At 38.0% G+C, this 72,089-nt stretch overlaps 3 protein-coding genes and 1 pseudogene across 3 annotated transcripts; 2 read left to right on the plus strand and 2 right to left on the minus strand.

The window, feature by feature from the left end:
* Positions 1-25,057: 25,057 nt before the first annotated feature.
* On the plus strand, positions 25,058-27,224 carry LOC145113655 (uncharacterized). The gene is made up of 4 exons (XM_079049719.1): positions 25,058-25,189; positions 25,972-26,079; positions 26,164-26,556; positions 26,856-27,224. The coding sequence occupies exons 1-4, from the start codon at positions 25,058-25,060 to the stop codon at positions 27,222-27,224; spliced, it is 1,002 nt and encodes a 333-aa protein (XP_078905845.1).
* A 75-nt stretch (positions 27,225-27,299) lies between these two features.
* Positions 27,300-27,698, plus strand: LOC145113656 (uncharacterized). Its single transcript, XM_079049720.1, has one exon. It carries the CDS (start codon positions 27,300-27,302, stop codon positions 27,696-27,698), a length of 399 nt encoding a protein of 132 aa, XP_078905846.1.
* Positions 27,699-44,851: 17,153 nt separating this feature from the next.
* Positions 44,852-45,814, minus strand: LOC145117506 (stress-response A/B barrel domain-containing protein UP3 pseudogene; annotated as a pseudogene).
* Positions 45,815-48,873: 3,059 nt separating this feature from the next.
* Positions 48,874-49,884, minus strand: LOC145117444 (stress-response A/B barrel domain-containing protein UP3-like). Its single transcript, XM_079053732.1, has one exon. It carries the CDS (start codon positions 49,687-49,689, stop codon positions 49,030-49,032), a length of 660 nt encoding a protein of 219 aa, XP_078909858.1. The 5' UTR covers positions 49,690-49,884; the 3' UTR covers positions 48,874-49,029.
* Positions 49,885-72,089: the final 22,205 nt, after the last annotated feature.

Below are 72,089 nucleotides of genomic sequence, written 5' to 3' on the forward strand. Positions count from 1 at the left end.
GGAGTGATTGAGAATCTTTTGTTGAGAAAAGAACGGTTCTGAGTGTAGCACGCGGCTGCAACTGCATCAGCCCAAAAGTATAGTGGAAGAGAGGCGAAGCTGAGCATAGTTCTGGCTGCTTCACACAAAGAACGGTTTCGTCTTTCAACAATCCCATTCTGTTGAGGAGTATAAGGGGCTAAAAAGTTGTGAGATATTCCCTTGTCTGCCAGAAAATCCTCAAAATCTTTATTCTTGAATTCCAGCCCATTGTCGCTTCTGATATTCCTCACTGTCTTTCGCAACTGTACTTCCACTTGCTTTATGAACGTCTTCAGCTTGGGAGTTGCATCTGATTTCTGTTTAAGAAAGAAAACCCAGGTGAAGCGAGAAAAATCATCTACAATGACAAGAATGAACTTACTACCACCAAAGCTTTCGATAGCCGAAGGTCCACATAAGTCAATATGCAGAAGTTCAAGAGCTTCAACAATCTTTGTATTGATTCGTGTAGGATGGCTCTTTCTGCTTTGTTTGCCCATCTCACACGCTGCACACAGATGTTCCTTGTCAAACTTGAGAAGAGGAAGGCCTCGAACGTGATCACCAAGCACCAACTTATTAATGTCTTTGAAGTTCAGGTGCGATAGCCGTCGATGCCACAACCAGCTTTCATCAGTGTTCGCCTTTGATAGCAGACATATAGCTGGTTTTCCTCGAATTGGGTTGAGATTTAAAGGATACATCTCTCCCTTGCGTTCAGACTTCAACAGAACCTTTTTGGATTGTTTCTCAATTATTTCTGAACCCTCATCATAACCTTTTTGGATTGTTTCTCAATTATTTCTGAGCCATCATCATCAAATGAAACTTTCAAGCCTGTTCCCACAACTAATTGTGATACACTGATGAGGTTATGCTGCAATCCTTCCACATACGCTACTTTTCGAATCAAGAAATCTCCGTTGGTTATCATACCATATCCTTTGATTGTTCCATACGAGTTATTGCCATACTTCACACATCCACCATCCTTTAGGGACCGAAACTCCCTCAGCTCTTCCTTCCTTCCTGTCATGTGACGCGAGCAGCCACTATCTATATACCATTCGTCATCGAACTGCTCGTCACGTATCACCTGTAAATTCAAGCAGATTTAGGAACCCAAAGTTTCTTGGGTCCTGGTGAGTTTTTCATAGAAAAAGGAATTGCAGTAGAAACATCAACCAAATATGTTCGTTTTACTAGAGTGGTTTGATCTTTTCTTTTGATGGTATACACCTTGATTTTAGTTTTATCTGGTTTAAACTTCGGTGTATTAGATGGTTTTGGTGTTTTCTTTTGAATCCTAGGGTTAGCTGACTTTTTCATATTATTAAACTCAGAATCAAGCTTTCCCTTGCCTTTGATATCCTTTATTGAAGTTAATTTGCTTTGTGAGTTGGAAGGACCGAAACTAGACTTAGGACCGAAACTTGTCTTAGGACCGAAACTTGACTTAGGACCGAAACTTGACTTTCGGTTCTGAGTGCCGTTGTTGGGACCGAAAGTAGGCGTTTGGTTGTTAGCCTTGACATTTGGACCGAGACTTGACTTTCGGTTCTGAGTCCCTTTGTTGGGACCGAAAGTTGATGTTCGGTTCTGAGATTTGGAATAGTAGGAATTTGGACTGAAATTTTCTTTTCCTTTCAGTTTTTCCTTTCCTTTATCAATTGATTCTTTCTTTGGAGGAACGTAGTTGGGATTTTGAGATTGCCAATGATGTTTTCGCTCATTCAGATTCTTCATGTATCTTTGATTTCTTAAGCGTTTCTGTTCAGCTAACTCCTTCTGCGATTTGTGGATATTGAAGCTAGCCTTTGGCTTCTCCTTTTGAGTTTCGGTTGTCCTAGTTGGAACTATCGGTTCTTTCTTTGGTTCTTCAGGGATTTCTTTAGTTCCACTTGTGCTTGGTTTGTCGAAACTCGAGGGTTTGTTGATGGGTTCAGCAACATATCTTCCTTTAACCCTCCATGAAGTTTGCTCAGATAAGCCTATGGTTTCATCTGCATTGTCAATAGGGGTTGACCAGAAGTAATCGTCACACCCTTCAGCATTGTCTTTGTCGACCAAGATTTTCAACTCTGCTGTTTGTTTTGTAGTGACACCGGTAACTGCATAGACCTGATTCGGCACAGTTTGAACTTTTTGATAAACCATGGCTTTCTCTTTGAGTTTCTGTGGCTTGTCCCTTGACAGGCGAGCGAATTCAACTGAATTTTTAGATATGAGGGGTTTCTCATTCTCGGTTTCGCTTTTCATAAACTCAGAGCAATCAACTACATCTTCCACTGAGATTTCGTTCATCTCACTTTCCTCATCAAATTCAGACGTATTTTCTAAGTTCATTTTATTTTCTGAAATTAATTTGGCGTTAGACGAGTCAAATGATTGAATAGTTTCGGACTTTATTTTTAACCTATCATTTTCATCTAAAAGATCTTTGAGCATACATTTATGTTCCTTAGAGTCAATGAAGGTCTCTATCTTGTCCAATCCGATTTTTTAATGGATGGATGTCTCTTCTGAGGACACAATTGATTCACACTCAGCGATGACCTCATCCTCCTTAAATTCAAGGAAGGGCAAGATCATCTTGTGGATCTTCTTTCCTATCTCACAACTTAAATGCAATTGAGCAATATTAGTATATAAGCGCTTAACAATCAAACAAAAAACATTCCTTTGTTTTAAAAACTTTAAATTGTCTCTTTGCAAATAAATACTTTCATCCCTAGCTCTATTTAATTCCGCCTCCTTCAGCTCAATCCACATCCTTCTCTCCTCACTTTTTGAAGACACCCTGCTGAGTTGGTCAGTTAGGTTAGAATTCGCTAAGCGAGTTTGCATGAGACTACCACTTAAGTTAGAAAATTTAAATTTTAATTCTTTTAATTCTTCTTCATATTCTATTACTGGAACTTTAAGTGATTCAAGGATGGATTGTACCTTTTTGATCAGCCGATCGCAGTCGTTGATCTTCTCACTTACGGGCTTGACTGCAAAACATTTGTCCTCAATCAGGTTCGGTTCCTCACTTGCACTTTCGGTTGATGCACCAGCTGTGACCATCAAACATCTTCCAGCCGAACCTACATCCTTTTCCACATAAGCTCTTCCACGAGTGGGCTTTCTCACCTCTTCATCTTCAGAATCGGTTGACCAAACTTCAACGCCACCGAACTCATCTTCATCTGCATTCTCCTGCACAATCAAGGCATTCATAGAACTGTTAGTCGCCTTCTTTTCTTGATCTCTTCCAACTTGCGCATGTAGTACGCCTCATCATCTTCACCATCTCTTTTCTCAGCCATTTTCCTGAGCATGCAATCTTTGGCAAAGTGGTTCTTGCCATGACAGTAATTGCAGTCGAACCCAGAGTCTCCTGCAAGCTTGCTCTCCTTCTTGTCTTCATCCTTTTGAGAAGAATTTTTCGCTTCATCCTTCACCTTCTCAGATCTGTAACTTCCTTGCTAGTTTCGGTTCTTGTTGACAGGAAATTTTCTTCGTGCAAACTTCTTTGGATTGGTGACCATCATAGCATACTCCTCGCTTGTAAGGTCACACTCAGACATATCAGACTCTTCTTCTTCTTCTGCAATGCTTTTTCCTTTTGAGACAAGGGTCAGCGATCCCACACCAGAAACTACCTTCGCTTCTTTGGTTACTACACTCTCATGGGACTTAAGTATTCCCACAAGTTTCGCTAGTGAATAAGATTTAAACTGTTCATGTGCTTTCACGGTTGAAACCACAGCCATCCATTCTGGTCTCAGACCGTTCATGAAGGTCACCTTCTGCTCGATCAACTTTCTTTCTATTCCATGCTTGATCATCTTACTTAGGAGATGATTGAACCGATCGAAAGTTTGTATGAGTTTTTCTTCTGGTTTCTGTTCGAAAACTCCAAATTCTGACATCAGCAAGGTTTGAATGGAGTGTTCTAGATCTTCATCGGTTGAATAAAGTTCTTTCAACCTATCCCAGATATCTTTGGCCGTCGTGCATGAACCAACCAACCGAAAAGTGTCAGATTGCAATGCGAATCTGATCATTCTCATGGCCTTCACATTACACAGCAACTTGTCTTTCTCATCCTGTGGCATCTTCTCTACATCCGCCACCAGCTTGTTATATTCCTTTTGGGACTTAACTGTTGTGTTCGTTCCTGAGTGAACAAACGGCCCAAGCGTGATAGCCTCCCAGATGAGATGTCCATTGTCTTCAGATCCAACCACGTAATCTTCAAAGTGATGCGCCCATACTTCATAGTCTTGAGTGTAAAGAATGGGAATCCTGGTAGTGGATCCAATGCTGTTTGAGATGTTGATGGGATTTGTTTGTGAATCTTCATGAGACATGGTGAGCTGCTAGAATCAGACCTGTAAACTTGAGATTAGGGTTTTATCAGAAACAGATTTGCCGTCGATATAAAGAAGACGACTTCTATTTATATGATAAAAGCGGAAACCCTAAAGAATTCTGAATACAGAAGGAATGTGTATTGATCACACAGTCTCCTGCTCTGATACCAATTGTTGAAACAATGTTCAATTAGGATCGATAGATTCTATGCAGACAAACAATCAAGAACGTAATTATGAACACAAGAATGGCTTTGAATATGTCGTATGATTAATGCTTTAACACCTCAGAAGAGCTCGATTAAGAACTTCGACTGTAGAGGTGTTTAGGGTTACAAAAACAATAATCGATAATCAAGAACGTTAACCTTTTAATGCATACATGCATACATTATTTATAGTCTAACCCTAGTAGCTAATCACGGATGGACAGGCCCAATCCGGATACAAACATAAGCCCATGACGCAACACAATTAGACCCAACACAATTAACCATTGGATTCCAAACCTAATACAATAATACCTATATGGGGTAAAAATACCATCTTACCCTTCACCCAGTTTGGTCCAAGACTAAGGCCCAAACTCTCAATCATAAAGGCCACAACCAATGATCATCCAAAGTCCACTTATGGCCCAATTTTCCAAATTGGGCCCAAACCCTTACATGGACCTTACACTAAACTCCACTAACTTTTCCTTAATCCAAAACACTTGTTCTCAGATGGCCCAACAATGCTCCAAGTAGCCAAACCCAAAAGATAGCCTAAACCCAAAATGACACCACAAGGCCCAACAAGGCCCGAATATCCAAATTGGGCCCAAAACCATCATGAACCTAACCTGAGAAGGCCCAATATCCTAAAAGGCCCAAATTATCGAATGGTCAACCCTAATCAACTCCTGGTCAATGGTCAAATGTCCAAAAAGGTCAACAATTCAAGAGGTCTCAACCTGGCCGAGTACGCCTCGCGTACTCAGTTGGTACACCCAACGTACACCCTTTGGGGCTAGTACGCGCAACGTACCACATGGGTACGCCCATCGTACTCCTTTGACTCCCCAACCACTCTAAAAAGCACTTAATCACTTATGTCCTTGCTCCAAACTCTCAGATCTGATTCCCACAGATGACTTATCACGTAAAGTTGACAACTTTACTTGCATGTATGGCTTAATGGGACTCTAGAGCTCAAAAGTGCTTAATGAAGGGTCTTAACACATGCATGAGTCCAAATAAACCATAAATATCATATTTTTATGCCTTTAGGACACCTAAAACGTCCAGATCCACAAGACCAAACCTCTGAAACAACCTTAGCTCATAAGGACCACCAAAAGAGGCTAAAAATGACCATAAACAACCCCAAGAGAAGATATATGAAATGAGTAGACAAGATCAAAGCTTTTTCCTTCAATGGATTGCAAAATATGATAAACTTCTGGATCTACAAGTTCCCCTCCACATGATGATTCTCCAACAAGCTTAAACTCTTCAAAGTGCACAAAAATACTCCAAGATTCTTCACAATGGCTTAAAAGCTCTAAGCTAAAGGCTAGAGGTCGACTATTAGGGTTTAGGAGGCTTAGAGGCTGATAAAAGACGAGGCTCATGAAGGAAATCAGGTGTAAATAGGGTCAAGGACCAAAATTAGGGTTTTATGCCTGAAGGGAGTACGCCCAGCGTACACGTTAGTACACCCGGCTTACTTAAAGACCACTCGCGACCACTTTACTCGCTACCCCCGTGTACACATCTAGTACGCCCCGCGTACTAGATGGCCTTCCAACACTTAGAAACTTCACTCGACCCTAACTCCTTCATCCTAAGTCCGTTTCCAACGAACTTTATACCCACACAAAGTTGACGAGAAGCCCTATGATTCTATCAACTCATCCTCGCCTTAAACTTCCTGAACAAGAACCCAAAATTCCTAAAGGACCGAGTTAACAAATTACGATTATACCCTTGGCTCCAAAACACAAACCGAAAACCCTGATCATCCAAATTACATCACTTGCATTCAAATGGGCCTAGATCTCACCTTCTCAAAGGCCCTAAGCCTTATGATAACCGATCTTCGGGCCACAACCTCGAACTAGGAATCGATTCGGAACAGGGAGTTACACCCACGTGCCCCTCACATGAGGGGAAAATTCATCATTTCACCTTCTCCTCGCCATCTCAGCGCATTTTATGAGATTTGTCCTTCCATCTTCTTTACACATCCCAATACTATGTATTCTTCAAACGTTCTCACAATTAAGCAAAAGAAAGAGTTTTTCGAAAATAATTATCAATAAACAAGGTTTACAGGCAGAATTCACAACAATGGTGTTGACTGTTTGGACAATTCGTGCAAGGAATGTGAAGGATGACTTGAATCATTTGTACAGTATGGAAATTTTTTCAGAAATACAAACATATTAAACAATTTTGGTTAACAATTATGGGTTTTTTGAAGAAAAAAACTATGTTTTTTATTATAGAAATGGAATGCCTTACATGAAAGTGCATCATGTAGGGTTGTTTACAAGATATCATGGACGAATTTACTTGGTTGATAAGGTTGATTATATTACTCATGTGGACTTAGATGTATTCCCATACCATGAACTTGATGCAATGGTCTAAGAATTAGGGTATGTGAATGGTGAAACCATTTACTACTGTGACATCCTTATTTTTACGGCCAGAAAAGACCGATTTCGTTTATTATTTTTAATAAAAATCAGAGTAACTTCTTAAGAAAAGTGTTGCGGAATTTGTTCACAAAACAAAATATGATAAAAATTTATCAAAACATTTCTTAAAGAAATGTATTTTCATTACATTACAAAAACTCGGGATGTCAATCATCGATATAGATCATAAGCATAAACCAAAAACATCATAGACCACAAACACAATTTGGCCTCAAAACAACATAGGCCTTACAACATTCCATTTATTTTCTACTGGCCTAAAATCCATAATCTCTCGTCAAGTCATCCAACTATGCTTTTGCCACTACCTGTAATACAAGCAACTGAGTGGGTCAGGCTGGGGAGCCTGGTGAGCATATAGGGTTTTCAACCCACAATAAATAAGTTTATTATTTTCAACAATCATTAAACTTGATTACCCGTTCACGTTATCCTCACCTTACGTCCCTAAAGCATCTATCATAAGGGACCTATCCTAAGGAATTTCATCGGGATGGAGATTACTGCTAAGGGGATTCCTCAGCCATATGCGTCCGTAAGGCAACCATGGGGGGATGGAGTACACCGGTGAACACATCGTTCACAAACACCTATAGGTTGCGAGCCTGCTAGCGTTCCACTGGACTCCTAGAAAAGTTTGTGGTCGTCATCCATACTCCGCTAGATGACTGGAGCAACGTCAACATCGAGGCCTCTCATCATTTTATTTCATTACACACCAACTATTTCATCTACCCATGTTTTACCCAACATATTTGTAGATATAAAATGCATATACAGTTCAGATTTGGAAAACAAAGTTTAAATCTTTCATACAGCATAGATCTCAAAGTATAAAACATACATATACAGTTTAGAACTGAAAAAGTTTAGATTTGAAGTGAGAAAGTCCAGATCTAAAGTGTGAAAGTCTAGATCTTAAGGAAAAAGGTTCAGATCTGGAAGAAAAGTTTAGATTTGAAAGATAAAGTCTAGATCCGAAGGAAAAAGTTCAGATCTGAAAAGGAAGAGGTTCAGATCTGTCATCCAGCATAGATCCCAAGTAAGCAAATAATATATACATACACATAACACATAATTTATATAAAATACTTCATATCTATGTGTAAGATGAAAGTGACTACACACTCACCTGATAAGGAGTGATTCGGACAACACTTCGCTTCTTAGAATAATCTCCTTTGACGAAACCGGAAAGTTTGCTTGAAAACCGGGCTCTGCACACGCAGAGTTTTGAATCGAAAAACTCTTTTTCTCGGAGACTCCGGGCTCTCCGGGGCTTTCTTCTAATGCTAGGGAGGGTTCCTAGGCTTCGGGGGTGTTTTGGAAGACTAGAGAGAGAGTAGAGAGTGAAAGATAGTTGAAAAAGTGTGAAAAATGCGGGCTGGCTCGCACCCTATTTATAGCCGAGACGCTGCTGGCTACGCGGGGCGTTCCTGCGAGGGTACGTTGAGCGTACCTCGGACTCAGGGTGCTCCGGCCTACGCTGCGCGTTCGTACAAGACAGGTGTCCGAAGTCTGCTGGGTCATCGTGGTCGATCCGAGACCAAGTGCTGCGAGAACGTGGGGTGTTCCCTCTCCTTGCGCGGGGCGTTCCCCTTCGGACCAAACTTGCAAATTTCCTTCCCAACTTCTAAAAATCATAACTCTCGTATACGAGTTCTGTTTTCGACGTTCTTTATGTCCACGCGTAGGTGGGACCGTACTCTACAACTTTCGGTTAGACTTTGTTGGCTAATTCTCGACCGATTTTAAATTTTATACTCTTTAACAGACCGGGACAATAAAGCCTGTTAAAATTTCATAACTTCTTCATCCGATGTCCGTTTTTGTCTGTCTTTTTACCGTTGCGCTACTATTAATGAGATCTTCGATTCTCGTTTAGGTTGTGTCGGCTAAAAATCGACCGATCTAATATTCGAACTTCGGGCTGTGCACTGCCGATCCGAAACTTAGAAAAATCATAACTTCCTCATACGAAGTCAGATTTGGGCGTTCTTTTTATGCACACTCTCGGTTTAATGAACACTACGACTTTCGTTCAGATTGTTAGGGCTCAAAAGTCCTCTATCGTAAATTCACTATTTACGTCACGCAGTGTTGTGCCGGTTCTGTCGCGAAACTTCGACAGACCATAACTTCTTCGTTAAAACTCGGATTTCGGCGTTCTTTATATCTCCGAAATCCTTGTCACGACCACTACAACTTCCTTCATAGATATCAAGTTTATCTAACATTTTATTTTTGACACTTATTTTATCATTTATTTATTATATTATTATAAACAAGTAACAAGCACACAAAAGCACATAATTCACATAATATTCAAGTAATTCATCTTTATTACTTTAAAATGGGTTACAATGGTTGACCTAGACTATTACATCGTCATTAATGCTTAGTACAGAAACATGAGCGTTACAATTCTCTCCCCCTTAGGATGATTCCGTCCCGGAATCATGCATCAGCAACAAATGCGGATAGCGTCTCATCATGTCACTCTCCGTTTCCCAGGTGAGATTTGGCCCATTCGAATGTTTCCATCGCACAAGCACTAAGTCGACCATCTTGCGTCGCAACTTCTTCGTCTTACGGTCAACAATCGCCTCGGGCTCTTCGATTAGCCTCTTATTCTCATCCATCCTTAACTCTGAAATTGGAATTATGTCGGGAACTTCTCCCGTGAACTTCCTCAAATAACACACATGAAATGTGTTATGAATACCCTCTAGTTCTTCTGGTAGTTCTAGCTTGTAAGTTTGGTTCCCAATCCTCTAAAGAACTTTGAACGGTACAATAAACATTGGACTCAACTTTCCTCGTTTCCCAAATCTTATAAGTCCCTTCCACGGTGAGACTTTGAGCAAAACTGAATCCCCAACTTCGAATGTCATCGGTCGTCTCTTCTTATCAGCATAGCTCTTCTAACGATCCTGAGCTGCTAACATCCTTTCCCTAATTACTTTCAGCTTTTCAGCAGTCTTATGGACTATGTCGGGGCCCATAAATTGTTTTTCTCCGGCTTCAAGCCAACAAGATGGCGTACGACACTTTTGTCCATATAAGGCTTGATAAGGTGCCATCTTGATGCTCGAATGGTAACTATTGTTGTAGGAAAATTCTACTAGAGGTAAATGCTCATCCCAGTTACCTTGAAATTCCAAGGTACATGCTCTTAGCATATCCTCCAACATTTGGATCGTTCTTTCGTTCTGACCATCGGTCTGCGGATGGTAAGCTGTACTTAAACACAATTTTGTACCCAATTCCTCTTGTAGACTTCTTCAGAACCTTGACGTGAAACGACTATCACGATCTGATACAATCGTTAAAGGAACACCATGAAGTCTTACTACCTCCTTCACGAAAGCATTGGCAAGCTTATCCATAGACCATATTTCATTAGCTGCTATGAAGTGTGCACTCTTAGTGAACCGATCAACAACCACCCAAATCATGTCGTGACCATCCTTCATTCTGGGCAGTTTAGTGACAAAATCCATGGTAATGTCTTCCCATTTACCCATGGGAGCAGGTAAAGGTTCTAAACTCCCATACAGTTTCTGATGTTGTGCCTTTACTCTCACACATGTCACACACTCCGCCACATACTTTGGAACATCGAGCTTCATCTTCGGCCACCGGTAGTAGGGTTTCAGATCCCTATACATTTTTGTGCTGCCATGATGAATCGAGTACATGGTCTTGTGAGCTTCTTCCATCAAAAGATCTCTTATTCCTCCCGTTTTAGGTACCCAAATCCTATCTTGGAATATCTTCAATCCTTGATTGTTTGTACCGAACACTAGCGTTTTGCCTAAACGCTCTTCCTTTCGGTAATTTTTCTCTGAAGCTTCTTCCTGAGCTTTCTTGATGCTTTCCACAATTGTTGAGACAACTTTAATTCTTAATGTACTTGGCCTTTTCCTTTCAAGGCTCACTTTTTGGCTCAAAGCATCAGCTACGACATTTGCTTTACCGGGGTGGTAAAGTATCTCGCAATCGTAATCTTTAAGCAACCCTAGCCAGCGTCATTGTCTCATATTCAACTCTTTTTGATCAAAGAGATACTGAAGACTCTTATGATCAGTGAAAAGCTTGCACTTCGTGCCGTAAAGATAATGTCTCCATATCTTTAGTGCAAATACTACCGCTGCCAACTCCAGATCATGAGTGGGGTAGTTCTTTTTATGTTCTTTCAATTGTCTCGATGCATATGCTATCACCTTATCCCTTTGGGTCAGAACACAACCTAACCCAACTCTAGATGCATCGCTATAAACTGCGAAGTCTTCAACTCCCCAGAACAAGATATGGACACTATGAGTTCTTGTTATGTTGTTTGGACTAACCAATGCTCCTGCAGCATTCATGGATTTGATGAACAGGGTTTGTAAACCATTTCTCGATAAATCCATAATAGTGTTCATAGATGACATTCTGGTTTACTAAAAAAGCCAGCAGGAGCATGGCAAGCACCTGCGATAAGTGTTAGAAGTTCTGAAGAAGGAGAAGTTGTACGCTAAGTTCTTCAAATGCGATTTTTGGATTTGAGAAGTCCAATTCTTGGGTCATGTGGTTAACCAAGAAGGGATCATGGTTGACCCAGCAAAGATTAAAGCTGTAATGAAGTGGGAACGACCGAAAAGTCCCACGGAGATCCAAAGCTTTCTGGGATTAGCTGGATATTACCGAAGATTTATCCAAGGTTTTTCTTCGATAGCTGCTCCATTGACAGCTTTGACCCATAAATGAGCCACTTATACTTGGAGTGAGAAACACGAGGAAGCGTTCGCCTCGGGCTCTTCGATTAGCCTCTTATTCTCATCCATCCTTAACTCTGAAATTGGAATTATGTCGGGAACTTCTCCCGTGAACTTCCTCAAATAACACACATGAAATGTGTTATGAATACCCTCTAGTTCTTCTGGTAGTTCTAGCTTGTAAGTTTGGTTCCCAATCCTCTAAAGAACTTTGAACGGTACAATAAACATTGGACTCAACTTTCCTCGTTTCCCAAATCTTATAAGTCCCTTCCACGGTGAGACTTTGAGCAAAACTGAATCCCCAACTTCGAATGTCATCGGTCGTCTCTTCTTATCAGCATAGCTCTTCTAACGATCCTGAGCTGCTAACATCCTTTCCCTAATTACTTTCAGCTTTTCAGCAGTCTTATGGACTATGTCGGGGCCCATAAATTGTTTTTCTCCGGCTTCAAGCCAACAAGATGGCGTACGACACTTTTGTCCATATAAGGCTTGATAAGGTGCCATCTTGATGCTCGAATGGTAACTATTGTTGTAGGAAAATTCTACTAGAGGTAAATGCTCATCCCAGTTACCTTGAAATTCCAGGGTACATGCTCTTAGCATATCCTCCAACATTTGGATCGTTCTTTCGTTCTGACCATCGGTCTGCGGATGGTAAGCTGTACTTAAACACAATTTTGTACCCAATTCCTCTTGTAGACTTCTTCAGAACCTTGACGTGAAACGACTATCACGATCTGATACAATCGTTAAAGGAACACCATGAAGTCTTACTACCTCCTTCACGAAAGCATTGGCAAGCTTATCCATAGACCATATTTCATTAGCTGCTATGAAGTGTGCACTCTTAGTGAACCGATCAACAACCACCCAAATCATGTCGTGACCATCCTTCATTCTGGGCAGTTTAGTGACAAAATCCATGGTAATGTCTTCCCATTTACCCATGGGAGCAGGTAAAGGTTCTAAACTCCCATACAGTTTCTGATGTTGTGCCTTTACTCTCACACATGTCACACACTCCGCCACATACTTTGGAACATCGAGCTTCATCTTCGGCCACCGGTAGTAGGGTTTCAGATCCCTATACATTTTTGTGCTGCCATGATGAATCGAGTACATGGTCTTGTGAGCTTCTTCCATCAAAAGATCTCTTATTCCTCCCGTTTTAGGTACCCAAATCCTATCTTGGAATATCTTCAATCCTTGATTGTTTGTACCGAACACTAGCGTTTTGCCTAAACGCTCTTCCTTTCGGTAATTTTTCTCTGAAGCTTCTTCCTGAGCTTTCTTGATGCTTTCCACAATTGTTGAGACAACTTTAATTCTTAATGTACTTGGCCTTTTCCTTTCAAGGCTCACTTTTTGGCTCAAAGCATCAGCTACGACATTTGCTTTACCGGGGTGGTAAAGTATCTCGCAATCGTAATCTTTAAGCAACCCTAGCCAGCGTCATTGTCTCATATTCAACTCTTTTTGATCAAAGAGATACTGAAGACTCTTATGATCAGTGAAAAGCTTGCACTTCGTGCCGTAAAGATAATGTCTCCATATCTTTAGTGCAAATACTACCGCTGCCAACTCCAGATCATGAGTGGGGTAGTTCTTTTTATGTTCTTTCAATTGTCTCGATGCATATGCTATCACCTTATCCCTTTGGGTCAGAACACAACCTAACCCAACTCCAGATGCATCGCTATAAACTGCGAAGTCTTCAACTCCCTTGGGCAGAGAAAGAATCGGTGCTTCACACAACTTCTTCTTTAGCTTCTCGAATGCTTCCTCGTGTTTCTCACTCCAAGTATAAGTGGCTCATTTATGGGTCAAAGCTGTCAATGGAGCAGCTATCGAAGAAAAACCTTGGATAAATCTTCGGTAATATCCAGCTAATCCCAGAAAGCTTTGGATCTCCGTGGGACTTTTCGGTCGTTCCCACTTCATTACAGCTTTAATCTTTGCTGGGTCAACCATGATCCCTTCTTGGTTAACCACATGACCCAAGAATTGGACTTCTCGAATCCAAAAATCGCATTTGAAGAACTTAGCGTACAACTTCTCCTTCTTCAGAACTTCTAACACTTCTCGCAGGTGCTTGCCATGCTCCTGCTGGCTTTTTTAGTAAACCAGAATGTCATCTATGAACACTATTATGGATTTATCGAGAAATGGTTTACAAACCCTGTTCATCAAATCCATGAATGCTGCAGGAGCATTGGTTAGTCCAAACAATATAACAAGAACTCATAGTGTCCATATCTTGTTCTAAAGGCGGTTTTCTCAATATATTGTTCTCGCACCTTCAGCTGATGATATCCTGACCTAAGATCGATCTTCGAGAAATAGTTCGAACCTTGCAGCTGATCGAACATGTCATCAATCCTTGGCAATGGGTACTTGTTCTTCACCGTTGCCTTGTTCAGCTCTCTGTAATCTATGCACATCCTCATGCTTCCATCTTTTTTCTTCACGAATAACACCGGAGCTCCCCAGGGTGATGAACTTGGTCTAATGAAACCATTGTCCAACAACTCCTGAAGTTGCGTCATAAGCTCCTTCATCTCCGTCGGTGCTAAACGGTATGGTGCTTTTGCTATTGGTGTCGTTCCTGGTAACAAGTCTTTTCGAAACTCTACTTGTCTATCACGGGGCAATCCAGGAAGATCTTCGGGAAAGACTTCTGAATAATCACACACCACTGGTTTATTTTGCATTTCCTTTTTCTCCTTCTTAGCATCGATCACAAAGGCCAAGTATGATGTGCATCCCTTAGACAAACATTTTATGGCTTTCATCAGGGAGATGATTCCAGAATTTACTCTGCGTTTGTCCTCATACACCACAACTGACTCTTTTCCAGGCGGGTTTACTCTTACTATCTTCTTCTTGCACAGTATCTTGGCATCATTGGCGCTAAGTCAATCCATTCCCAGTACGATATCGAAACCATTCAGCTCAATAGGTAACAGCTCCTCGTGGAATTCGTTTCCGTTTAAGTCGATGGCGATATTCCTAATGCAATCGCTAACAGGTATGAATTTTCCACTGACAACTTCTACAACTATGGCATCATCAAGTTTTTCTATAGGCAATGCTAGTCTTCCACCAAATTTATGTGATATAAAGGAGTAATTTGCTCCAGAATCAAACAATATATTGGCAGGCAATCCATTTACAAGAAAGGTACCTGAAGCGACATCCGTTGTATCCTTCGCGGCTTCGAGTGTCATCTGGAAAGCTCTGGCTTTTGGCTTCAGTGGGACATTATGTTGGATTAGTGTCTAAGCCCATAACTATTTTGGTATGTACTTGACCCGATTGCGAGCATGGTCCTTTTGGGTTGCCTTCACCAAAGCAACTTGATAGGATGATTTATGGAGAAAGAGATTAATTATGATTTATTAATATATTATATGAATAATATATTAAGAGAGAAATCATATTATTTAATTAATAATAGTCAAGAATTAATCAGAATTAATTTTGTGGCTAAAAGACATTAATTAAATAAAGGGGACTAGAATTGTCAATTGTGTGATAGTTGGATATTGGGCTAATGGACTCCATAGAGGATGGAGTGGACGAAATCTATGGGGAAACCCATTAGAATTCGTCCAATGCCTCTAAAGGAGGAGTCCATGGGCTGCTTAGGGCCTAAGCAGTCAGATTAGGGTTTACTAGTTCAAAACCCTAATAGCCTCACATATTTAAGGACCCATAGGGCACCAAAAACGTGGCAAACTGATTCCTTAGGGTTTCTAGACGTTTTTGGTGTCCTCTCTCTCTTCCTTCTTCATCCTTATTGCTTAGGGTGTTTGTGACTCCATTAGAGGTGTGACATTTGTGACACTAAGCTTTCAGAATCCAATTACAAGAAGGAATTGAGATTGTTATTGCTACATAACAATCAAGGTAATATCTAAACCCTAATTCATATGTTATTTGATTATCACATGCTAGATCTAGGGCTTATGGCTTTGGATGATTATTGCATGTTCATTAGACAAACTAGATCCAAAGCTTTAGGGTTTGCATGTACACCATAGGAATGTTGTAGTTCTTATAACCCATCACATTAGGCCTTGCTGTCTCCTTCTTCTTCGGGCAGTCCCTCAAAAGGTGCCATTCCTCATTACAACCATAGCAAACTTTCTTGTTGAACGTGCACTCGTTGGCATAGTGCCCAGGCTTCCCACATTTAAAACAAGTGACCTCCCCGTCACACTTCCCATGATGTTTCTTTTTGCACTTTTCGCACCATTTCGCTCCGCCTCCTCCTCCTCTCGAACCAGACTTCGAGGATTTACTTTTCTTGTTGAATCTCGAAGATCCCTCGAACTTCCTCTTCTCACCCACCTCAGTTTTATCCAGACCCCTTTTCTTTTAGCTGGGTCTCAACATTCTTGGCTGCTCTAACGGCTGCCTTTAACGTGCTTGCCATTTTGACTGTTGGGCCAAAGTCTGATGGCAATCCGTTAGCAAATTTCTCTATCTTGGCGAGTTCATTCGGCACCAAGTAAAGAAATAGCTTCATCTTCTCAGTGAACGCAGTAGCATAGTCATCAATGCTCATTTTCCCCTTCTTCAAGTTCTGGAACTCGTTGTTTAGATCTATCAGATCTATCTCGGAGCAGTACTGCATCTTCAACTGTTCCATGAATGCTTCCCAAGACATCTTCAAAGCTTCTCCTTGTGGCATCGTATCCGCCAACAATTTCCACCAGCTCAAGACTCCGGTCTTTAGTTGTCGAACCGCAAAGACGGTTTTCTGCTTATCGCTACAGTTGCAGCTTTCAAATACCATCTCCATTTCGGAGATCTAGTCCATAATCTCCACAGGCTTTGGGTTTCCGGAAAGACTTGGTGGTTTGGCACCCAAGAAGTTCTTATACATACGTCCATCTCGGTCGATTTCCCTCTCCGGGTCATTCCTTCTCACCACTGGGGGTTCCACTTGACTGACAGTGCGGCTATTATTCCCTTCTTCAGACTCTCCATCATTCGGTTCTGGTTGTTCAACAGGCATTGAAGGTTCATTTCTGTTATTCAGCAACAGTTGTCTAATTTCTTCCCTCTGTTCAGCCATCATAGCCCGAATCATGGCTTGAACTCCAGCCATTGTGACTGGCTCAGGTGCAGCTTCTACTATCAGAACCTGTTCAATCACTTGGGGTTGAGGTCGTTGATTCCTGTTTCCATTTGCGTCTCCAGCTCCACTTCGGGTTCTTGCCATTTCGATATATTCACCAAATTAGGTGAATTTAGATCTTTATTCACGATAGACGTTTAAATTCCCCTTATCACTCTGAAACGTTGCATGCTAGTTCTAATATCGTATTCGAACGCTGAGAATCCTAAACACATAAGGTTTCCAGATCCGGTCGGCAACAAACCATAGATCCGAACAAATAATAGCATACAAGGCAAACATAAAGCATTTAGCACATAAAAGCATTTTAGGCATCTTTCCTAAAATAAACTAGTGCTCGTGTCTAAAATATGGAAGACACTCTTCTCACGATCACCGCTTAGCATTCTAAGTTTAAGTCTGGAAATCCTACAAATTCCTAGTTCGCTTAAACTAATGCTCTGATATCAACTGTGATCCCCATTTTTACGGTCATAAAAGACCGATTTCGTTTATGCTTTTTAATAAAAATCAGAGTAACTTCTTAAGAAAAGTGTTGCGGAATTTGTTCCCAAAACAAAATATGATAAAAATTTATCAAAGCATTTCTTAAAGAAATGTATTTTCATTAAATTATAAAAACTCGGGATGTCAATCATCGATACAAATCATAAGCATAAACCAAAAACAACATAGACCACAAACACAATCTGGCCTCAAAACAACATAGTGGGTCAGGCTGGGAAGTCTGGTGAGCATATAAGGTTTTCAACCCATAATAAATAAGTTTATTATTTTCAACAATCATTAAACCCGATTACCCGTTCTCGTTATCCTCACCTTACGTCCCTAAAGCATCTATCATAAGGGCCCTTTCCTAAGGAATTTCATCGGGATGAACATTACTGCTAAGGGGATTCCTCAGCCATATGCGTCTGTAATGCAACCATGGAGGGATGGAATACACCAGTAAACATATCGTTCACAAACACCTACAGGTTGTGAGCCTGCTAGCGTTCCACTGGACTTCCTAGAAAAGTCTGTGGTCGTCATCCATACTCCGCTAGATGACTGGATCAACGTCAACATCGATGCCTCTCATCATTTTATTGCATTACACACCAACTATTTCATCTACCCATGTTTTACCCAACATATTTGAAGATATAAAATGCATATACAGTTCAGATCTGGAAAACAAAGTTTAAATCTTTCATACAGCATAGATCTCAAAGCATAAAACATACATATACAGTTTAGATCTGAAAAAGTTTAAATTTGAAGTGAGAAAGTCCAGATCTAAAGTGTGAAAGTCTAGATCTTAAGGAAAAAGTTCAGATTTGGAAGAAAAGTTTAGATTTGAAAGATAAAGTCTAGATCTGAAGGAAAAAGTTCAGATCTGAAAAGGAAGAGGTTCATATCTGTCATCCATCATAGATCCCAAGTAAACAGATAATATATACATAGACATAGCACGTAATTTATATAAAATACTTCATATCTATGTGTAAGATGAAAGTGACTACACACTCACCTGATAAGAAGTGATTCGGACAGCACTTCGCTTCTTAGAATAATCTCCTTTGACGAAACCGGAAAGTTTTCTTGAAAACCGGGCTCTGCACGGGCAGAGTTTCGAACCGAAAAACTCTTTTTCTCGGAGACTCCGGGCTCTCCGGGGCTTTCTTCTAATGCTAGGGAGGTTTCCTAGGCTTCAGGGTTGTTTTGGAAGACTAGAGAGAGAGTAGAGAGTGAAAGATAGTTGAAAAAGTTTGAAAAATGCGGGCTGGCTCGCACCCTATTTATAGCCGAGAGGCTGCTGGCTACGCGGGGTGTTCCTGCGAGGGTACTCTGGGCGTACCTCGGACGCAGGGCGCTCCGGCCTAGGCTGCGCGTTCGTACAAGACAGGTGTCCGAAGTCTGCTGGGTCATCACGGCCGATCCGAGACCAGGTGCTGCGAGAACGCGGGGCGTTCCCTCTCCTTGCGCGGGGCGTTCCCCTTCGGACCAGGCTCGCAAATTTCCTTCCCAACTTCTAAAAATCATAACTCTCGCATACGAGTTCCGTTTTCGATGCTCTTTATATTCACGCGTAACTGGGACCGTACTCTACAACTTTCGTTTAGACTTTGTTGGCTAATTCTCGACCGATTTTAAATTTTATATTCTTTAACAGACCGGGACAATAAAGCCTGTTAAAATTTCAGAACTTCTTCATCCGATGTCCGTTTTCGTCTGTCTTTTTACCGTCGCGCTACTATTAATGAGATTTTCAATTCTCGTTTAGGTTGTGCAGGCTAAAAATCAACCGATCTAATATTCGAACTTTAAGCTGTGCACTGCCGATCCGAAACTTAGAAAAATCATAACTTCCTCATACGAAGTCAGATTTGGGCGTTCTTTTTATGCACGCTCTCGGTTTAATGAACACTACGACTTTCGTTCAGATTGTTAGGGCTAAAAAGTAATCTATCGTAAATTCACTATTTACGTCACCCAGTGTCGTGTCGGTTTTGTCGCGAAACTTCGACAGGCCATAACTTCTTCGTTAAACTCGGATTTCGGCGTTCTTTATATCTCCAAAATCCTTGTCACGACCACTACAACTTCCTTCATAGATATCGGATTTATCTAACAGTTTATTTTTGACCCTTATTTTTATCATTTATTTATTATATTATTATAAACAAGTAACAAGCACACAAAAGCACATAATTCACATAATATTCAAGTAATTCATCTTTATTACTTTAAAATGGGTTACAATGGTTGACCTAGACTATTACATCGTCATTAATGTTTAGCCCAGAAACACGGGCGTTACAACTACCATTTTTTATTTCCATATGATGATTTGTCATTGGGTTGTGACCAAGATGTCCTCAAGTTGGGGAAATATATGGCAACTAACAAAGAAATTTATTTAAGCACTAAGCATGGTCAATGTAACACCCCGACTCCCAGGTATAAGTTTTGAAACCTTATATACATGTTTATGGACCTACTCAACGAGTTGGTTGCCCCAACTCGTCGTGTAGAGGCGGGTTAGCCCGTGTGGATTATTGGATCTACTCGGCGAGTCTGAGGACCCCGACTCGACGAGTAGGAGATGGAAAATGAAACCCTAATTTTCGAGGTTTTGCACCCTATTTAAAGGGTCATTAGCCTCCCTTACCGTCCCCCTTGAGTCCAGAAGAGCCTAATCTCGAATACCCTCCATTTGTGTGTGTGAAGAAGCTTGGAAAGTGGTGTTTGTGAAGAAGGCTTGAAGTCTAAGGAGCTTGGAGCAAAGAAAAGCTTGTGGATCTGACTCTACTTCATCTTGGCATCATTTTGAAGGTAACAAGTCGTTACCTTGACTTCCCTCTAGCTAGATCTCTCCATGCTTAAGTTTAGGGTCATTTTGGAATATATGTGAACCATTTCGGGTATTGGTCATGATATGAAGTTGTAACTTCAGATCTGGACTTCTCTAAGTCCCTATAGCCATAAAGTTATCTGATTTAGCAGGCTTGGACCTTTCTCTTTGGGTTAAACCTTTCCCTTAGCCTTGTTTTGGCATTTAGGACCATGCATGTACGTAAAGTTTGCAACTTTACGTGGAAACCATGCCCTAGGAGGTTAGATCTGCAATATGGAGCTTTGGGGTGGCTTAAAAACGTCTGGATAAGAAATGGATTGCATGAACTCGACGAGTCGCATAGCCGACTCAACGAGTTGGTTGAAGAATGCCCGTATTGATACTGCATGAACTCGGCGAGTCAGTAAGAAGACTCGACGAGTTAGTTAGGGTTTTCCCCGACATCTGGACACGCATAGACTCGACGAGTTGGTTGGAAACTCGACGAGTCAATTAGGGTTTTATGATTTCTTGAGTTCTTAAGGAACTCGACGAGTTGCTAGCTGCACTCGACGAGTTGGGTCAACATAGACTGTTGACTTTGACCAAGGGTTGACCAGTTTTGACTTCTGGGGGTAATTTGGTAATTTAGGAATTTATGGAAGTAGATCATTGGTGGATGTAGGTGTTGGACTTGGAGCTGCATTTGGTGGAGTTTGACTTTATCACTTCGAGCAACTTGTGAGATGAGTTCTTCTCACTATATCAACAGGGCCTAAGGCACCAAGGCCGACCCTTTATGATTTGTATCCTGATTATAGGATGGTTGCTATGTTAGTGATCTGTTAGATCGGTATCCTGGTTATAGGATGGTTGCTATGTTAGTGATCTGTTAGATCCGTATCCTGGTTATAGAATGGTTGCTATGTTAGTGATCGGTTAGATCGGTATCCTGGTTATAGGATGGTTGCCATGTTAGTGATTTGTTAGATCTGTATGACTATCTGTACTTGCTAGCTAGCGTATGATATGTATGTGCACATGTTTGTTGGTTTGGGGGATTGGGTTGAGGCAGGTCCTGCTTTGTGCTGTAGGCCAAGATACCCACGGCGGACCAGATAGACTACAGACCCGGTTAGGGCATACTAGTTAGGCCGAAGGCCCTGCGAGCGGTCTGGATAGGCTGAAGGCCCTGAGAGGCGGTCCAGACGTGACGATGGCTCGGAGAGCGGTCCAGATAGACTGATGGCCTGTGAGGCGGTCCAATCAGACTGATGGCTCATTATGCATGATGTGTTTGTTTATATGATATGGTTATATTTGTATGACATTGGTATTTTGGGGGAACTCACTAAGCTTCGGGCTTACAGTTGTTGATTATTTTTCAAGTACTTCTGATGATCGCGGGAAGGTGAAGGCGTGATCGTGCACCTCCTTATATTTCATGATTTGATTCTGGGGATACTCTGATGTTTAAACTTTTTTGAAAACAAATTGTAATAACTTAACGATTTTAAATGTTTTAAAAAGTTCAAATTTGGCTTGATTTTTATGGATGTTACAGTCAAACTAGAGTTCATATATATTTCATGTTCCCATCATCTAAGATCATAATAGAGGATATAAATGAAGGTGTTTTTCTTGATTTTAATTGACATATAAGTAATAGAAAAGGTGGTGGTTCATGTAGCAAGAAGTTAGAGTTGGATGTTAATGATAAATTGGAAGATCATATGTATGACTAATCATAAAGCATTGTCCCTTTTGGACAATCTCGGTTGAAATAAGAGGCAACCCCTCGGAGTACGCTGCCCGTATGAGGGTTACGCTGCTCGTACGAGGGGCAGCTGCAAGCTTTGCATGCGAGACCGTGGGGAGAAAGCAAGGGTTAGGATTCGGCCACGTCACCCTCTTCGCATCAGCATACACACAACTTCTAAATTTTGTAACTTTCGCATACGAACTCCGTTTTTGACGTTCTTTACATCCATGCGTAGGTGGCGACGTAATCTACAACTTTCGTTTAGACTCCGTCGGCTAATTTTGACTTTATTTCTAAAGTTATATATTAACAGGCTTAGACAGGTAAAGTCCGTTAAAAATTCATAACTTTGTCATCCGACGTCCGTTTTCGTCTGTCTTTATATCGTTGAGTTCTTATTGACGAGATCTTCGATTCTCGTTTAGATTGTGTCGGCTAAAAATCAGTCGATCTAAAATTCGAATTTCGGGTTGTGTATTGCTATGCTAAATCTTAGAAAAATCATAACTTCCTCATACGAAGTCAGATTTGGGCGTTCTCTATATGCACGATTTCGGTTTAACATCTACTACTACTTTCGTTTAGATCGCTAAGGCTAAAAAGTAATTTATCAAACATTCACTTTTTACGTTACGCGGTGCCGTGTCGGTTTAGCCGTAAAATTTCGACAGATCATAACTTCTTCGTTATAACTCGGATTTCAACGTTCTTTATATGTACGGAACCCTTGTGACATATACTATAACTTGGTTAAGATTATTCATTCTAAATAATCTTCTATCAAAAAGTCGTTTTTGACGCTCATTATCTCTAAATTGACTAGTCCGAATCTGCGGGCGTTACAATATACCTATTGGGTAAGGTCCAAGAACATGTGCACCCGTTGTCCAAAACATGGAATTTCTGAATACAACCTCCTTCAATACTTTTGTGAAGGCATGTTACCATGGGAAAGGAGGCTTCTTAATGCTTCACGTGGAGGATCTATTGTTGATAAGACCCCAACAGAAATTTAGGAATTGATAAAGAATATTGTTGAAGATTCAAAGCACACTTCTCAAGAAGATGGGTGGTATACGGGTACACCCTAAGGTGTAAAAGAAGTCCAAACTCCTCAAATTGAAGCTCAATTGTCCGAGCTTACAAAAGTGGTAATGATGCTAGCTAAAGACAAGGGTGTGCAACCTACACCCCGCCCTTGCAGTATTTGTACTCAAGTGGGGCACCTAACTGACATGTGCCCTCAACTTCAAGAAGAAGATTATGCGAAAGCAAATGACTTAGGGGGGGGGGTATTCCGGGTCAAATCAAAGAGGATACGAGCAGCCACGGGGTGACCAAAGATGGAGCAACAATCAAGGTTGGGGAGGAAATTAACATGGGAGGTATCAACAAAGACCACCATTTCCTCAACATTAACAAATGCCGCCTTTTCAACCTCAAAATTTCCAGCCAAGGCCGCCACAACAACTACCTCCCCAAACGGGTTCATCGAGCATGTCATTGGAGCATATTGTCAAAAGCCTTGCTACTAGCACGCAAAGCTTCCAACAAGAAACTAAAGCTTACATAAAAATCTTGGAGCAACAAGTGTCACAACTTGCTCAATCCGTGAGTAGAATGGAATCACAAGGCAAGCTACCATCTCAAACCGAGAAGGACCCGAAACACAATGCATGTGCACTTTGAGAGGTGAAAAAAGCTATGAAGGCCCAAGAATCCCGGATGAATAAGAAGAAGAAAAGGAGGTTGAGGTAGAGAAAGTTGTCAAAGAAGATGAAAAGAAAGAGACTTCAAAGTCAAAGAAGCCAATAGACACCGAGGTGAAAGTCACTCCAGCACCATTTCCTTCAAGGTTAACAAGCACAAAGAGAGAGCGGGAAGACGATGAGATCATGGCAATGTTCCGAAAGGTTGAAATCGATATTCCTCTTTTAGATGTTATTACACAAATTCCTAGATATGCTAAGTTCCTTAAGGAACTTTTCACATCTAAGAAAAAGCTCCAAGGAAATCAAACGGTGAAAGTAAGAGAAAATGTGTCCACCGTGTTACAAAAACGGCTACCAAAGAAATGCAAGGACCCGGGTGTATTCACGGTTCCTTGTAAAATAGGTAACCTTTTATTCCATGTGCCATGCTAGATCTTGGGGCATCAATTAATGCTTTAACCTTATTCAAGCAATAAAACAATGAGAATTTGACCTCTAACAAAAACCGGAGTCATAATTCAGCTTGCCGACCGACCTTTAGTACACCCAAAACGTGTATTGGAGGACGTGTTAGTACAAGTCAATGAACTTGTATTTCCTGCTGATTTTTATGTCTTGGATATGGGTGATGACAACACCCCACAATCGAGCTCCATAATTTTGGGGAGACCTTTCATGAGTACCGCAAAAACAAAAATAGATGTAGCAAATGGTACTTTGTCTATGGAGTTTGATGGTGAGGTGATCAACTTTAATATCTTTGAAGCTATGCATTATCCTAGTGATATTCATTCCTTAAACTTCATAGATGTTATTGATTCATGTACTAATGATTGTTTTGAGTTGTCAAGCCAAGATGTGCTAACCACCATCTTGAGAAAGCATTTTGATGAGACAAGAATCAAGAATCTAGCTGAGAAGTACACTTTGGAGGACGAGTTGATTGAAGCAATCAACTCTTTGGAAAAAGCACAACCTATGAGAGTTGAACCACCCCGCATTAAGCTTAAAAATTCTGATCCAAAACCCCTTCCTTCCATAGTGCAACCACCGATTCTTAACTTGAAAACTATTCTCGACCATCTCAAGTATGTTTATTTTGGAGAGGAAGAGACATTACCAATGATAATTTCAACCAAACTATCAAAATAAGAAGAAAAAGAGTTGGTTGGAATTTTGAAAAAGTACAAGGAAGCCATTGGTTGGACCATCGCAGACATAAAGGGGTTGAGTCCATCATTATGCATGCATAAAATAGCGATGGAAGAGGATTTCAAGACAACCCGCAAAGCCCAAAGAAAACTGAATCCACCCATGATGGAGGTGGTGAAAAAGAAGATCATTAAGCTCTTGGATGCAGGTGTAATCTATCACATTTCTAATAGTAAGTGGGTAAGTCCCGTAGAAGTTGTCCCGAAAAAAGTCGGAGTCACAGTTGTCAAATACTCTTAGGGGGATTTGGTATCCACCTGTGTGCAAAATAGGTGGAGAGTTTGTATAGATTATAGGAAGCTGAATGCTTCCACCCCCAAAGAGCATTTCCCTTTACCATTCATCGATCAAATGCTTGAAAGATTGGCCGGGAAATCCCACTATTGTTGCCTTGATGGTTTTTCGGGTTTTGACCAAATTCTGGTTGCCCCGGAAGATCAAGAGAAAACCACATTTTACATGTCCTTTTGGCACCTTTGCGTATAGACGCATGCCCTTTGGTTTGTGCAATGCACCCGTAACTTTTCAAAGATGCATGGTGAGCATATTTTTAGAATATGTTGAAAATACCATAGAGGTTTTCATGGACGATTTCACTGTTTATGGAAATTCCTTTAACGAATGTTTGCAAAACCTCACCAAAATCTTACAAAGGTGCATTGACACAAATATAGTCTTTAATTATGAAAAATGTCATTTTATGGTTGACAAGGGCTTGATACTTGGACATGTGGTGTCTCAAAAAAAGATTAGAAGTAGACAAGGCCAAAATTGATGTCATTAAGAGCTTACCATACCCGACAAATGTCCGGGAAGTGCGTTCTTTTTTTGGCCATGCAGGTTTTTATCGACGATTCATCAAAGACTTTTCCAAAATCACGGTGCTGATGTGCCAACTTCTACAAAAAGAGGTCGAGTTCGAGTTTAGTGATGCATGTAAAAGTGCATTTGATCGTTTGAAGGATCTGTTGACATCCGCCCCCATCATTCAACCACCAAATTGGGATCTTCCATTCGAGATCATGTTTGATGCTAGAAATATTGCGGTTGAGGCGGTTTTGGGACAAAAGGTGGACCGAGCTCATCATGTCATTTACTATGCGTCCAAGACCCTTGATAATGCACAAAGCAACTATACCGCAACAAAAAAATAGTTACTTGCTATTGTCTTTGCACTAGAGAAGTCCGGACAATACCTCCTTGGGACTAAAGTGATCATCTATTCGGACCATGCAGTGATAAAGCATTTACTAACCAAGAAAGATTTGAAGCTGAGGTTAATACCGTGGATGTTGCTTTTTCAAGAGTTCGATATAGAGATTAAGGACAAAAGCGGGAAGGACAATTTAGTTGCAGATCACCTTAGCCGTATTGTATCACTCGAAGATGGTATACCAATCCGTGACACATTTCCCGATGAGCATTTGTTCGTTACCAAAGAAGCACCATGGTATGCGGACATTGTCAACTACTTGGTCACAAATCAATTCCCACCGGAATCCACACGTTGGCAAAAGGACAAAATCAAGAAGGAGGCAAAGAATTATGTATAAGATGAGCCATACCTTTGGAAGTATTGCGGGACCAAATGATTCGAAGGTGTGTTGAGCAAAATGAGGTACAATCTATACTTAACTTTTGTCATTCTTATGCTTGTGGAGGTCATTTCAAACCCCAAATGACAGCTAGAAAAGTCTTAGATAACGGATTTTATTGGCCTACTATTTTTCATGATTATTATGTGTTATGCGCACATTGTGATAAGTGCCAAAAATCCAGGTCCATAAGTTCTAGGAATCAAATGCCCCTTACCCCCATCTTAGTTTGTGAAATATTCGATGTGTAGGGTACAAACTTCATAGGACCATTTCCGCCCTCTTTTGGTTGTTCATATATTTTGTTGGCGGTGGACTATGTGTCCAAATGGGTGGAGGCTAAGGCCACCCGTACAAATGATTCCAAAGTTGTTGTGGATTTCCTTAAAGCACATATTTTCTCTCGGTTTGGCACTCCAAAAGCTCTCATAAGTGATGGTGGGACTCATTTCTGCAACCGAATGCTTAAAGTTGTCTTGAAAAAGTATGGGGTGACTCATAAAGTCTCAACAACCTATCACCCCCAAACCAATGGGCAAGCAGAGGTCTCTAATAGGCAAATCAAAGGAATACTGGAGAAAACAGTCAATACAAACCGCAAGACCGGAGCATATGGTTGATGCCTTATGAGCATAGCGGACCGCTTTCAAGACTCCTAATGGTATGTCTCCATATCGGCTAGTGTTTGGGAAACCATGCGTCTTCCGGTAGAGCTTGAGCACAAAGCTTTTTGCGCTGTAAAGAAATTCAACTTGAATGAAGATGAAACGGGCAACAAAAGGAAGTTAGACATTCAAGAGTTAGATGAGATTATAAATGATGCGTATGAGAATGAAATGATTTACAAAAAGAAGACAAAGGCGTATCATGACAAAATGCTCTCCCAGAAGACTTTCACAAAGGGTCAAAAAGTGATTCTTTACCACTCGAGGTTCAAGTTGATATCAGGGAAGTTAAGATCAAGATGGGTTGGTTCTTTTGTGGTCGCCAAAGTATTTGACCATGGTGCGGTGGAAATCACAAGCCAACAAACCGGAAAAATATTCAAAGTCAATGGTCATAGATTGAAATGTTTTACAAGGGATTCGAGGTGAAGAATGATAAGCTAGAAGTGGTTGAGAACCCCACATAACAAGAATGAAGCATATTCAGGGGCCAAGTCGAGCCAACGACTTAAAACAATGGCGGCTAACCGGGAGGCAACCCGAGGGTATATTCGTCTTTTCCTTCAAAACATTTTCGTTTCTTTGAAATGTTTGGTTTTTAATGTTCCAAATGTGTTACAACATGCTTTCAAATCACAAAACGAATCTCGGGGTGCAAAACCATTTCTTTTGGACGATTTGGGATTTTTTTGGTTCAAAATAGGGAAGCGGCAGTCAGAGGCGAACACGGGTCGTGTTCATTTTTGCCTGAAACTCAACACGGGTCAAGTTTGGATTTTATGAAATTTTTCAAACCTCGTGGACACTGGTCGTGTTCCTTTAGTGCAAAATGACACGGGTCGTGTTCAGCTAATTCTCAACATTTTTCACCTAACACGGCGCGTGTTGGTTTGGCCTAAAAGGACATGTCGTGTCTGCGCACCAGCAGAAACCAGTTGTTCATCTTAAAATTGGGATATTGCCTCATTCTTATACAAACACTTCCCAAAACAGTTTCTCTCCTCCAAGAAACCCCAAGGTCCGATTTTTCTTCAAAATCCCTTGATTCCTCCACGATTTTGCTTAAATCTTCAAAAAGGTTTGATTTTTATTTTCTACACTTCATCTCCTACATCACACACACATACACATACCATTTTCTTGCACTTTCATGGTGGATTTGGGGATTTTCATAAAACCTAGGCAAGCGTGGGAAGGTTGAAGAGGAACTTCTCACCCACAACAACGTATCTCCACCAACGATTCGGTACAATCTTTCTGATTCTTCAATTGTGGATTATGTCATTTTAAAGTCAAATTGCATGCATTTGTGGTTATATTAGACTGGACAATCACTTGTAAATCAGTCAAATCTGAGTTTCCCGCGAAATCTTGGGGGCCAAAATTGTGTTGACTAGACCCGTCAAACAGTTGACTTTTGACTCGTTAACATGTTGACTTGTTTGCCCCCAATTTTTGAACATGGAGAACGAGCAACCTAAACGACCTAGGCACACTAAGTCATCAGCCCGTCGTCGTAGGTCCCTGTCACCACCGCCTCCACCTCCACCTAATCTGGAACATGGTGGTGTGATTTGTCTTGGCCCACTTCAAGTTGCCAAACTTGAAGCCTTCCTTCAGCACACACATACTATCCAAAAATTTACGCATGTGTCATCTCTCCGTCAGTTGCACATCTATCACCAAGTCCACACCTTGTTCTGAAACATTGGCTGGCAAGGGTTGCTGCAAGTCCATGAACTCAGCTATAAGGTCCCAACAGTCGAGTTCTTGTCATCCGTCTATTTGGACCACGGTGTCCTAAATTTCCGGCTCATGGACCATGATTATGCCCTTTCCTTGAACCAAATCAATGTCATTGTTGGGGCCTCAACCAAAAGCACTTTTGGCCCCAATGACCCAATTGCAGGATACATTGGTCTTACGTGGTGGACTCAACTTACCCATCAGCATCCTTATGTCTCAAGCGTGGCTAAAGCCTCATCCCTCATCCATCCTGTGATGAAGGTGGCTCATCAGATCATTGCTTCGCTCGTCATCCCTAGAGAGGAGTGAAACACCATTAGCGCTTGAGCTAAAAATCCTTTTTGCTATGGCCCACCCGGATGAAAACCTCATACCTCACTATGGTTCATTTCTTTGCAACAAACTCATCCGTCTCAGCACATCCCGATCAGGAAAAATCTATTGTGGTGGCATTATCAGGATGTTCGCCAAAAGTGCTCCAGTCCGGGCCCCATATCCCGGAAATCACCAGCCACTGCCCGGTGAGCCTTATCTCACCACAGCAGTGCTCGAGTCCATGAGACTGTTCCGATCGGTGGACGGCAATCATGATTGGACTGTGGGCCAAAATCACGACCCAAAGCTCCTGATCACACCCGAGAAACAAAACATTCTTGCTCTCAAACGTCCTACCAACTTCACTGATTGGCACATCACCCCGTACCTTTTCCCCCGTCTCCTATTCCAGTGAAGAAGGTGAAGAGGATGGCGATGATGATGGTGGAGAGGAGGAACCACGAAATATTCCGCCCACGAGTGGTGCCATCTCATCCCATGATGCTAGGCACCTGTCATATCACCAACAATACATTGATCAATTCCAATCAATTCACACCCGCCTTGACACCTACCATCAAGACCTCACGCTTCTAAACCAAAACTTTTCCACCTTCACCACCCAATATGTCCGGGATCAAGAGCGCCAACGCAAGCATGACGATGACTTTTGGACTTGGACCCGAAACCCCGGGTACTACCCTCCTCCTCCTCCTCGTCATCAATAGGTTGTTCTGCCCTCTCCAAGCATCGGGGACGATGCTTATATTCAAGCTTGGGAAGGAATAGAGTTGTACATTAGGATCATCTCGATGCATTTTCATTTTCATGCATTAAAAATAAAAAAACAATATATATATATATATATATATATATATATATATATATATATATATATATATATATATATGTTCAAGTTTTAAAATTTTTGCATCCCATTTTCTGCATAGCATTAAAAAAATACGAGATGAAGACAATCTTACATACGCTAACTCCACGAAATGGGAAAATCAAAATCAAAATGAAAAAAATCTGAAGCGACCGGATCGTTATTGGAAGTGTATAATCAACTGTCATAACTAGGTGACCCAAACACAGTAATCTGAGACCCCATCCTTAGAAAATAAAAAAAATGGCATACTGAAACGTTTTGTGGGCGGTAATAACAGCTTTGGGATGATTTGCTTCTGAATGTTTAAAAAGAATCTTTATCGACAACTCTGGACCCACAGAACATGTCCCTATTTGTTGACACGCGTTACCCTTGGGTAACTGAGGACCTTATATCAGATCCACACAGTCGAGAAGGAAGAAGGGTACAACTGTCACATCCGGTACCCAAGTCGAATTTCAAGCACTAAATCGAAAAAAAAATCTTAAAGAAATTCAAAAGTTGATTGAAGAACTCAAACTGAAGACAATATGCAAATTCAAGTTCAATCAAATCAAGAGCCACAACGAAGACAAATCTGGCGCAAGAGCCGTGTGATATGATATTTGTCGTCCTCTACCAAGTGAAAGCATAGAGCTCTGGGCTCCTACGGGGCTTGGCCCATTCCTGCTTCGACGAAAGCTGATTTGGTCATGTCGGGTTCCTAAGGACGCGTCGATTCTGATTCTTGACTATTTGAGTCTTAGGGACATGAGATCCTGAACCGTGTTACTTTCGCTCACAAAGCTAATTAAGGTATAAAGTTAAAATAAAACTATGGTTGGATTATTGGGTTAAACCGTTTCGTGGTCTTCCTTACATTGGGAGTCTGTGGTAAAGGTAGCAGGATGGTCGCCTAGGTCTTAGTGATTGGAGGCCCATCGATGTAAAGTCTGATCGTACAAAAATGAATAAATAAATAAATAAATAAATAAATTTGTGTTTTTAAATTTTTCTTCGGTTCATTTTTCTTAGACTTCTTTTGTACATATATTTCTCTTTCATGATTTTGATTGCATGCATTCGTTCTTAGCCTTTAGGATCTTTCTGTCCTCTTTTGTCCTATGTTTCTTTTTGCCATCTAGAAATCGTCATATTTCGCCCGATTCTTGTTCTTTCTTGAGGACAAGAAAGGTCTAAGTTTGGGGAGATGTGTTAGGTGCATTTTGTGCACAGCTTTTAGTCCTTTTTGTGCATTCATTTAGCATAGTTGCCTTTCATTTTTCTTGCATTTCTCCAGAACAACCTTATTTGCACGCTTTTATGGTCTTTTCAGGTAAACGGGAGGTTGAAACGTTGTCACACCCCCAAACCAAGGATGGCGGAAACGTCCAAGGGTGGAGGACTTCATGTATAGTATCACAACAACGAATATAATAGTGCTCAAAGTAAATACAACCATCATAAATATAATTGAAAAGGTTACACCATGGAATAAGTTTACATGTTTCAAAATCAATTACATTATGATGACAAAATGAAGCGTTTGACGATTTATCGTCCCATCCTCAAAATGCTGTTGGTTTGCCTGTTTCACTGATTTCCTGAGAATACAAGTAGTTTTGAAAGAGTGTCAACAATTAAGTTGGTGAGTTCATAAGAGTTTTGTTTGAGAAAGAAACCGTTTTCCTTGTAAAAGCGACAAAGTATGTTTCCAGAAAATCCAATATTTTCTTTATTAAGTGAAATGGATGCTTCTATGTTATGCGATAATGAACCCTAGAAAGACCCATAGATTTCCTTCTATAATCGCCCAGTGTATATAAGTTATATAAAATTTAAGTTAAATAAACCGTCGAATATAATGGGTCTGCCCTAGGTCCACAACCAAACAAGGAACAGGAAGTAAGGCGGGCCCACCAATTCTAAGTCGATTATGACTAGATTCTTATATAACTCTAGCATATACACTTAGCAATTATAGCTGAAGTCTAACAATTCTAGATGAAATATAGTTTTAACAGAGATATGATTCCAAAGAAAATCCTATATTTTCCTTATAAAAGTTATGTGGTCCTAAATCCCAGGAGCGGAAATAAACAAGTATTTTCCATACTTAAAGATATAAAAGTGGTTTTAAATCGGCATAAACTCGTTTAGTTTAGAAGTAAAACCCCTTTTTAAAGTTAGGTAGTCCTAAATCCCAGGACCGAAAATGAACAAGTATTTTCTCATACTTAAAGTAATTTTTGCAAGTTTAAATCGACATAAACTCGTTTAGTTTTAGAAGTAAAACCCTTTTTCAAAGTAGAATTTTCCATGTAAACTTGGATGATTGTTAACTACCTATGTGAGTCGCTATAACCATACTATGACGAGAAATAACCTGCACAACGTTTTTCAGACGTTAAGATACTATGACTCTTGTCACCCGTAGACCTGCAGGTCCCACTGTAGCTAGCAGCAAGGTGTGGGGTGTCAAACCCAATATAGATCTATACACAATTATCACGCTCTCCCTACAAGAGAATATGGTTATAACTTACAGGAATTGGGATCCCATACTCGAACGTACGGGGAGAGAATTGCCTCACAACCTAAGTTAACTAGTTTACACACAGTTTGATATTAAAACCTCTTCCGTGAAGGAAGTAAAATCAACTTTTCTGAATAAATTAGTGATATGAAATCCTTAAACTATTACTATTATAGTTTATCACGTAGGATATGAAAAACCCATTTGTTTTGAGAGTAAAACCTTTTTCGTGTAGTAAAATCCATAAACTATACTTATTGAAGTTTATTATATGTGCTCGAAGCGAATGAGTAAACCTTATCATGAATGACTAAATTTCAGTTTAAGATGATAAACTAACAAGATAATACATTCAATATTTAGAACTTATTTTTATACACTTTGCTCAACATAATACAAAGTGTTATGAAAGTTATAAGCTGTTAACTAGTTTTTAACCGTTCTGCACTGTTTTAGAAAAATCATAGAAAAATCATACGAAGTCGAAAACTGAATCCATAAATTCTGAGAGTTCATAAAATGTGTCTAGTTTGTTCATAATTTTTATTATGATTTTTGGAAGTCTTTAACTTGTGTTAAAATGTTCATATTCACAGACTGGTCCGAATTCGTTTTTGAAATGATAGGCAGTTTTGTAAAAATCACCATAAATCGTAGAAAAATCGTATGGTGATGTGCAAGTAGTCATTTTAAAGGTATGAACCTGAACTATTTGCACCTAATACAGTTTTGAAAACAAAAATGTTTAAGTTGACCAAAACAGTCTATGAATGGAGTTGAACTTTTCTGATGAAGGCTGTTAAATGAGTTTAGTTGAGTTCTTGGTGTTTTAACTTGTATTCCCCCCCCCCCCCTTAAAACTTAAGAAAAACATGAAAAGATAGGGGTATGAACTCACCTTGAGTGATTTCAGTAGATGGATGATGGAGAAAAGAAGTGCTCAACTCAAGAACACTTGGGAGGTGCTTGAAGATTTGAAGATCTAACACAAATATGACGATATTTGTGTAAGCAATCTATGATTTGGATGAAAGATAGTAGAATATCTAAGTGTGGGAGGAAGATACTTACCAAATGTGGAGGAAAAACCCAAGACCAGCCTTTGAATCTCGAATTTTTAGAGAGAGAGAAAGTGGAAGAGAGGTGTTTGTTCTTCTTAAGAAAGAGTGAATAAAGTGGGAGGAAAGGGGAGGATATCTCCAGCTTTTGTTCAACATTATGGTTGAAAAAGAGTGGGAAAAGGACAATGATTGACTAGGTATGGGTGAATAGTGACTAGGGGTTGTACTATGAAGGTATGGGGAGGTTGCTTGTATCCTTGTTCAAAGGATAAGTCAACACTCCTCCTAAATATCTTACCAACTAGATTTTATTCTTAGGCAAGGATTTTCCCCAAAATATAATTAAAATATGAATATTTGGGGTTTATTATGTTAAAATACGAGTTTGGGTGAAAAACCCGCGTTAAAATCTCGAAAAACGGGCTCAAAACGCTAAAAATATTGAAAACCGGGTAGGAATTGCTGAAATCCGAACTTCAGGGCCGAAGGTGCGCAGGCTCGGCTCCTTAGGAGCATAGAACCGAAGGCGAGGCTCGATTGTGCATGGGAACCGAGAGGTCTCGCAGGCTGCTCATCAGAAGGGACCGAGAGTGGAGGGGTTCGGCTGCGCAGGTGCTTCTCGGACCGAAAGTGAGAAGTCTTCTCGGACCGAAGGTAAGAAGGGAAGAGCCGAAAGTCAGGTCTCGGTTCTGATTAGTCAGGGGACCGAAATAGACCGACCGCTCGGTCCATTTCAGTTGAGAGGGTTTCGGTTCTCAAGAGGTTCGGCTCCTAAGAGGTTCGGCTCCTAAGAGGAGTTTCGGTTCCTAAGAGGAGTTTCGGCTCCTTAAGGCTGTTTTTCGCGTAGACTTCCGTTTTCGAGCAGTTTTCGTCAAATTCGAGGGTCGGGATGCCCCGAGTGATTATAAAAAGTTGAGAGAGATTTTGAGAGAGATTTGGGAGAGATTTGTCATACTTGGAGAGATTTGGCATACTTAGAGAGATTTGGGAGAGATTTGACATTCTTGGAGAGATTTGGGAGAGATTACACACACTTGTAGCGATTTCTCCTACTTAGAGAGTTTTAGGAGAGTTAGAGTGAAAGAGATTGGGAGAGACTTCTTTTGTGACCTTTTTGAGTGTTTGGCTTCGCAACGCAAGGTTTGTACATCCCATTAAGTCTCGTTATGATTGTTATATGCCCCTGAGGGTTAAGGAATAATGTTTTATCAAGTAGTTTCATCACTTGCCCTGATTAAGGTTTAGAATTTCCGAACACGTGAAAACTCTAAGTGATACTTTGTATTAAGATTGCGAGTTGTTCAATAAGAAACATAATGGAAACCCTAATGTACAAGGGTTAGATGAGTTGACCGGTTTGACTCGTTGACTTTAGTTGACTTTGACTTGGCCAAAAATTGACGGTTGTCACAAACGTGTTTTGGGAGGTGCCGGGAAGCACATGTGAAGATTCCAGGTTGATTGGATGCAAAACGAAAAAGTTGAAAAATCAAGATTGGACTTGGAAGCATGAGCGAGCACGGGGTGTGTTGAATTTATACTGAAAAGTGAGCACAGGGCGTGTTTGACCAAAAAGAGGTTGTTGACCATGTTGAATACGACCCATGTCAGTTTAGCCTATTTTGACACAGGTCGTGTTGGTGCAGCGGAGCAATTTTTGAGCATTGTACTTTGGAAGAAGAACCGAGGATGGCATGCCAATTTCCACTCAACACGACCCATGTTGATTTACCCTATTTTGACACGGGGCATGTTCAGCATGGTCAACAGCCTCTTTTTGGTCAAACACGACTCGTGCTCACTTTTCAGTTTAAATTAAACACGCCCGTGTTCGCTCCTGCTTCCAAGTCCAATGTTGATTTTTTGAACTTTTTCGTTTTGCATCCAATCAACCCGAAATCTTCACCCGTGCTTCCTGGCACCTCCCAAAACGCATTTCAACCTCCCGTGTACCTGAAAAGACCAGAAAAGTGTCAAATAAGGTTGTTCTATAGAATAACATGACTTTGATGAAATGCAAGAAAAATGAAAGTCAACTATACTAAATGGATGCACAAAAGGGACTAAAAGATGTGCAAAAAGGTGCACAAAATGCACCTAACAGATCTCTCCAAGCTTAGACCTTTCTTGTCCTTAAGAAAGAACAAGAATCGGGTGCAATAGGACGATTTCTAGATGTCAAAAAGAAACATAGGACAAAAGGGGACAGAAAGATCCTAAAGGCTAAGAACGAATGCATGCAATGAAAATCGTGAAAAAGAAATATATGTACAAAAGAAGCTTAAGAAAAATGAACCGAAAAAAAATTTAAAAGCACAAATTCTTTTATGTATTTATTTATTTATTTATTTTTTTATATATTTATTTATTGTACGATCAGACTTTACATCGATGGGGCTCCAATCACTAACACCTAGGCGACCATCCTGCTACCTTTCATATATCACAAACTCCAAAAGTGAGGAAGACCACGAAACGGTGTAACTCAATAATCCAACCATTGTTTTATTTAAATTTTATAAGTTAATTAGCTTTGTGAGCGAAAATAACACAGTCCAGGATCTCATGTCCTTAAGACTAGATAGTCAAGAATTAGAATCGACGCGTCCTTAAGAACTCGGCATGACCAAATTAGCTTTCGTCGAAGCAGCAATGGGCTAAGCCTCGTAGGAGCCCAAAGCTCTATGCTTTCACTTGGTAGAGGACGACAAATATCATATCACACAACTCTTGCGCCCGATTTGTCTTCGTTGTGGCTCTTGATTTGATTGAACTTGAATTTGCATATTGTCTTCAGTTTTGAGTTCTTCAATCAACTTTTGAATTTCTTTGAGATTTTTTTTTCGATTTAGTGCTTGAAACTCGACTTGGGTACCGGATGTGACAGTTTTACCCTTCGTCCTTCTCGACTGTGTGGATCTGATATAAGGTCCTCGGTTACCCAAGGGTAACGCGTGTCAACAAATAGGGTCATGTTCTGTGGGTCCAGAGTTGTCGATAAAGATTCTTTTTAAACATTCAGAAGCAAATCATCACAAAGCTGTTATTACCGCCCACAAAACGTTTCAGTATGTCATTTTTATATTTTCTAAGGATGGGGTCTGGTGTTTGGGTCTCCTAGTTATGACAGCTGATTCTACACTTCCAATAACGATCCGGTCGTTTCGATTTTTTTCATTTTGATTTTCATTTTCCCACTTCAAGGAGCTAGCGTATGTAAAGATTGTCTTCATCTCGTATTTTTTTTAATGCTATGCAGAAAATAGGATGTATGGAGGTGATCCTAATGTACAACTCTACCCCTCCCAAAGCTTGAATATAAGCATCGTCCCGGATGCTTGGAGAGGGCGTAACAACCAATTGAGGAGGAGGAGGACGGCAATACCCGGGGTTTCGGGTCCAAGTCCAAAAGTCCTCCTCGTGCTTGCGTTGGCGCTCTTGATCCCGAGCATATTGGGTGGTGAAGGTGGAAAATTTTTGGGATAGAAGAGTGAGATCTTGATGGTAGGTGTTAAGGCGGGTGTGAATTGATTGGAATTGATCCATGTATTGTTGGTGATATGACGGGTACCTTGCATCATGGGATGAGTTGGCACCACCCGTAGGATGAATATTTCGTGGTTCCTCCTAGCCACCATCATCATCGCCATCCTCTTCACTTTCTTCACCTTCCTCATCTTCCTCACTGGAATATGAGACGGGGAAAAGGTACGGGGTGATTTGCCAATCAGTGAAGTTGGTAGGACGTTTGAGAGCAAGAATGTTTCGGTTCTCGGGTGTGATCAGGAGCTTTGGGTCGTGATTTTTGCCCACGGTGCAATTATGATTGTCGTCCACCGATCGGAACAGTCGCATGGACTCGAGCACTGCTGTGGTGAGATAAGGCTCACCGGGCAGTGGCTGGTGATTTCCGAGATATGGGGCCCGAACCGGAGCACTTTTGCCGAACATCATGATAATGTCACCACAATAGATTTTTCCCGATCGGGATGTGCCGAGACAGATGAGTTTGTTGCAAAGAAATGACCCATAGTGAGGTATGAGGTTTTCATCCGGGTGGGCCATAGCAAAGAGGATTTTAAGCTCAAGCGCTAATGGTGTTTCACTCCTCTCTAGGGATGACGAGCGAAGCAATGATCGGATGAGCCGCCTTCATCACATGATGGATGATGGATGAGGCTTTAGCCACGCTTGAGACATAAGGATGATGATGGGTAAGTTGAGTCAACCATGTGAGATCACTGTATCCTGCATTTGGGTAATTGGGGCCAAAAGTGTTTTCGATTGAGGCCCAACAATGGCATTGATTTGGTTTAAGGAAAGGGCATAATCATGGTTCATGAGCCGGAAATTTAGGACATCGTGGTCCAAATAGACAGAGGACAAGAACTCGGCTGTTGGGACCTTATAGCTAAGTTCATGGACTTGCAGCAACCCTTGCCAGCCAATGTTTCGGAACAAGTTGTGGACTTGGTGATAGATGTGCAACTCACGGAGAGATGGCACATGCGTAAATTTTTGGATAGTATGTGTGCGATGAAGGAAGGCTTTAAGTTTGGCAACTTGAAGTGGGCCAAGACAAATCACACCACCATGTTCCGGATTAGGTGGAATGTTCCGGATTAGGTGGATGTGGAGGCGGTGGTGACGGGGACCTACGACAACGGGCTGATGACTTAGTATGCCTAGGTCGTTTAGGTTGCTCGTTTTCCATGTTTAAAATTTAGGAGCAAAAAGTCAACAGGTGAACGAGTCAAAAAGTCAACAGTTTGACGGGTCCAGTCAACACAAATTTGGCCACCAAGATTTCGCGGGGAACTTAGATTTGAATGATTTACAAGTGATTGTCCAGTCTAATATGACCACAAAGGCATGCAATTTGACTTTAAAAACACATAATCCACAACTGAAGAATTGGAAAGATTGTATCGAATCATTGGTGGAGATGCGTTGTTGTGGGTGAGAAGTTCCTCTTCAACCTCCCCAAGCTTACCTACATGAAGATTCAAGCACAAAAACACCAAAAATTTTAAGAAATTTCGGACCTAGGGTTTATGAAAATCTCCAAATCCACCATGAAAGTGCAAGAAAATGGTGTGTGATGTAGGAGATGAAGTGTAGAAAATAAAAATCAAACCTTTTGAAGATTTAAGCAAAATCGTGGAGGGATCAAGGGATTTTGAAGAAAAATCGAACCTTAGGGTTTCTTGGGGGAGAGAAAACTGTTTTGGGAAGTGTTTGTGTAAGAATGAGGCAAAAACCCGATTTTAAGATGAAAAATTGGTTTCTGCTGGTGCGTAGACACGACCCGTGTTAGGTGAAAATGTTGAGAATTAGCTGAACACGACCCGTGTCCACGAAGTTTGAAAATTTTCATAAAATCCGAAAACAATTTCGCCTCTGACTGCCACTTCCCCATTTTAAACCCAAAAAAATCTCAAATCATCCAAAAGAAATGGTTTTGTATCCCGAGATTCGTTTTGTGATTTGAAAGCATGTTGTAACACATTTGGAACATTAAAAACCAAAAAATTCAAAGAAACAAAAATATTTTGAAGGAAAAGACGTAAATACCCCCGAATTATATATATATATATATATATATATATATATATATATATATATATAATTTGCGTTGTGAAGTCGAAGTACTGATGCATACAAAAGAGTTGACGAAGATAGTCAAAAGACTGTTCAATCCTTTTCGTTTCACTCGGATTTTATTTTGATTTTCTAGATTTATGATAGATGATAAATCAATGTTATTTCCTTTAATTGTTTCAATTTTCCTTTATTGCAAGTTTTGGTGTATTAAAAGATGTGATTTGGTTCCATATTCATCAACAATTCCACTCCTATCAGAAGATTACCTTTGTCTTCTGCCTTTTTAGGTTCTGTTGATGGTCATGGTCAGTGAAGCAACCTCTAGGTTCTTCTAATTTCAACGACCAATGGTTTTTTCGGTATAAAAGAGTCTCAATTTTAACTAGAATCTACAATTTGTTTGCTACTTTTATGAGTTTTGGATAACAATTTCGCTTTATATATGTTTTCCTCAACCTCATATGCAATATATATATATATATATATATATATATATATATATATATATATATATATATATATATATATATATAGATTTGAACCATTTTACTTAGGCAACCTTAAGTCAATCAACCATCATACTTAACAATGTTATTCAATCACTAATGTAGCTTCGTATTTAGGGAAAATAGAGCAACAAGCCGACAATTTTCAGGGGTTTATTGTTAATTGAAGTGAGTTGGGGTTGTTGAATTTAAGGTTTTGAGGAAGATTTGGTTTTGTTTAGTAGGAATTGGTTGTAGTAGGGGAAGTGTGACATCCCCATTTTTACGGCCAGAAAATACCGATTTGTTTATGCTTATTAAATCAAAGTATTCTTTTAAAAAAATTAATTATTTGAAATTTGTCATAAAAATATGATAATGATATTATCAAAGCATTTTCGAAGAAATGTGTTTTGTTTATGTTTTTAAAACTCGGGATGCCATAACTGATATAAAACATAAACATAAACGAAGACTTACAATGTCTCAACATACTAACGGTCTGCATCTTGAATCTCTCATTATGCATGTACCTTTATATCGTTACCTGTGAAACAAAGAAGCTACTCATATATAAATGCGTTTTACCCGACTCAAAAAAAATTATTAGATATTTTTTGTGCCACCAATCTATTTAAATCTTAGATCTGCAACTGGCCGTGTCTATACATGCAATTGACTCAAAAACATGATCTTACTTGAATATAAAACAAAAAGTAATCATAGACAAATCATAAATTCTGCCTAAAATCTCAAATCATCGATCAATGTTTTTTTCTTAGCAAATCAATTATGATGTCGATTAGTGAGTGAAATTGTTGAAGACTTGGTTTGAGGATCGGGAAATAGTAAATAACCGTGTTGAGATTAATGGAGATGGTCAATTATTCAATTCCATAGAAGCGGTCTTCGATTTTTTCCTTTACCGCTTAGGCACTCGACGAGCCAAAAGCCCAATCATATGCCAATGTTATTTTGTATCAAAATATAATTGTGCCTAAGATGTCAATATCATATAAAAATAAACCGAAAGTATAGGACAAGTTAGGGGTAGGGGTGGGGGCAACACCCGCTTGCCCCCCTCTCCTCTATCTATTTGCTTAATCTCTCAACACAAAGTTGAATCGTCATATACAATCTTTTGCGTGTCGTAAGGGTGGCTACAACGTGTTCCATGAAGAGTACAATAACATTAAATGCAAGTAAAAATGTGATATCATTGATTAGTTTTCAACACCCTTTACTTCTGAATAACATACTACATATCAAAAATAGTACACACACCACCATTAAATTACTACTTTAATGGGATTCCATATCCAAAACCAAGCAAATAACATATAACAAAAGCGATCATAGAAATAACGTCATCCGATATAGCCATCACAAAACACTATAGTGATGGATGTCACCACTTAAACTTATGGGATATTTATCACTGAAATACAACTCCACATCATTTATTAATTAAAATTAAATCAAAAATACATTAAAAACATAGTAAAAAAAACTAGTTTTTTCATTAAATTAAAATAAGACATTACATTAATTTTTAAAGTACATTAATTAAAAAAAACACATAGTTAAAAAAACATTAAAAAAAAACCTACCCCATATTCTTATATTTTGCTCGAATAGACTCTTTCATTGCGAGAAAAATCTTCAAGTCATCGCCCTCATAGTCGTCCGCTTTCATTTTCAATATCTCCATATCGTTTGAAACGTCGTTTGCACTTCTAACCTTTTTTTGTTCCACGTGACTCATCATCGTTGTCTTGTTCTCTTGTATTTGGACATATTAACCAATTTTTTTCGTCAAAATGATCGATAACGTTAGATTCCAATGTCGTTTTCTATGTTTCAGTTCTTCCAATAGGCCGACGAAGAGGTTGCTCATTTTCAAGATCTATTGGATCATCGTTTGATGTCGATGTGTGTTCACGCGTCCGATTGTTGGGAAGTTGCATCAGAGTTTCTTGAACGCTTTGAACCGGAAGAGGTTTGTGAAGTTCCTTCGGTTTGCTCTTTCCATTTTGGAGCATCTTTCAATTTTAGCCACGATTTGAGATATGGAAAAGGTTTGCGGGTTACCGATATTTTTTTCATATTGATCCAAGGCTGCCTTAAACACATCGAAATCGTTTGACCCGCTTTTGTGTAGGTTGTTAAGGTTGTTGTAAATTCTGCCGAATTCGGTACATTTTAGACTTTCACCTCCTATTAAATCATAGAACACGTTTCGAACTTTTTCCAAAAAAACAATTATAGGTTTAACTATGTCCCTCAATTAGGTCTTGGAAAGTCGATACCCACGCGTGTACTAAATTCTCTTTTTCCTCTTTTATAGGGTAACCACTTTTGAGCAAATTCATAAAACCACCTTGAGGTGATTCATATTCGCATATTGGCGGGGAGTTATATCTAACGCAAAAGTGTTATCGGGCTTGCGATTCCGATAGTTTGGTGGGGTATTTTGATTGGGATCTATGATTTTTAGATTGTAAACAAAGTTGTATGTGTAAATAGAGAAAGAGAAGAATGGTGTAATACATTAGGTTGTGTATTGTGGTATTTATATAGGTATATGTTTGTCTTTTTATTAATTTTTGAAATATTGTCGTTCAACGGCTAGTCAAATTGGTCAAAGGTCAAATGGAGCATTTATTGGTCGTTGTGGAGCGTTGAATGGACCAAAAATGTCCACGACCACGAGCCACCACAAATAGTCGGGATGTTTGTAATCGTGATTTGTGGCCACGTAAACGAGACCACTGTTGTATGCATACCGAATGGTCTAAGAATAACGTTTTTGAGTAAGAGTACCTTAAACCATCCAATATGCAAACAACGGATGACCTCGTTGTTTACGTGGTCACGAACCATGATCACGAACATCATCCCGACTATTCATGGTGGCTCGTGGTCATGGTCATTTGTGGTCCGTTCAACGCTCCACAACAACCAATCAATGATCGATTCGACCTTGACCCATTTGACTAGCCGTTGAACGGCAATATTTAAAAAAATAAAAAAAAAAGTAAAACAAACATTTATCTATATAAATACCACAATACACATCCTAATTTTTTACACTATTCTTTTCTTTATTTACATATACAACTTTGTTTGCAATCCAAAAACAATGGATCCCAACCAAAATACCCCACCAAACTATTGAAACTGAAAGCCCAATAACGCTTTTGCATTAGAAACAACTCTCCGCCAATACACGAACATGAAATCACCTCAATGTGGTTTTATGAATTTGCTCCAAAGTGGTTCCCCTATCCAACAAACGCAACTTTTTCAACAACAATTTATATTTCGTATACAAACAACTTTTCCAACCACAACATTCACAACCCCCTCATTTGCCGAATTTTGTAAGGGAAACACAACCTTCACCACCACCCCAACCAAAAAAAAAAAAAAAAACCCTCGTGTGAACCAAAGCAACTGATAAGGTGCAATGGACAAAAAAAGAAGAAGAGAGTTTAGCACACGCGTGGGTATCGGCTTCCCAAGACCCAATTGAAAGAGATAGTCAAACCTATAATTGTTTTTAGGAAAAAGTTAGAAACGTGTTCTATGATTTAATGGGAGGTGAAAGTCGAAATCTCGACCAAGTTTGTTCGAAATGGCATGATTTGAGGCTAAAATGTATCGAATGCGGCAAAATTTACAACCTTAACAATCTACACAAAAGCAGGTCAAGCGATTTCGATGTGTTTAAGACGGCTTTGGATCAATATGAAAAAATAACGGTAACACACAAACCTTTTCCATATCTCAAATCGTGGCTAAAATTGAAGGATGCTCCAAAATGAAAAGAGCAAACCGAAGGAACTTCACAAACCTCTTTCGGTTCGAAGCTTTCAAGAAACCCGATGCAACTTCCCAACAATCGGACGGACGAACACACATCTACATCAAAGATGATCCGATGGATCTTGAAGATGAGCAACCTCTTCGTCGGCTCATCGGAAGAACTAAAGCAAAGAAAGCGGCTTCGTCGGCTAGGAGATCTAGCGTTATCAATCATCTTTGAAAAAAAATTGATCGATATGTCGAAATACAAGAGAGCAAGACGACGATGATGAATCTAGTGGAACCAAAATTGCTAGAAGAGCAAACGTCATTTCAAGACGCACAAATGACGTTTCAAACGAAAACCGATATGGAGATATTTAATGAAAATTGAAGTGGTATTTTAGTGATAGGTATCCCATAGATTTAATGGTTGAATGTGGTGATGAGGTGACACCCACCACTATAGTGGTTAGTGGTGGGTATGCCGGATAGCCTTATAGAACTACTAAAATTTTATTATTATTAGAATTTTGTTGTTTATTATTTTTTCTATTGAATGGTTTCGGCCAAATCTTGTTTCGTCTTCTTGTACATATCTCTTTTGTGTCGTGCCCTTTAGCAACCAAATGTTTTAGCTTTGATCTTTAGCCTCCTTCAGCTGATATTCTATCTTCAGAACGTCATCCTTAACATATTCAGCAACCTGAACGCCTTCTAAACTGCTATTTATTTGCTAACTCCTAAAGCTTTAGCTTTGGTTAGCCATTAGACCCTTAACCTCAAGGTTTTTCATGTGTTTGTCTTCAACAAGCTTATATAATGTAGGGTTGTAACCTAGCAATTTCCCTCTATATACTAAAGAATCTAGTAAGTGGTAACATCATGACTGAAACTCAACTTGTTTTCGAAGTAGGTTACATGCAGATTCCCCATTTCAATAGTTTATATAATTAGGTGCCAAAGCTAAACTAAAACACTATTTCTAACCTTAATTACCAGTGTAAAGTGAAGCCTTTGGTTTACTTATACAAACTTTCAAATGTAAAAGTAAACATTATCTTCAGCTGAAATAAACCACGCATTGTTTTGCACTAGAACCATACAAATTGGCAAAGAATGAAGGAATTAAGAAACTAAAGTGATAAGCAAGAGAATTTGTAATCCAAGACGAATATGTTAATAAGCAAGAACATCGCATAACATACAGATTATTCAACTTCGGATTAAATATACTGTTACACTTACTTGAAGAAAAGTATAAGTAAAGAACCTGGAACAGGCATCCATTAGAGGTTAGCCACCTGCGGAGGTGGAATCACGTAATCAACAACCACAACGCTCTCTATTGAATCCCTGACTTTCTCTTTCTGCGACTTCACAAGCTCAGCATTTGAATCCAACGCCTCCAAATCAGCAGCCCCAGGCAAAACAGCGATTGAAGCGATTGTATACCCTTTCGCCCTCTCATGAGAGAAATTCTCACCCAAACTTAGCTGTTCGATCGATTGAAACTGATATTTAATTCCTCCAATCACTTCCAAAACCCTAGCTTTCTCATTTTCCCCTAAATTCTCCTTTAACTTCAAAAATGAAACTCTCATCGCTGACCCTGGCTTTGGCGAGACACTTGCGTCATTAGATATCCAATCAACGGCCATGATGTCGTCAATGATTGGTTTTATATTCTCTGTGACCACGCGAACGTGCTCAGGATGAGCGGCGTACTCCCGGAGATCCTCCTTTGACCTGTAACGGCTGTGAAGCATGTGAGTGAAGGTAAGCGAAGAAGACCGAGACCGGAGGAGTTGTCCGGCGGAGAGGTGGACGGTGAGGTCGAGTGATGTTAAGCCGTTGAGTCCACTGAGCATAGCCGCGACTTTGCTAGAATCGACATCGGGCTTCACTTTGAAGAGGACCACGTGTTCGACGATCTGGTGTTGTGCCGACATTTTGATCGGTGGTTGGTAGTTGCGGCGGAGGACGAGAGAGTTCAGCCGGCGGAAGAGGGGTTGAGGAGTGGTAAGTGAGAATGATGGCAGCAATCGGGTGCGTGCCGGAGCACACAGCATTGTTGAGGACATAACTGAATTTGGGAAGGATATCACTTGTGATCATAATGGTGGTTTTGACTTTTGATAATGACACTATCGTTGGGCCATTGCTGATAGCCCAATAGAGTTGTTCTGTGTTGAAAGTTGAAAGCTGAAACCCAATAAAAAAAAATACATAAAAGGGACCCGAAAAACATCATGTTTAATATGAAACGATTTTAAAGATCAGTTTACTGTTTACATATATGTCACAAAACATGTCCAAATGGGAGGTTATTTTATTGTTTTTTACTACTTTGACAGGTCTGTTAAAAGTAACACCGTTTGAAAACAGTTTCATGTATTTTTTTTTTCAACTATTTATTTTTTGATAAAATTGCAAAAATAGTCTCTATGATTTGCCAATTTTTTTGGGTAAGATCCAAAGAAAGTTTATTAGCAAAAAATGTCCTTATTTGATGGTTTAGCTGTGGTTTTGGTTCTATTTCGTTAACTTTAACATTTGGTTGTTAACTTTTTTAAAATGACAGTTTTACCCTCAGATACCATTTTTGCAGTTATCTCTTTTTACCAAATTACAAAGACCATTTCTACAATTCTTCTTTTTAAACTTATTGAATTATTATATATTAATTCTTCTTTCTTTTTAATTTTATTGAACTATTATACATTAATTCTTTTTTAATTTTATTTTTATTGGATTAATTTTTTATCCGATTATTATATATCAGTTAATTCTATTTTTAATATATAATATTTATATATTAATAAATATTATATTATTAATTTCTTTTAACTATTTTTTTAAAATTTTTTTATTGGATTATTTTTTTTTAAAAAAGTTATTAGATTTTTTTATTGGATTATTACATTTAATTTAATATATTCTATATATAATAAATAATATTTTAGTGGATCATTAATTTTTTTTAAATGTATATTATTAATTCTTTTTAATTTATTGGTTCTACAACAAAGTCTTCGGAATACGCAAAAGCACCGCATCACAATGTCGAAAATCATCAGGAACACCGCTAATCACCTTCATCGGAAGTCCGACGGAAACACTACCAACCTGTGTCACCCAACGCCGCTATCCAGTAGCCACCTGCGACAACCTGTTCACAATCCGTCTGAATTCTTTATATTTGTCACTAAGCCGATCGTTTTCCACTATAACCATCACTATTTGAACCACCAAGAAGTCCAGCCCAAACACCCCTGTCAGTTCCTCCATTTATTGCATTTTACCAGCTTACGCCACAAAATCATACTACCTGGTCAGTTCCTCCATTCGTTGCCTTCCACAAACCGATGTACAACCTTATAACATTAAAGCTTCAAGTCTTGACTACCTGAAAAGATTTAGCGGTGGATCTGGTGGTTTGAAAAACCCAATATCTAACATTGTCGCCATTGACGGCAATGTGGGTAGTTAATTGGGGTAGTTTTTGTTGAGAATAACATATTGTAGGCAACGATCGACGATTTCCGACAAGATGATGTGGCGGCGCAAGGTAGTAGAAAGCAACGAATGGAGGAAGTGACCAGGGGTGTTTGGATCGGAAATCGTCCATTATTGCCTACAATCCGTCATTCTCAACCAAAACTACACCAATTGACTACCCACATTGTCATCAATGGTGACAATGTTAGTTATAGGGTTTTCAAACCACCAGATCCACCGCTAGATCTTTTCAGGTAGTGCATGCTTGAAGCTTCGATGTTATAAGTTGTGCATGGGTTGTGGAAGGCAACGAATGGAGGAACTGACCAGGTAGTTGTTGCGTAAGCTGGTAAAAGGAAACAAATGGAGGAACTGACAGGGGTGTTTGGGTTGGACTTTTTGGTGGTTCAAATAGTAATGGTTCTAGTGGAAAACGATCGGCTTAGTGGCAAATATAAAGGATTCTGACGGATTGTGAAGATGTTTTCGCAGGTGGCTACTGGATAGCGGCATTGGGTGAAACAGGTTGGTAGTGTTTCCGTTGGACCTCCAATGAAGATGATTAGCGGTGGTCCCGACGATTTTCGACAATGTGATGCGGTGCTTTTGTGTATTCCGAAGACTTTGTGGTAGAACCCATAAATTAAAAAGAATTAATAGTATACATTAAAAAAATTAATGATCCACTAAAATATTATTTATTATATATAACATATAATAAATTAAATGTAATAATCCAATAAAAAACCTAATAGTTTTTTTAAAATAAAATAATCCAATAAAAAAAATTTAAAATAGTTAAAAGAAATTAATAATATACTAATATAATATTTATTAATATATAAATATTATATATTAAAAATAAAATTAACTGATATATAATAATCAGATAAAAAAATTAATCCAATAAAAAATTAAAAAAAGAATTAATGTATAATAGTTCGATAAAATCAAAAAGAAAGAAGAATTAATATATAATAATTTAATAAATTTAAAAAGAAGAATTACAGAAATGGTCCTTGTAATTTGGTAAAGAGATAACTACAAATATAGTTCATGAGGGTAAAATTGTCATTTTAAAAAAAATTAACAATCAAATGTTAAAGTTAACGAAATAGGGACCAAAACCACAGCTAAACCACCAAATAAAGACCTTTTTTGCAAATAAACTTTTTTTTGGACTTTACCCAAATAAATTGGCAAACCACATGGACTATTTTTGCAATTTTATCTTTATTTTTTCCACAACCACTTATTCTTCGGTTTTATAGGAGTAAATTATAGAAATGGTTGCACTTTGATCCAACTTTGTTTTTCGTTACATGACTCGATCTTGTAAACATGTCACCTACACTAGAGTTTGAAATTCCGAAAGCCTTCGTCAAAGTGATTTGTTATCTTTTTTTTTTCTAATTTATTTTATCAATAGAATATTTGCATGTGGTGGAGCTCAAAGTAAAGGTGCGTTTCAACGTGTTCAAGTTGGATTTGAATAAATTTTCAGATGTCACGTATATTTTTTGCCGATGATGCAAACATTTTGGGGATTCGTCGAAGGAAAATGTGTAACGAATTCTTAGATGTGTAACGAGAAATGTGGTCAATGGGATGAATAAGGATTTTTGGAATGATAAATTGCACTCGAATCATATAAATGGGCAAAAGAATGAAACAATCGTTAAATCAAGATGAAAATCACAGGTCTTATCTTACCAAGAGTTTTATATACATTGATAACACAAGAGCATCACATACATAAATATTATTCAACAAAGGGTTAAACATAATGCAACACATACTCGAAGAAAAGTAAAGAACCTGGAACAGGCATCCATTAGAGATTAGCCACCTGCGGAGGCGGAATCACATAATCAACAACCACCACGCTCTCTGTGGAATCACCGGCTTTCTCCTTCTGCAAGTTCACAACCTCCGAATTTGAATCCAGTGCCTCCAAATCAGCCTGCCCAGGTAAAACAGCGATTGAAGCGATCGTAAACCCTTTCGCCCTTTCATGAGAGAAATTCTCACCCAAACTTAGCTGTTCAATCGCTTGAAACTGATCTTTAATTCCTCCAATCACTTCCAAAACCCTAGCTTTCTCATTTTCCCCTAAATTCTCCTTCAACTTCAGAAATGTAACTCTCATCGCCGACCCTGGCTTCGGTGAGACACTAGCACCATTAGACATCCAATCAACGGCCATGACGTCATCAATGATCGGTTTATTCTCGTTGACGACGCGAACGTGCTCAGGATGAACGGCGTACTCCCGGAGATCCTCCTTTGATCTGTACCGACTGTGAAGCATGTGAGTGAAGGTAAGCGACGATGACCGAGAGTGAAGGAGTTGTCCGAAGGAGAGGTGGAGGGTGAGGTTGAGTGATGCTAAGCCGTTGAGTCCACTCACCATAGCCTCGAGTTTGCTAGAGTCGGCATCTGGTTTTACTTTGAAGAGGACCACGTGTTCAACGATCTGCTGTTGTTCCGACATGGTGATTTGATCGGTGTTTAGGGGTCACGGCGGAGGATGAGAGACTTCCGGCGGAAGAAAGTTGGGGAATTGAAATTGAAAATGATGGCAGAAATCGGGTGCGTGCTGGAGCACACAACATTTTTGTGGACATAACTGAAACTGGTGGAGAGAATCAAAGAAGACAACATGTGAATTGTTAATTGTTATGGATTCATGGTGCTATCAACATGACACTATCTATGGGCAAGCATCGCTTGCCCAGTATAGTTCTTTCCTTTGGAAGCCCAATAAGCCCAAAATATCTATATTGAAATAGGGCGTGATCGGCACGGAGCGTTTGGGAGCGTTTAAGAACTTCTAGCTTCTAGCGTTTGACAAAACGCTCCGTTTGAAACAGAAAACCTCGTTCGGCACTACAAGATTCTAGCGTTTAGTTTAAACAAAACGTTACAAATCCAAATGCTACTTCATGTAGCGTTTAACAAAACGCTACAAGCTACCCATTACCCGCTACAAGCTACTCGCTACCAGCTAATTTTGCCGAACACACTCTATAGAAAAGATGCGGATGCATTTACACAAGATTTAGTTAGAGATGCACAAACACCGGTTTATGGTTCGAAACAGGTTTGAAAAATCAATCCGATTTACGATTAATCATTAAAATTATCACAAATATACGCATTGTTTACAATAATATAATTAAATTATTGAATATTAAAAATAACCATATTATTATAAATTATTTTAGAGTTATTAATTTTTTATAGTAATATAGCATAACACATTTTAATTAATTTAAGTATACGAATATTAAAACCTCATCAATTTTTAATTATTTTAAATATATGAATATGAAAACCACATCAATTTAATAGACGTGAATAGATCTATTTCTTGATTTTTAGTAATTTTTATCTTAATCAATTTAGATAGACATTTTTTGTAATCATATCAGTTCAATGGGATCTATGTGTAGGTTGTGTGTGGATTTCAAGGTTCTAAAAAACGTAAGACGTGACTTGACGGCAATGTCAAGCCTCAAGCTTTTCCGAGCCTTGGCAAGCCACGTCGTTAGTAAGGCGTGACTTAAGACAACAATTTTGTATATAATTAATATTTTTATATGTATTTTCACCTATTATTCTATTTTATACACATATATGAGTTAATGGGACGTTTTGGTAAAGCTTGGCGGCATGCGGCGAGCTTTTTAGAACCTTGGTGGATTTTAATGTTTGATTTAGTTGTAATGTTAAACATTATATTTAAAAGTTTGTTAACTTTAAATTATTAAGAAACTACCTTTTTTAAAAAATTCTATTAATATAAAAAATAGTTTTTGATCGATATTTTTTTGTTAATTTGACATTTAAATTTTAGTTTTATATTTAAATATTAATCAATATAGTAATTATAACTAACATCACATTTCAATGAATCATTTAATCATCAATAATTAAAAAAAAATCTTTTGATTTGTAGTGGGGATGAGCGTGGGACGGAACCAATACCGACCAGTACCGTTCCTAATTTTTCGAATACAGAATTTGATTGAAAGTCAATCCCGAGTACCATACCGAATTAACGTTACTGGTACCGGTACCGAATTTCGAATTTCATGATTTTGGAGTATGGAGTATCGTCTCACATTTTAAATTCGGTACGGTTCAGTACCGGTTCCATTACGGTATCATTAAGGGATTAGGATTTGGTACAAAATGTTCATCCCTAATTTGTAGTAGTAAAATGAACAATCATGAGAGTTTCAAATATATATGGCTCGAAGAAAAAATATCCCTTTTATAGCATATATAAAGTTTGACTTAGAGTTTATATTTAAACCTTTACGATTATAAATAATTGAAAGAGAATAATTGTATTTATTGTATAAAATAATATGATAATAGAAGAGACATTAATGTTTGAAATTGAAGACTTATATTATAATTACACGAATGGTTCATATGGTTTGAGGTAATTTACGTGTTTGGTCCCTAACAACTTTTTTTAACCCGTGTCATCCTTATAATTTTATTTTGATTCGGATTTAATCCCCACCAAACCTAAAAAGACTATATTGTCATTTGTGTGTGTGTGTGTGTATATATATATATATATATATATATATATATATTATTTATTAATTGTTAATAATAGTATTAAACAGAAATGGTCCCACAACAAATTCATTCGCCTCCCCTTCACCATCTCCGTCATACTAATCTCCATCATACTAGAGTTGGCGGAAAATTGTCGCCACCAATAGTTCCCACAATGCAAAATTACTTCCCCCTTCAAGGTTCTCATTCCTTCGATCTTAGAGTAAATTACATCATAAATCTTCCCCATGTAATCACACATCCATGGTTGCAGACGACATCCCCCACCCCTCTTGTCTGACACAGCCTATGCACCTCTATACTAACCATCACCTCCGACAACCAACATTATCTCATATGGAACTGTCTAAAACCTCACGAAAATAGATCATCGAAAGAAGCTTGCCAAAATTTTGGAAAACTCGAACCAGAAGAACACTTATTTGCATTTTATCACGAAAAAAGATTGTCAGAGAACCGACACCGTAAGTTCCTATCTTCATGTTTTCTGGATTTTCTCCGAGGGGTTTTCTTGATTTTTTTTGCAAATGCAGCCATCGATTTCATTAAAATCTTGGGTTTTTCTGGGTAAACCTTCGAGTATCAGTATATGTCTTCATTTTTCTACAGATGGGTTATCCTTGTATTTGTGAATTCAATTAACAGATGCATGTTTTCTACATAGGCATGTCTTCCTTTTTTATATAGTATTCAAGTAGCCATGGACCTTCTCCGGTTCTTCCCCTTCTCATCTCTCTTGTATTTTGGTGGATTTGTCTACCGATTTGATAAAAGTGAAATCTAGTATTTTTGGTGGATTTGTGATATGTGCATATTTAGCCATATCTTATATACATTATCTTAATATTTTATGTTATACTATAGAACGAAAGGTACTTAATATATTATATGTTGTTATGTAGTGTAAAATACATGCTCGGAAGCAATACAGAAGCTGAAAGTAGGAAAATACGAGCTTAAGCAAGTCGAAGACACAAAAAGAATGTTGTTGGACAGCTTGACCACTTGTCAGTATTTTGGCCATATCTCATGACTCGTAACTTTGATTGACGTGATTCAAAATGATCTGAAAACTAGACACAATTTCGGACAACTTTCATGTTTGGAGAAAATGTTGATTCTCCATAACCACGACGTGGTGAATGGAATATTCACGATTCTTGACGCTGACTTGGAGAATACGGGATAAACTCGAAGACCACGACGTGGTGGCTAGATTTTAGGCAAGTATATATATCCGAACATTAGGACGGATTGGGAGACTTGGAGGTGACTTTATGGAGAAGTATTGCGACAAAAACCCCTGGAAAATCCTTAGAAGAGAATGAAACGATTGGAGCTCAAGAGTTAAAGAGATCTAGAAGAAAACATCATCAATTCATTCGGTTTGATCATGCTTAGCTTTATTCCTATTGAGTTTTTGTGTTTGATTACTGTCATGAGTAGCTAATTTAGTATATTTTCGTTTAGTTAGATAAAACCTAAAACTATGACTTAGTTTCTTTATTATATGAATTTGGTTTATGCATGTGTTTGATTAACATTACCTAGCATGTTAAAGTTTGCATCTTTTTTGCTTTGATTCAAGTTAAGTGTAGCTTAGTGACCATTAAATTACATGAACTTGTTACCTAGTAATTTAGTGACCATTAAATTGCTAGAGCTAGAAGTGACCACATCTTAGATAAAATAATAAAGGTAACAACTTTAACTGTGTTGGAGAACATAATTGTGATCATAATTGTGTTTGATTAATTGTCTTGACCATAGATAATTATCTTAGATATATCTTACATAGCCTAATCATCATTAATAATCAATTATGTGTTTGCTTGTGTATAACCATTGCATAATAGAACATGAATCGTAAAAATATTAGTAGATTGGACCAAAATTGCTAATTACATATAAATTGGTAACCAACTTCATTAATCCATAAATAAGAACTAACCATAGGAAAAATGTGGATTCAAAACTAAACGAAAGTGTTTTTTATTAGCCTGATTACATCTGTTTTTAGCTAAGAGTTTGTTTTAAGTTAATCTAAACTTGCAAAACCAGATAAAACTCCCACTTCAGTTAATTGTTTTTAGATTAATTTTCAGTAGCTAAATTATTATCTAAATTTGTTCCCTGTGTTCGATACTCAACTTACTTTACTATACTATATACTGACTAGATACACTGCCTATAGGTGTATTAGTGAATAAGTAGTTAGGTTTATAAATTTAAAGTTAGATAGGTATAATTTGTACACATCAATTTGTCTTCAGATTTGAAAAAAATGAAATCACACAGTAAAAATGAATTTAGGGATTTAATTTTTTTTGTATGGGATTTTAACTGGTTTAAAGGTTTTTTGAGTATAGGATTATACGGGATTAAAAAATTTCAACGGAACTATGACCATAAAATGGACTCCCAATCAAGATTCTTGCTACTGATTTCCAGATAAACTTTAAACGGGATTATGATTTGGGTTGGGTTTTGTGTATCATATTGCATCTAGGTTTTTCTTGTGGAAAAAGTTTTATTTTGTTTTTATTGATTTTTGGATTCTTTTTCATGATTTGTCAGTAAAATGAAGATTGATAGATTTCTGGTAAGATGGAGGTCAAGACGATGGTCTTGATGGAGAAGACGAAGGCATGGTGGTAGTTTGTGGAGGAAAAACAAGAAGAATAAGGTGATGGTAGGAGGTGGGAAGTGGGACCCACACATCTAATAATCAAATTTCTTTAATCTCTAAATATTATTAAAAGAGAAACCTTATGACATCATTTTAAACAATCTGGACCCTTGATTGTATTTCAATCATATGTTTTCTACCCTTAGATCAAATTGATGAGATCATCTTCCCCAAATGGAATGTATTTAATTCCAATAAAATCTTCTCATATTTTAAATCTTGAATTTCCGGTTATAAAGGTTTTAATATGGTCAACTTTAAAAACATATTAGTAGCAAATCATTTCAATTAAGGCATTAATATCAACCATTAATATAAATATGTTTATATTAGTAAACCATTAATATAAAATCTACTTTTATTAGGAAACCATTAATACCAAAAAATCATATTCAAATTATCACATACATATATAATTCATCATTGAATTTGCAGCTCACACTTATTTTCAATCGTTGCTTTTCTTCAAACATTCTCCTACAACATCATTCTTATTGTTTATAACTTCCATCATCATTCTCTGATTCAAACATTCGTTGTTGTGCAGTAGAAGGTCAGTACCTTTTTTCCGCTTTTTATATTTTTTTCGATTATTTTTTTGTTCCTATATCAAATATATGTATTCATATATTTCGATTTTTTTTGTCACGAATTACATGAAATCGGTTAACCACTTTTCTGAAACTTTTCAAATAATCAGGAAAATATATTACGTACCTTTAACAAAACATAAATTAACTATCTTTGGAATTGACACTAATTAGGAAAATTTTATTTTTATATATTAGAGATGATTATGATTTTTTTTAATTATTATGTCATAAGAATCCAGTTAGTTTTGGTATGATTTTAAAATATTTTTGTATGATCCTATTACAATTTTAGGTTGATTTAATAGGAAATAATATATAATCTATTTATGCATCCTTTGAAATTAAGTATGAAAACAATTTTGTTGACAACTATAATAGCTTTCATAAATCTTTATAAATCATACCTCTTTATAGATAAATACATTGTATACATCCCTTTTATTTCATATAAAAGTACCTTCTAATTCTAACTGTTTTCTCTTTCATTTTATACCCATGGCACAAAACAATCGCGATGAGATCGTCTTTGATAAGGTTGTTGACATCGATGCATCCAAGGAAACCTGAAACATCCATGTTCAAGTACTATTGCTTTGGAAACAAATAAAAAAAACAACCCAAACATGTTCAGCAGCTTGGACGTGATTTTAATTGACGAGTAGGTATAATTTTTCATTTTATTATTATGTTGCTTTTAATTTATAAAATTTTAAACTTAACCATTTTTTTTTCACTTACATGGCACTAAAATACAAGCAACAATAAAAAAATCTCATTAGTTCGTTTGAAGCTCTCTTTGTTGAAGGATATGTAAGGGAAATTAGTAGGTTTGGTATGGCCAGAAATGAAGTAAATTACATGGTGGTTGATCATAAGCATAGGAATAATTTCTACAAAACAACCAAAGTTCGTGTATCAAATGATTTTGTTGTTATGGTGGATCCTTATAATTTTGTGACTTTCCAGGATTTGATAGTCAGGAGTCTCGACACTCGTGTTGCATTTGGTAAGATTTTATTTTACATTCTACCTTATCTACATGTAAATATTTATTGTATTACATATCTATAATACAACAACCGTTTATTTATTTATTTTGTTCCAGATTTTCTTGGTCATGTTGTGTCGACTAATCCCATGAAAGTGATTATTGAAAATTTAAGGGAGAAACGGTTGATGAACCTGGTTGATGAGGATCTAAGTTAAGTATATGTGTTTAAAACATTTTATTTTCTAAAGTATTTTTCTACATGATACCATAAAACATGTCGTTTGCATGAAAATGACATGTTCATCTACACTTCAATATACATGTTTATTTTAGCATTACTTAAAACATTTCGAATCCACTAATTATATAATTCACCTTTTGTCATACAGTAAATAATTCGTTGATCATTATAGGAGGGTCCATTTATGATCTTCTCACTAACAAATTGGTCAAATGTTGTCAGAGCTCTTTCACATATTTTTTTATCACATGTCTTCATACTTTTAAGTTTTAAATTTTCATCTTCAAATTCCATTTTTTAGTTACATACGTTCATTGAATTTTTTTAACATACCAACCTACTTTGTTTTATCTTTATATAGTAACAATAAATTTTATAAATTTATACAACAATATACATATTTCGAATTTTGTCATAGTATTATACTTTACAAAATATACAATTCCCTCCAAAATAATTTTCGTCAGTAATTTCATCCATAATTTCACCCAAATTTTCTTTATATAATTCTTTTTAATGATCCCGATTTTTCCTCTCCAAAAGTATATCAAACATTTATGTCTTAGATAATGTTGCCCCATTATAATTATTATTTACCAAAATATATCTATTTAATGTGGAATTTAATTTAGTGAAGAAAGTAAATGTTAATTCAAACAAGATATATATTCCATAATTATTACACAAGTTTATTAAAAAAATATCAAGATGTAAACATTAAGCATTTTTAAAATGAAATTTCAGAATATATACAAACGGTGATGTTGTACAATGAAATATAAAATTGAATAGACCGAAAAAAATAACTATTAAGACTGTCAAACTTGAAAATAATATAGTTATGAAAAATTATAAATTAAGATAAAAATTATAAGATATTAGGAGATTTGTAAGTACAATTAGTAAAAACGTTACGGTTATTAGAAAAAAAAAATTGTTAAGATTAGTAAAAAATGCAATATATTAACTAAATTATCACAATAGTAATGAAATGTCATTATTTGATATTTCATATAATTGAAAGATATACCAAATTACATTGATGATATATTAAAATTATTCAAAGTTGCACCAAAACTAATGCAAAGTTCGTGCGGAACACCAAATAAATAAGAACAAACATAAAAGTTAGCACTTATATTCATAATCAATTTACAATAAACCAATCATGATTTAAAAAAAGAATTTTCATTGATGATATACTAAAATTAAATCTATATAACATTTAATATTCCATAAATTATACTCTATGACTTTATTTGAATACATGAAATAGTTGTCAATATTTAATACAGTGAAAAAAACGGTATATTGTTGTCAATATAGGCTTAAATTAAGTATCCTTCTTATGGAATGAACGTCTAATTAGAATACTTATGCTTATATAACAATATCATAACCATATGTGACGAGGAATGTCATTTAACTAAAAAAACAAAAAATGTTGTATACAATGAGGTCCTTCAACGATTATAGATATTTATCGATTTCAATGTATCTTCTACACATTTCAATAATACCAATAACCATAATTTTTTTTTATAATTATTATGTAATATCTGTAGATATTTGTATGTTTTTTATGCGTTCCCCGTGTTTAACGCGGGTTATAATCTAGTTAATAATAATAATAATAAGTAAAAAATATCAGGGGTAAAATAGTCCTTTTAACATAACTAGGGACCAACAACGCAACAAAATAAAACAATAGGGATTCTGAGTTAAAAAAGTTGTTAGGGACCAAGTACATAAATTACCCTAAACCATAGGGACCATTTGTATAACTTACCCTAATACTTATATTGAATTATATGATTATGACTGCATTTATTTGTAGGGTACATGAAAATAAAAGTTATGTATAATTAATCTATTTAAAAACTAAATAATTATGTATTTCTTCAATTTCCACATGGAAAAACTTTATCATTTCATCAAAGTCGTTTATTACTAATGTTTAGTTATTGTTTACATGTTATTAATGATATTCATCACTTCTTAGAAAACATTTTGATTATTTTGGGTGTTAGTTTTGCTAATAAATTGTAAATCAACAACATAATATAAGTTTGAAGTGGAAATTAGAAAATTAAGAAACAATATTAAAATAACAAACAAAAGAATAAACTCTAATAATAGAAAAAACAACAAAAGATAAGTTTCAATTACAAATTAGAGAATCAAAAAACAATATTAAAATGACAAGCAAAAGCATAAACTTTAATAATAGTAAATAATATGTAAAAAACAAAAGAATATTAACATGAAGAAATAAATAAAATGAAAGGGATATTAACAATCTATTTGACTAATGCATATCAAACAACAAAATTATTGCTTATGTTCTCCCATGAAGTAGAACAGTGTGTCTTCTTAGGTCTTTTTTTCAATCTTATTCTTGAAATCTTAACGATATATATATATATATATATATATATATATATATATATATATATATATATATATATATATATATACTCTAAATCAACCAATTAAGATACCATAAGTTACAAAAACTATTGAGTTATAATAGTTAATCAGTTGAAAGCTAAAGAATTTACTATTAAAGTAATATTTAATACAATTATAAAAAGTCTTTTGATATGTAGTAATTAGATAATAAGTTCAAAAGTAGTAAGTTTCAAATGAATACGATTGAAGTATTTTTGCCACTTTTATAGTAGATATATAGATATAGATATATAAATATATAATATATAGACTTGGTTAAAACTAGTGCGGTTTCTAAGAAAAGGGTTTATGCACTTCTAGATTTAGTACATACTTAGATAGGAATGACTGTCTTTTATTTTTCTTTATATAAATATATAAATTAATTAAACAAAGATATTTTAAATGACATCAATATCTATGAGTGTATATGTAAATGTATTGTTACCAAAACTAAATGTATTGCCTTGTATCATAACGAGATGAGAGAAAGCTAGTTACTTATTTAATAATTAAACTTAGAATAAAATGAAAAATTAGTCATTGTGGTTTTTCATTTTCTTTTGATCTGGTCTAACAATCTTTCCAACTTGCAGATTGTGTCTATAAAATCATGTTTTGTTTCGGTTTTGGTCCATGTACACAACAAATGTTTGTTTAATATGTTAGTTGACCCCATGTCCCCCTCACGTGAGGGTAAATTGGCATTTTCATTTGCTCTTCTCTCTTCTATTAGAGGACTACCCCATCCCCATATTAACCCTATTTAAGTCATTTACTTTGCATTTTCTCTTGTCTTCGGCAAGCTCTCTCTCCCTTCCGACACTCTCCACTCGCATCAGAAGGAATCACTGATTCATATGACATCCTTATCTAATAGATGTATTCCACTAAACTATTTTGTTAGTTTCTTTAAGGTGATCGCACAAAAAAAGTTTAAACAACGATTAGATTCCATTAATTTATAAAAAAGGTTGAAGCTTTTACACCAAAATAACAACATCACAAGCTTTTACACCAAAAATATTAAACCTTTACCAAAAGAACACGATCAAAATCTTAAATTTAACAAGAACATTAAAATTTGCAATCTTGACGCTTCACCCCTATCAAACCCTATCAAGAAGTGTCATTCAATCATTTAATCGTTATTGAATGACATAAAACAGATTGTTGAGCTCCAAATTGAGCTCTTCATCTTTACCTTGAGACCAGGAGAGTAAAGTTTATGCAATAACCCCTAATAGGGTAGGGGAAGCCTCTAAACTTATCCAAAATAACACCTTTCTCTATAAATCTTAACTTTATCTCATGGAACATCCTTAAAACCCTTTTTGGTTTCCGCATGCCCTTCTATATATCATGCTTGATTTCAAAGATTGGTTATGACTGGAATCAAATGCTTGACATCATTTTTTGTTGGTTGTTTGTCTTAGAAACTAGGTTTTGTTTATAACTAGGAAATGCGATTAAGTTTTCGGTATGACTGTTTATATAGGTAATACTCATTAATTGATATTATAAATGAAAAGACGTCTAATTTGTAATCAATGTCTTACCATTTATTTTCTCAAATAGTAATCATGAAACTGTGTATAAACCCTTGTAAAGTTACATTTCCCATATAGTAATCCCAAGAAATGGATGGATTTGACATTGTTGGCATGACATCGAAAAGACCCATCCTTTATTTTCAAGATAGTAATAAATGTGTAGAATTTAATTTGTATTGTTTAGTAATCATTTCAATGTATATATACTTGTATATGTTTGTTTAGTAATCGTGAAAAAAGTTTATATATAATTTGGATTTATTAAAGTTGATTTCATATATCATGTATACATCTATTAGGATCACAACAGAACAATACATGAAACATATTGCAACATATTCTGTTGAGTGGGTCAATAAATTTACAGGAATGAAACCAGATTTAAATGTTGAAAAGTTATGTTTAAATTATCATGAGGAAAGTAGGGTCAAACTATCAAAATCTACAAAGAGGGATACTAAAAGCAATGTAAATACTAAGGCACTGATGTATCTTCATGAGGAAACTGACTCTAATTTAAAGTTAAAGAAGTCAATTGATAAGGTTATGGAATGTATAGAGAAGTATAATAAGGACTATGCATTTTTTATGGAAAAGCATGATCAAATCTGAAGTTAGTTTAGGGTGTACGTAGTTCGATGTTTATTTGGTTTCTTTTGATCTCATTGGATGTTTTTTCATATGTAATTGTTTCTTGTGGTTTAAAAAACAATGGTATTAAATGCAATTTGCTTAACTAATGACATTTATGTTGTAAATGGTGCTCAAGGTCATTAACTAGTTGGTAATATTTCTAAATGATAATACAATATTTTTCGTTTGGTCTCATGACACAAATAACATTAAGGAAACGGAGAAAATAAGTAGTTAGATTATTGAGGAATTAAGAAACTAATTAGAAATTATTTTGGTAATTAATTAAATAGGTTTAATTAATTAAATTAGTTGAATATTAATTAATCTAAGAGATTAATTGGAATATTTTGGAACTCTCCAAAGAGAGAAGATATGGACAAATCTAGAAGGTTTTTTTAGAATTAAGCAGGTTTTAGATAAGGTAATGATTTAATACCCTAAAGGATTTATTTGTTACCCATAAATAGGGAGCTAGGGATCAAACCCTATATGTTTTTCCCTCGAAATTTCCATTCTCCCTCTCTTCTGTAACATGCCAAAGATAATCAGAGTATAAAATGTATTCTCAAAACAAACATTCGAGTGCCATAAAACAGAAGTGTGGAATCTTAAGTGGATGCGATGCAATCATGCCGACCCCTTTCCCTTGCTACCAGAAGTACCCGAAACATTTAAATTTGAAAACTTAAGCACAAAGCTTAGTGAGTTTCCCAAAATACCACATATCTTACATAACAATACGACCTATTTTAGCCAACGGGTCTATTTCAACCCAAGTGAATGCTATGGGTCAAATCATAGTCTTACAATCACTCATGCGACGGCCAATTTCAGCCAACTTGTCTACTTCAACCCAAGTGAATGCTACGGGAAAAATCATAGTCTTAAAACTTCCCCTGCAGTTGCCATGGGCTCAACCATGGTCTTTTATGCAAACATAATAGCCAGAGTCAGAAAGACAACAAGTACAAACGACACATAATGTCGTACATAGGATAGCGAGAAGACTCACCTTGCAAATCACAGGAGACTACACGACCGCTCGATGGATGTAAGGTTGGCACTACGCACCACCTAATTGTAATAAAAGGTCAAACCTCAGTTTACCATATAAAACTATCAAATTGACCAAAATTCAATCTTGGTAAAAAGTGAACGGTCAAAGGTCAAAGTCAATTCTCTAGACCACCACGTCGTCGCCAGAACCCTAACCACGTCGCGGTCTGGCTCAGGCAGATCGCGATGGATTGGACCACCATAGTGGGGTGGCACAACCTTATATTTTTCTAAGGTAGGGCTTAGGGCCCCTAATTCTAAAGGGCCTCATATTCTCCAAACTTAAACCAATATTAATATATCTCAAATCTCAATTAGTCCATTACTAATTTTCCAATATGCCACATCACAGTGAGCGATCTTGATTCTTAAAGACGGAAATTAACTCCGTCATTTATAAATTTTTTAGTTTATTATTTCCAATCCCAAGCCTGGATAAAAAAGTAGGGTTTATAACGATAAGTATATTAAAGGTCGAAGGCATTATATTTTTTGTTCGCTTAGAGCCCCCAAACTGGTTAAGCCACGTCGTGGTCAGCAGTTGACCACGCCATGGCAACGTAGCCATATCCAAAACTCCATTATGGCCTTATTGCGTTAAGCCATCTGTTCTAACTTTCCAAAAGGTTTCTTAGCATTTTAGTGATTCATAAAAACCAACTTCATGGACATGCATATCCAATGCATGTCACACACTTACTTAGGTCAAAACGAATGAGAAATGGGGCCAAAATCTCATGCATGGATCTAAACCATATAGTGAGCTTGGTACATCATTGATCCATAAAGTTACAAACTTTATCAATATGAATCACTAAAATCTTTCCAACACGAAGAATAAGACTCAAAAACCTAGATCTAGAAGGGACTACTACAACGATGATAGTTTGAGGGAGTTACAAAGATCCAAAATGTGCACAAAGAACTGGAGATGATAGTTTCAGACACCCATCAATCTGAATGTCATCTAAAGGTAGCATTGCAGAATCCTCAACTAAGCATTTCTGCAACTAGGAAACATGAAAGGTGTTGTGGATCTGAGTAAGTGCCACAGGTAGATCCAACTGATAAGAACCTTGCCTACCCGGGCAACAACTCTGAACAGACCGATGTACCTGGGGCCCAACTTGTCTCGTTTCTAGAACTAGATGATGCCATTCCAAGGTGACACCTTCAAAAGCACAAAATCCTTGACCTGGAACTCAATATCAGAATGAAGCCGATCAACATAACTCTTCTGACAGATTTGCATGGTCTGCGGCCTACTACACACCTGTTGGATCAACTCTATAGTCTTGAGCACTACCTCGGTGCTCCTCATCACTCACTGTCTGACCTCACCCTAACAAATCGAGGTCCAATATTTCCTTTTGTAGAGAAACTCAAAGGGAGGGATACCAATACTGGCTTGGTAGCTATTGATATAGGAGAACTGAACTAAAAGAAGGTAGGTATCCTAGCTCCTACCAAAATCCAAAACACACGCCCTAAGCATATCCTCGAGAGTATGAATGGTCCATTCGCTCTAACCATCAGTATGTGGGTGATAAGCAGTTTTGAAAAGCATTCAAGTACCCAAATCCTCGTAGTGGTTCATCCAGAACCTGGAAGTAAAACAAGAATTTGTGATCGGAAACCACAGAAACCAGTACACCATGTGGTGCAACTACCTCCTTGATGTAGATCTCGGCTATCTTCTCGGTGGAAGAACTCTTATGAATCGAGATGAAGTGAGCACTCTTGGTCAACTTATCGACAACAACCCAGATTGAATCAACCCCATGTGACATCCTTGGCAACTTTGTGATGAAATCTATAGTGATCTGCTCTCATTTCCACATGGGAATATCCAACGTTGCATATTGTCGTAAGGCCTCCGATGTTTGGCCTTGACTTTCTGACAACTCAAGCACCTCTCCACGTACCAATATATATCCTTCTTCATACAAGGCCACAAGTAGTTAAGAATCATATCCCTATACATCTTTGTAGTGTCGGGATGGATTGAAAACTTAGACTTGTGCACTTCCTCCAACAACGTCTGCCAAACTCCACCAGAAATGGGAACCCAAACCCCACCACACTGAGTCAAATAACCCATGTTTATCAGTGATAAAGGTAGCAACCTGACCCCTGATCTTCTCATTCTTTCAGTACTCTTCCTTTATCGCCTTAATCGGTGCCTCTCTGATCAAGTCTAACAGTGGTGAAGTAATGGTCATCCTTAAGCATAAGCCTCTTTATAGGAGTGTTAGTCGCTTTGTGACTCAAAGCATCGGTCACCATGTGGGCCTTTCACGGATGATACAATATCTCACAATCATAATCTTTCACCACATCAATCCATCTGCACTGTCTCATGTTCAGGTTCGGTTGTAGTCCGTATAAATGGTACATCATACCCCACATAAGTAGTTATGCCAAATATTAAGGGAAAAACCACTGCCCCTAACTCCAAGTCATGAGTAGGATAATTTGCATCGTGAGGCTTCAGCTGCCTCGAAGCGTAAGTGATCACATGGCCCCTCTACATAAGCATTGCACCTAAACCCAAAATCAATGTGTCGCAATAAACCATGAAATCATCCACTCCCTCGGGAAGGGTCAATATCGTAGCCTCGCACAACTATTGTCTCAATGTCTCAAATGTTGTATGTTGTTCAGGCCTCCATAGGAAAGTAACACTATTCTTTGTCATACGGGTCAAAGGAATTGCAATCTTGGAGTAATAATGAATGAACCTCCGATAATATCCTGCTAAACCAAGGAAACTCCAAATCTCAGATGGAGACCTTGGAACCTCCCGCTGCATCATGGCCTTGATCTTGGACGGGTCGACCAAAATTCCATTATGGTTGACGAGGTGGCCCAAGAATTGCAACTCGTGCAACCAGAACTCTCATTTAGAGAATCTGGAATAAATCCTCTCCTTCCTCAGAGTCTCAAGAACATCCCGTATATGTTCCTCATGCTCCTCTCTGGTCTTGGAATAGACCAAAATGTCATTTATAAACACAATCACAGACAATCCAACATCGGCATGTACACCCAGTTCATGAGATCAATGAATGACACCAATGTATTAGTGAGCCTGGATGGCATCGTCACAAACTCATAGTTCCCATAGCGAGTCTTAAAGGCCATCTTCTGAATCTCCTCCTCCCTAACTCTCATATGATGATACATTAATCTAAAATCAATCTCGAAAAACCAAGATGCACACAAGAGTTGATCGAATAGATCGTCAATCCTCAGAAGTGGGTAACAGTTTTTCACCGTCAACTTGTTCGGTTCCCTATAATCGATGCACATTCGGCACAACCCATCCTTCTTATTCACAAATAAAGTCGGTGTTCCCTAAGGAGAATTAATCGAGCTAATAAACTCCTTGTCTAACAGCTCTTGAAGTTGTGTGGACAAGTCTTGTATCTCAGGAGGTACAAGACGATAAGGTGCCTTGGCTATCAGAGCCACACCCAGGACTAGGTCGATCTTGAACTCCACCTGCCTCTCAGGAGGCACTCCCGAAAAATCCTCAGGAAACACATCAGAGAAATATCAAACAACTGGTATTTCCTCAATATACTTCTTCCCCTAAACACTAGTATCCATAATATAATACAAAAACCCTGAGCATTCATGTTGCAAGTTTCTCCTAGCTCTCGTATTTGAACAAATAGTCAGACCACCCCCATGCTCTCTCACTATGAATGATCATTTTTCCCTCACTTGGGGTTCAAACTGGCAGTAGTTGATGCTCACGGTCAATCATAGCCTTAAACCGACTCAACCAATCCATGTCCACAATGATCCTTGTCCGTCTAATAGAAATAGGAACAAGATCAGTAGGAAACCGTACCTGAAAATATCCAACACACAATCCGGGTGAACCCTCGAGACACTTATAGTGCGGTCGTCGGCGATCTGTACTTCCAAAGGAAATCCAACACTCCCGGAACAACATCAGACTTCTTGCTAAGAGCAAGAGACACAAATGATCAAGTAGCACCCAAATCAAATAGGACAAGAGCATACATACCATTGACTGGGAACATCCCTAATCACATCATAAATAAACATAAGCATAAGCACAAAAACAAAAATAAGTAAATAGAAGACATACCGGTAACCACATCTGGTGTTGCTTTGACCTCCTCAACCATCAAATGGAATGTTGAACTCTTCACCACAGGAGCCTCCGCCTTGCCTTGGCGGCCATCAGTAATACTCAGGTGGAAGGAGAGGGTTCCCTCACCGTTACTTACAATCTAACTTCTTGTGGTCAACCTGATTGAAATGGAAGCATATCAGTGCTCCACGAGCGTAATCTATGCTGATATGCCCTGACTGGCCGCACTTGTAGCAGCCTCCCACATAACAAACCCCATCATGTGACTTTTCGTACTTTCCACAACAGTCCCGACCTTGATGGCCTCTGGATCGAAAATTATAAGTCTTTGACTTCTTAACTACACCCACCACTGTCTTAACCTATGATGGCTTTCGCTTCTTGTGAAGCTCCAACTCGATCTCCCACTCACGGGTTGTGTCATTCATCTGCTCTAGAGTCTGACAGCTTGAAACACTGACCAACTTCCTGATGTTATCTCTCAACATATCATGGCGCCTGGTATTCTTCATCTTCTCATCCATAACATACTACGAAACAAGTAAATCCCTCTCTTTGAACTTGCGCGGTGATCTCCACCACAGTCTCCATCGCCTGGTGGAGATCTTGAAATACGCAGCTACTTGTTGCACCTCAATAGAAGGAATGAACTCTAACCTGAACCTGGTTACAAAGTCTTCCCAGGTCAATGGCCTCAGCTCGCAGAGCACAACCCACCTCATCCCACCAGTCACGAGCTCCATCTCTCAATAGACAAGCATCAAACCTAGTTTTCTACCCCTTAGGGCACAAGCTCGTTTGAAAATCATAGTCAATTTCTACCACCCAACACATACTAGCAATGGTATCCTTCTTCCCGAAGAACTCAGGATCCCCACAAGTGCAAAAGTCTCTAAAAGTGAGAGTGTGAGCCCCGAACTGACTGGCTGCCAGCTCTGCCCGAAGGGCCCACATTAGCTAATCTGTTACTCGATCATCCCTTCCTTGACCGTACCGAACAAGACATGTGTATCTTCCAAGATGGCTCGTGAATTATCTGTTGCGATAAACTCATGTAACTCAACATCACTTGATCCAACGCCTGAGCCTGGACCAAAACAAGAACCAGAACTAGAGCAAAAACCACATCCATGACGTGTCACCATCACCATTCTAAAAAACAATTGAAAGGTCAAAACACTCCCAAAGTGTGTTACACATTACAAGTTCCTCATAATCTCTATGACTTTCCTTGGTTCGAGTACGGATCCTGTGCTTCCAGTCATACGGGTCATACTACCTTCCGCACCTATCTGTACTTTCCTCATGAACAATCCCAAATTTCCTAAGTCACTTCTTTATGGTGACACATAAGCCCTCTCAAAATGGTGTACATTACACGCTAAGATACTTCATAGGCCTTAATAGGATTCTACTCTCCACGCATGCCGAAAAGGTCTTTGCTAACACCGATAAACCATTCCATGAATATAGGTCGTACATAACTAAAATAAAATAGAAGTTCAAATAAATGTCTCTACCTAAGTCCTTCACCAAACAAAAACATGCAATAAGGTTGAATGAAGCATTATAAGGCTATCTAGTCTTAATCATGTACCACCTTGATACATTCGTCAAATAATTTTAGTATCAACATAAACCCAAAAGTACTTGACCATCATCACAAAGCAGACATATAAAGGCATCTCTCATAAGCATGAATCATATCATGCAATCCTGAGCAGATCTTTAGCCTATTACTAGCATGCATTTTATATCATAACGTACTTAAACATAACATTCATGTACGGGTTTCTGGTAATTACTTACTTGAGATCGGCTGATTGCATGCATCACACACCTTTTTCTTTACAAAACCTCTTTAGAAAAATGTTTTCTTGTAAAATATTTTATCTATCCGCGGTTTAAGTCCAGAAACACTATCGAGTGTGCCTAAATCCCTCAAACCAAAGATCTGATACAATTTGTAACGTCCCAAAAATACTAATTTTTTTTTCATTTTTAATAAAGTAAAAGCCATTCATCTCATTCATAAAAAATAATAAAAGTATAAAATGTATTCTTAAAACAAACATCATAGTGCCATAAAACATAAGTGCATAATCTTCAGCGGATGTGATGCATTCATGCCGGCCCCTTTCCTTTACTACCAGAAGAACATGAAACATTTAAACTTGAAAACGTAAGCATAAAGCTTAGTGAGTTTCCCAAAATACCACATACCATACATAACCACATACATAACAATATGTCATATTTCAACCAACAAGTCTATTTCAACCCAAGTGAATGCTATGGGCCAAATCATAGTCTTAAAATCACTCATGCGACAACCTATTTCAGCCAATGGATCTATTTCAAGCCAAGTGAATGCTACGGGCCAAATCGTAGTCTTACAAGACTCCTGTAGTTTCCATGGGATCAACCATGGTCTTTCATGCAAACATAACAACAAGAATCATAAAGACAACAAGCATAAATGACACATAATGTCCTACATTGTATAGTGAGAAGAATCACCTCATAAATCACAGGAGACTACACGACCGTTCGACGGATGTAGGGATGGAACTACGCACAAACTAATTGTAAATAAAATGTCAAACCTTGGTGTACCATCTAAAACTATCAAATTGACCAAAATTCAATCTTGGTCAAAAGTCAACGGTGAAAGGTCAAAGTCAAATCTCTAGACCACCACGCCCTGGCCAGAACCTTGACCAGGTTGTGGTCTGGCTCAGGCAGATCGTGACGAATTGGACCACATTCTGTGGTGAACATTTGACCACGCCGTGGCAACGCAGCCAGATCCAAAACTCCATTAAGTATTTAATGTGTTAAGCCAACCATTCTAACTTTGCAGAAGGCTTCTTTGCATCCAAGTGATTAATCAACTTTATGTACATGCATTTCCAATGCATGTCACACACTTACTTAGGTAGAAAGGAATGAGAAATGGGACCAAAATCTCATGCATGGCACCTAATCAACGTAGAAGTCCATATATGAACCATATAATAAACTTGGGACTTCACTGATCCATAAAGTTACAAACTTTATCAAGATGAATCATTAAAATCTTCCCAACATGAAGAACAAGACTCAAAAACCTACATCCAGAAGGAACAAATACAACGATGATGGTTTGAGGGACTTACAAAGATCCAAAATGTGCACAAAGAGCTGGAGACAAGCTTTCTTAGTGTTTCTTTGATCTATAAGACCTTCCTTCTCCCTTCAAAGGCCACAAAACACCAAAATGAGCACCAAATGATAACAATAGGCCATGGTTTGCTTGGGAGGCTCTTCCAAAGCAATGAGGGATGAGGGTGGAAGAAAACCTTGCCCTCATATCTGTTATATAGGGCCTAAAGCATGAAAAATAGGGTTTTATGCGGAGGGCGGCACCATGTCATGGCCATTAAATCACCACGCGGTGGTAATTGTAGCACTAGCACGTCGTGGTGCTCTAAACACCATGTCGTGGTAAGGTTAAAATCCACAAAATCAAATTGAAGATACAATAGAACTTAAGAATAATACCTAAAATTCCGGATGTTACATCTTCCCCCCTCCACGTGGATGAAAATTATAACCCCTATGTAGGGTTAATGAATTTTCGACAAAACCCTAATTAGGGTTTATTCCTTGTTTGCTTTTGGTTCTTGGGTCTAACTATATTAGAGGATTTCTCTTTTGGGATCTTCATCCATTGTAAGGATGTCAGTCATATGATCTAAGGATCAAGAGTTATGTAATCTATCCTTTCTTTTGTTTATTATAAAGTATTTTGCTAAAACTAGTAAACCTAGATCCTAGTATACATGTGCATTTAGGTAAATATTTTTATTATTCCGCTACATTCTTGATGTGCACTTGATCCTATAAATCTCCAACAATGGTATCCGAGCCAATAGGTTTTAATTTTTGGCACAGACTTGGTAAAAAATCAAAAACTGAAAATAAACATATTAATCGTTGTCGTGTCTTGACTGACGTTCTAAACAATTTCCGAATTCTGTCTGTTTTTCGATTTCTAGAGACAAGTTCGAATTTTATATTAATTTGAAATATTGTTTAATAGGTTTTAAATTTGAATATTTGATTAATTAAATATTGATTAATATTTAAACTTGATTTTTTTTGAATATTTATCTTTAATATTATTTAATTAGAGAATTTAAATTCGAATATTTGAAGGATTAATTAAATTTTAAATATTATTTAATAAAACTTTAAACAAGAATATTTAAAAGGATTTGATCAAGACTTTAAATATTATTTAAATTAGAGAATTAAACTTGAATCATTGAAAGAAAGAAATATACATTGAAAGGTTTATATTTAATATATGGTAGAATTACTATATGAATAACAATTGTATCACATGTTTATTTAAAAATATTATCGTCAAATCAAGACTAGACACACCCACTCTAACTCTAACACTGGTTTATATAGGTCTCTATGATTTCTAACGAGGTTAGTTTTTAATATACTTCACAATTACCTCCCTCACCACCTTTTGTATTTTAAGAGTGGAGTTACCGAAAGGATTCAATCGGGTTTTGTTTTTCAAGATTAAAGGTATTAATATAGTAATAAAACAAAATTATTGTTTTATATGTGCAAAACGTGAGTCGTGTGTTATCCATGAAAACACGCATATTGTTTATATTTTGGTGATGGAGTGTGTGTGGTTCACCAACACATCATTTGCGAAAATATAAATCTATATGATGTGTCACTCATGATACTATTCTGTTGATGGAGCGTGTGTGGTTAGCCAGCACGCTAACTTGTAAATAATTTCGAATTGAGTGTGTCACACAGTTTTGTATGGTTGATTCACCATCTATTTAATGATCTACGACATCCCCGTCTGTTGTGGTATGTCTTCGAGCTTAATGCCATTTGTGGTGGTTTTTCCTGAATTAAGCCTGAGAATCACAACAAAGAAAGAGCTGACGTTAGTCGTCGTCCGGGAGGGGGTCCCGGAATGAGACTCCGACGGTCTAGTCAGAAATTGTATGAGAGAATTAGGGTTTAGATTTGGATAGGGAGAGAGATGGTCCATTTTTCTGGATAAGAAGGATCTCTTTTATACCTGTCATCGAGGGAGCATGTCCCCGACAATACCTTTTGTCTTGTCTGGCCCGTAAAGATGTGGAGGCGTCCTATTGGCGGATTGTGCACCACTTAGCAGTTATCTGCTATTGGTGAAGAACCACCGAAGAGCAGTGCTTTGAGCGCTACACTTGTCGCTCTGGGGAGTGGTTGATACTGTTTTAGCCTGTTATAGACTGGAGCCAATTGTTAGAAGTTGGACCTTAGCGTTAGAAAGTCGTGGCCTAAGTACCAGAGCTCGAGGGCGAGGGCCCGAGCCTAGCACTTAAGTTGAGTAGCGACCGTTAGCTAGGTCGCCCTTTGGATAACCGTCCCATTATCTTTGACATATTCCTAGAGGGATACGTTAACAAGTCCCCTAGGCTAGTAAACGCCAACGTTAGCCTTGGATAGCTGGCTTGTTCTAGCTTAGATCAAGGCACGTGTTCGGCGGAGATGGATTTAACATCCAGTGATGTGACGAAGTCGGCTGCGCAAACGGTTTCATAATTGCAATGGTTCGAATTTCCCGCTTGTATTTAAAACGTTCCTTATCTGTATCGGTTTCCTTTACTTCAACCATTTCTTCCTTCTTACTGCTTTTTCTTTCTCTCATTGTCTTGTTTTTGCTCATTGGTGGATAATGACCGCTCCGAATATCGGGATTGTGCCCTCTCCTAGTGAGTTTGTAGGTCTGCATGACTGGTTTGGTTTCCTTCTCGAGCATGTGGTGGAGTACCCTCGAAAGGGGGCTATTATAACCCGACCGCCGGAAGGCAAGGTTGGAGTCCCCATATCAATCTTTGAAGGGGGCTCCGGCTGCCGACGACCGATTTCTTTGATGAAATTA

The sequence above is a fragment of the Lactuca virosa genome, chromosome 5, assembly GCF_052849685.1.
Source record: "Lactuca virosa cultivar CGN04683 chromosome 5, Lactuca_virosa_CGN04683_v6, whole genome shotgun sequence".
In the NCBI taxonomy this organism is placed as follows: domain Eukaryota; kingdom Viridiplantae; phylum Streptophyta; class Magnoliopsida; order Asterales; family Asteraceae; genus Lactuca; species Lactuca virosa.

Excerpts from the sequence above, each read along its gene's own strand:
- LOC145113655 (XM_079049719.1), top strand. The coding sequence starts at position 25,058 with ATGGAAGAGGATTTCAAGACAACCCGCAAAGCCCAAAGAAAACTGAAT. Across the intron at positions 26,080-26,163 it reads AGGCGGTTTTGGGACAAAAG|TTACTTGCTATTGTCTTTGC; the intron begins GTGGACCGAGCT and ends ACAAAAAAATAG. Across the intron at positions 26,557-26,855 it reads AGAAGGAGGCAAAGAATTAT|GGTACAAACTTCATAGGACC; the intron begins GTATAAGATGAG and ends TTCGATGTGTAG.
- LOC145113656 (XM_079049720.1), top strand. The coding sequence starts at position 27,300 with ATGCGTCTTCCGGTAGAGCTTGAGCACAAAGCTTTTTGCGCTGTAAAG.
- LOC145117444 (XM_079053732.1), bottom strand. The coding sequence starts at position 49,689 with ATGTCGGAACAACAGCAGATCGTTGAACACGTGGTCCTCTTCAAAGTA.